Raw genomic sequence first — 72,089 nt, 5'->3', positions numbered from 1 at the left:
CTTATGTAATAGTGGTATCAACGCTCTATTACAATAAAAAAAAACCAGTTCTTGATCAGTCAAGAATGGCTTTTGTGAGGTTTGATATAGAAAAGTTTGATGGCAAGACAGACTTTGGGTTATAGAAAGGCAAGATCGAAGCAATCTTGGAACAACAAAAGGCTTTGAAAGCCTTAGAAGACCTTGCCAAACTCTCAGATAGCATATCAAAAGAAGAAAAGCAAGTAATAGAATCAGTGACTATGGAACTCTGATTCTTAATCTGAAAAATAATGTTCTCGGACAAGTAGTAAAAGAAGAAACATCTTACAAGATTTGGAATAAGCTAAACGCATTGTATGTTTCAAGAGAGACCTGCCAAACAAAATGTGCATTAGAGAGAAATTTTTTACATACAAGATGAATTCGCAAAATCTATCTTAGAAAATTTAGATAACTTCAAGAAAATCACTACTGAATTCAAGAACCTTGGAGAAGAAAATGAGGCTTTTATTCTTTTAAATTCTTTACCAGAAAAATGTAATGGTGTAAAACCGACATTGAAATATGGCATACAATGAATGCCATTGTTGGGTCATCAAAACCAAAGAAATGGAGAATTCAATGAAGGAAAGCTCAACGACCAACCAAAGATAATCAAACTGGAGAAGGTCTTTTTACAAAAGGTAAGTCAAAATCCAAACAGAATTACAATGAAAAGAAAGGAAAGCAATCTAAATGCACTTACTGTCACAAAGAAGGACATTGGAAAAACGATTGCTAGTCTCTTAAAAAAAGCAAAATGACAAGAATAAGAAGTCCAAACAACCAGAACCTTCAAATGGAGCAGATGAGAATTCATTCTCTTTCTCAGATGCTCTCACAATAACCACTAAAGATGAGGAAAAGCCTAATGATCGCTCAATTGAAGATTGGGTTATGGATTCCTATTGTTCATACCATAAGACTCTAGACAAAGATTGGTTCCATACTTACAAAGAGTGGAAAGGGGGTCTTGTCTTCATGGGAAATCATGATTCATGTGAAATTATAGGTATTGGATCGGTTTCTTTGTACCTCACAAATGGTAATGTAACACTCCTAAGAAATGTAAGACATGTTCCTATCCTAAAGAGAAACTTCTCTCTTGGGATGCTAGACTTCATGAGATGCCACTACATAGGTCAAAATGAGAAGTTTCATGTCCTTAAGGAATCCAATGTTGTTCTTATTGGGGAAAAGAGAAATGGGGTATATGTGATCAAGAATGTTTAGAAACTTCAGTCAGCTTTCAGTGTTTTAAGCACCACCTTAACTAAAACTGATCTATGGCACAAATTTTTATCTCATATTAGCTTTAGCGGCATGGAAGTGCTATCAGAACAAGGTATTCTTCCTAAGGGAATGGGAAAACAAGGTTCTTTGAGTTTTGTGTCATTGGCAAGGCAAAAAGGCAGAGTTTTCAGACATCTTAGCATAAGACTTCAAAAATCCTTGCATATATTCATTCAGATCTTTTGGGACCAGCTCAAACACCCTCGTTAGGTGGTGGAAGGTATTTTCTAACTATAATGATTATTCTAGAAAGAGCAGGATCTTTATACTTAAAACCAAAGATGAGTTGTTTGAATGGTTAAAAGAATGGAAGAATAATGTGGAGAAACAAAGTTCCAAATCAATAAAATGTTTAAGGACAGATAATGGACTTGAATTCTACAACAATGAATTCAACGAATTCTGCAAGATGGAAGGAATTGAAAGGCATAGAACAGTTAGGCACACCCCTCACCAAAATGGTATGCTGAGAGGCTGAATAGGACCATAATGGAAAGGGTGAGGTTCCAGCTCTCAGATGCAATGCTCCCTGAAAAATATTGGGTTGAAGTAGCAACATATATTGTCTATACCTTGAACAGATGTCCTCATCAGTCCTTAAATCTATAGACTCCTGAAAAGAAGTGGATAGGTAAGTCTCCTAAATTAGATCACCTAAAGGTATTTGGTTGTGTATGTTATGTTCACCTAAAAAAGGGAAGCTCAAGCCTAGAGCCATAAAATTCATGTTCCTTGGTTTTACAAAAGGGGTCAAGGGGTACAGACTTTGGCACCCCATAGAGAATAAATGTATTAATAGTAGAGATGTCATATTCTAGGAAGCTAAAATGTTCATGTCCAAACCAGAAAACATGGAAAATCAACCCACTAAGGAGGCTCAAATTGAGGTGGAGCACTTACTTGATCCAAGTACAAGTGGCAGCTTCTAAGATCCTGCCTCTAACCAAGCCGAGAAACTAGAGCATGTTGAAGAAGAGGATACTACTAGAGCATGTTGAAGAAGAGGATACTAACACATAACACTTTGACCTTCAAGAGTACTCCCTAGCAAGATAAAGACAAAGAAGGCAAATTAATCCTCCCTCAAAGTATGCTAACTTTGCCTCTTTTGTCCTAAATGTGAAGCCTATGTTAATGAGTCTGAACCTCTAAACTTTGATCAGACAGTAAGAGTTTCAAAAGATAGGGAATGGTTTAAAGCAATGACTGAAGAGGTGGATTTATTAGCACATTTGATGACTATGTGTCAAAGATTGGGTTCAAAAGAAGCACATTTGACAATTGTGTCTATATAAGCTCTAACTTTTATAAGGAGAAAGTATTCTTGTTACCATATATTGATGATATGCTCCTAATAGCCAAGTCAAAGGAAAATCTTGTTGTGCTTGATGCTCTAAAGTCTCATGTCCTGTAGTTTGCAAACAGTTTGTACAAACTCTTGTGATGTATAATATATGTTATTTTACTTCACTTCTTGATTTTGCTCAGTTGTTTATTTTATTTACTTTACCACAAACCTATAAACCTAAAAGCCCTGGTTATTTGGATGTAGCTTAAGCATATATGTGGTAACATACAAGTGGATCATGTCTTAAGTGATAACCAAAATGGTTTGTAGTATATGGATATAGGAGGGTTGGTAATGCTACGGATGCGGCTCACTTTGTGGAATGGTCACAAGTGTTGTGACTTGTCACAAATGGTCTGATCTTGATCATTCATCTAAGGGACATACGAGCGAGGGCTCTATACAAAGAGTTTGTCCAAGATCTGACCACAAAGTGTTAACGTCTCGTTATATAAAATCGTTCATGACAGAGACTTCACTTCACTAGGATGATCATAGGTAACATGACCTCAATCCTTAGTGAGTTGGGAACTCCTGCCATTAAAGGTGGTCCTTTGATTCATATGGGTACGAGTGGCCAGGTCGCCAACTCAAACCTATCATTTTAGGGATTTGTCTAATTTGGGAGCTGGGAACTCAGCTACACAAAATGGAATTCACTCCTTCCCCGAAGTAGAGGCAAGTAGATAGATAGCTCCCTTAAGGGCTGATTCTAGGGCTTGAACGATGTGGCGCCACACACCTTCTCTTGGCCTGAGAGGTGTTCACACATAGTTGGATTATGTTGTATTGTTCATTAGAGGAATCAGTGGTACTTAAGAAGTGAGATGTAACTACAACGATAAAATGGTAAATTGGCCTAACTATACTTACGAGCATCTGTGAAGGGTCATCGTACTCATGATTGGTTATAACCGATGTATACAGAAATATATTTGTGGTAAGAAGAGTTCAGCTATTGGTCTTTAGTGAAATGCCTGACAATTAAAGGATGGTGAATCTCGTGGTTACAGAGTTTAGTCAGCTACTCACGTACCGTTGGAGCTTCGAGCCACAGGTCTATAAGGTCCCCATTATAGCTTGGATAAAGTCGAGAATCAGTTTTTGGGTCAGTTTGAAATGTTCAAATTGACAAGAGAAAATTTGATTATATATGATATAATTGAACTCGTTAATTATATATGATATAATTGACTAAATGTATGAGATACATTATTTTGGAGGAAATTAGATAAAAATATGATTTATATCAAGTAGATGAGAAATTACTATAGTAGATATATGATATCAAATTATAGGTTAAAAATATAATTTGATTATATCCATTTATTAATTAATTAGTAGGTTATGTGCTAATTGACCGGAAATTTCTCCTGAATCGTGCGATAGTGGAAAGATCAATTTCAGTTATTGTAACTGAAGAATAATATGAAAATTGGTTTCATTTATCAAAGTGTTCGAAAAAATTGCTCACGGTATGAAACTTCACGATCGTTTAGTTGAAAGCCTATACGATAGAGCCTATTGCCTAAACAATCGCACACCCACGCTCTAAACGATTGCACACGTTCTCTAAACGATTGTTCACCTTCTCTAAACGATCGCTTAGTGCGCCGAACTTTTCTAAAGGATCGTTTACTCTTTACTAAACGATCGCTTAGTAAAACCTACACGATCGTGTACCTTTCTCTAAACGACGAGCACCTGACTATACGATAGTCACCTACTATCTCCCACTTATTTTTCGTTCTACATGATCATCCTTTCCTCTTCCCTCTACCAATTCCATCAAAGTCCACTCTTTTTATTTTCACTCTGAGAATACCAAGGGCTTCGAGTGGTGGTGTCGTCCCCGGTTGCTGCTTGTTTGTGTGCTGTCGTTCGTGTAGACGATTATGGTGCTGCTAGACGACTGATTGTTGGGCGATTTGGACCATAGAGGAGTTGCTTCCACACGATTGAGTTCGAGTGAAGATAGTCTTCAACTGGTACGTTTACTTAATATATTGTATTTTGTTTGTCAAAGCATGCCTATACTAGTGTTAAAATGTATACCTGTTTGTTAGAATGTGTGTATGGTAATTCGGTCACAATGAAATAGAAAAGATCTAAACCTACTCATAGATACTCTTGTTTAAGAGTCCCTTCAATTGGTATCAGAGCTAAGTTATGATATTCCAATTTCATTGATGCAATGATTGCATATATATTCACGGTAGGTACATATCTGCTCTCTGTTTAATGGTTAAATTGTTTATGGATGTTCGAATTAATGGAGTTTTCTAGGATGTTACCTCGGTTTGATTTAATTCTTTTGAATTTTTGGTTAATTGTAAAGACCCCTGCATTTTTTGGCACAATTGATTATTATCCAGTCTGTAATTCCAAGTCAGTTTGAGTCTTGAGTCGTTTATGAAGAAGTTCGGAGCAAGAGTTGCTGTTCTTCGAGGAAGAAGACGATCAAGGGTTGATCGGGTTATGTAGACGATGGGGTAAGCGATCGCTGAGTATCGGATGCTCGAGTGTCGTTTAACATGCGTGCGCACTAGACGATCGTTTAGCTCAACAAGCTTCATCGCTTAGTAACTGACTAAATGATCGCAGAGTATCACACAGTAAATCGTTTACCATTCGCCGCATTAAGTGATTGCCTAGACAATCAGGCTTTGCAACCTCGTTGTTCTCTAAGCGATCGTTTAGCTTTTGCACTATCGTCTAGAATGTGCTGAGCGATCGTTTACCTGCGGTGTTTACTAAACGGTGGAGTTCTCTTGGCGGTTCAAGACCTGGTTCGCCTGTGAACCGGTTTGCTCAATGAAAAATGTAATAGATAGAGTTATTTTATTCCGGTTTTTGTAAAGGTTCATTCCGATTCATTAATCCTTGATTTATTACATGAGATGTATGGTTATTTATATGTCATATGGTATGCACATATAGTAAATCCCACCTTAGTTTATGCATTGGTCATGCATCATCTCTTTATTGTAAATGTTAAAATTTAGAGAAGTATGATTTAATTATGTAAGAGCATGTTCATGCATCATATAATATAAGAGTTATATTTATGCATACATAAAAAGCATTGTCGTGCATCATCTTTATATTATAATTGTTATAGTATAAGGGTGTATGGAAAGCATGTTTGCTTGGTTATTACGCGTATATAAAAGTTATGTATAGTAATGACCGGACATTGCATGAAGTATGACACATAGTTTCTTTATAAGCCTTATAAATACCTAGTTATGCGCAATGTGTTTTATTTGTTTCTTTTTAATGGTTAAAGAGAAATTAGAACTAAAGCAATAAGAAAGACATGCATGCTCACTTAGGCTTAATTCATGGTTTTAAAATTCTTAAAACTTGGATAACACATACCTAAGATCATGGTTCTAATATGATTAGCAACCCTTAGGCTTTAATCTTTTAATCAGTTTAATAGGAAAAAATTGACTTATAAAAGATTAAAGTGTAGCAAATCTATCTATAAGGGCCTTTTGTCTAAGACGGGTTCTATCTAGGCTGGGTATTTAAGTTGACAGAAACGTAACAACCCTACCTATGAACTTACCTGGAAAGGTGAATTAGATAGCTTTGATGCATACATGCAAGTTAAGAACAGTCCATTAAAGTGTTTAAATGTGACTACTTGAACTTGTTCATAATTTATAGACAAAAGTTGTTTATGAGCGGACTTAAAAAGATGACTTAGACTAAATCAGTAGCCGGATTGTCTAGGTTAATGAACCCCTGGGTAGAACATTCAGTGGGAGGTACTTGGGGCATATGATGTTTCACTTAAACCTTTCATGTTTCTTCTATATAGTCCACACCGTGAGATCTACCCTCGATCTCATGGCACCTTGGGAGTTTCCCCCTAAAGGATGGTGTTTGGATAGGTCAATATCAAGGTGGATGGAGAGAGTGTTCATAGTAAGTGAGAGAGGGAAGTGCGACAGCATATCCCACGATCTCTCTCATTGGATTGAATTCTAAGCATCGCCACGAGGCACCCTGGGAGTGTCCCCCTATAGAATGAAAGTTTTGCGCGTTTCTTTATTTGATCTCCTATAACAGAATAAGGTTACTTAGTCTCTTTTCTTAATTTGCTTCTTCCCTACGGTAGGCTGATTAGGGCGGGACTCTGGCATCAAAAACGAGGAGTCACACTTATGCGAAATTGTTAAATGTTAACAGTTTGGACCAAATAAATGGTGGTTGGGTTCAGTTCCAAGAGTTGGTTCTGCCTAATGGTTGAGAAGGTCTCATCTCATTGAAGAGGCATCTGATCACCCTACCGGTGACGTTTGTCCTGTCTCGTTAGGATATCATTGCAAAATAGACTCAAGGGCCACCTCTGAGAGTGAGACATTGTATTGTGTCTATGTAGCGAAGGGTACTTGAAACTGTTTTGCAAAAATTAATTGGTTAAAATGTGGTTTAGCAAAATCTATAAAAGTTTTGTTCGTTTTTCAGCAACAAGTTTCTAAAATGACCATAGCCACATTAGCATTGTTTACTGTCGAGAAATTAACTGGCGATAACTTTTCAACATGAAAACACATGATCACAACGATACTAATCATTGAGGATCTCATGTTTTCCCTCACAGAGGTCTGTTCTCCTATTCCAGCTCCAAGTGCCACTTAAAATATTCGAGAGGCATACGAGCGATGGACACGAGCAAATGAGAAGGCCTGAGCCTATATCTTGACGAGTCTTTCTGACGTCTTGGCCAAGAAGCATGAGCCCATGGTCTCAATGCGTGAGACAATGGAGTCCCTGCGGGGAATGTTTGGACAACCATTTGAACAGCTCATGCACAAGGCTCTTAAGTATATATTCAACTCCAAAATGGAAGAAGGCACCTCTGTTCGTGATCATGTGCTTAACATGATGGTCCACTTCAATGTTGCAGAGTTGAATGGGTCTACCATCGATGAGGGCAGCCAGGTTAGCATAATCCTGCATTCTTTGCTGGAGAGCTTCCTACACTTTGTTAGTAATGTTATTCTTAATAAAGTGAAATACAACCTTACAACTCTTCTCAATGAGTTGCAAACCTACTAATCTTTATGAATAGTAAGGAGAGGAAGAAGGCTGAGGCAAATGTTACTTCATCTTCCAGGACGTTCCATAGAGGTTCAACCTCAGGAATGAAGTCTACACCTTCTACTTCTAACTCTGCAAAGGGGAAGAAGAAGAATGGTGGTAAGAGAAAAGGGAAGGCACTTGCTAACCCGCCGCTTATCGTTCCAAGAAGGCATCCACCGCTGGTTGAAAAAGGAAAATATTTCCACTGCAATCACGATAGACACTGAAAGAGGAACTGTCCTCGTTGGCTAAAAGAAAGGAAGGCCGCCAAGGCTAAAACTCAGGCAAATAAAGGTAAATATGATTTACTTGTACTTGAAACTTGTTTAGTGGAGAATGATTATTCTGCCTAGATAATTGATTCGGGCACCACTAATCATGCTTGTTCTTTTTTTTTTTTTTTTTCAGAAGATTAGATCCTGGAGATAGTTGGAGGCTGATGAGATGACAATGCGAGTAGGCACCGGGCACGTCGTCTCAACTGTGGCAGTGGGAGGGATCCAGTTATCTTTACAGAATAGGTTCCTAATTTTGAATGATGTATATATTATTCTTGAACTTAAGAGGAACCTTATTTCTGTAAAGTACTTGCTACAATGTAAATACACTATTTTATTTAATGTGGATAAAGCGTTTATTCATAAACATGGTGTTAGTATTTGTACAGCGTATCTCGAAAGTAACTTGTATGTGCTAAGACCCTTAGCCATTAGTTCCCTCCATAACACAGAATTGTTTAAAACTGTCGTAACTCAAACTAAACATCAACGAATTTCTCCAAAAGAAAATGCCTGACTTTGGCACCTTTGATTAGGACACATCAATCTCAATAGGATTGAGAGATTAGTGAAGAATGGACTTCTAAGTGAGTTAGAAGAAAATTCTTTACCGGTATGCAAATCTTGCCTTGAGGGTAAGATGACTAAAAGACCTTTTATTGTAAAAGGTTATCGAGCCATAGAGCCTCTTGAGTTAGTTCATTCTGACCTTTGTGGTCCTATGAATGTGCGAGCCCGAGGTGGGTATGAGTATTTTATCAGTTGTACTGATGATTACTCTAGGTATGGGTATGTTTATCTTATACAACGGAAGTCTGAATCCTAAGAAAAGTTCAAAGAGTTCAAGGCTGAAGTTGAAAATGCATTGGATAGATGGATTAAAATACTTTGATCGGATCGAGGTGGAGAGTTTTTGGATTCGCAATTCCAGGACTATTTGAAGGAACATAGAATCGTTTCCCAACTCTCAGCACCGGGTAGACCTCAGCAAAATCATGTAGCAGAGAGAAAAAATAAAACCTTGTTGGACATGGTTTGTTCGATAATGAGTTACGCTTTCTTACCGAACTCGTTTTGGGGTTTCGCAGTGGAGACTACGATATACATACTCAACTGTGTTCCCTCCAAGAGTGTTGCAAGGACACCTCTAGAGTTGTGGAATAAGCGTAAAGCTAGTTTATATCACTTTCACATTTGAGGTTGCGCTATACATGTGCTTGAGGCAAATCCCTAGAAGTTGGAACCACGGTCGAGGTTATGCCTTTTCGTAGGCAACCCCAAAGGTACACGATGGTGTTATTTTTATGATCCATAAGAAAATAAGGTGTTTGTTTCCACGAACGCTACTTTCCTGGAGGAGGATCATATTAGGGAGCACAGTCCACAAAGTAAAGTCATGTTGCATGAGCTTTCCAATGAAACTACTCACACTTCAACAAGAGTAGTATTCTTCGTGTTGTATGTAGACGATATACTACTCATTGGCAATGATGTATGTCTACTAACTGCAGTTAAGAACTGGCTAGCGACCCAATTCCAAAGGAAAGATTTGGGAGAGGCTCAGTTTGTTATGGGTATATAGATCTTTTGGGATCGTAAGAAAAAATTCCTAGCACTGTCTCAAGCATCATACATTGACAAGATTTTGCTCAAGTACTACATGCAGGACTCCAAGAGAGGCCTACTGCCGTTCAGGCATGGAGTCACTTTGTCTAAGTACATGTATCCTAAGATGCCTCAAGAGGTTGAGAAGATGAGACGAGTCCCATATGTGTCTTCCGTTTGCAGTTTGATGTACGCGATGCTCTATACTCGTCCAGGCATTTGCTACGCTGTGGGCATAGTCAGTAGGTATCAATCTAAACCAGGCCAGGGTCACTGGACCACTGTGAAGAACGTCTTCAATTATCTTAAGAGAACGAAGGATTACATGATTGTGTACGGATCTAGGGATTTGATCCTTACTGGATACACGGATTTTGACTTTCAGACTGATAGGGACTCTCGCAAGTCCACTTCAAGGTTAGTCTTTACTCTTAACGGAGGAGCTATAGTGTGGCAAAGCACTAAGTAGGGGTGCATCGCTGACTCCAAGGAGGTCGTAACAAATGCTCGTGTATGGAGGCGGAGTACGTAGCGGCTTACGAAGCTGCTAAGGAAGCCATTTGGATTAGGAAGTTCTTGACAGAATTGGAAGTTGTTCCAAATATGTCTAGGCCCATTACCCTTTATTTGATAATAGTGGAGCAGTGGCGAACGCTAAGGAGCCTAGGAGTCACAGGCGCGACAAACACATCGAGCGAAAGTATCATCTGATCCATGAGATAGTGCATCGAGGGGACGTGATCCTCACGAAGATTGCTTCGGAGCACAATGTTGTTGACTCATTTACAAATGCTCTCACAGCTACAATGTTTGAGGGTCACCTTCAGAGCATGGGTCTATAGGATCGCTCATGGCTAGACTAGGGCAAGTAGAAGATTTTCTTGTACTGGGCTTTTATGCCCTAGTTTATTGTTTTGTACTAGTTTTATGCACACCCCACTTCGCTTTAGAAAAAGTGGGAGATTGTTGGAGTTGATGTCCTAAAGTCTCGTGTCCTGTAGTTTGTAAAGAGTTTGTACGAATGCTCGTGATATATAATATATGATATTTTACTTCACTTCTTGATTTTGCTCAGTATTTTGTTTTATTTGCTTTACCATAAACCAATAAACCTAAAATCCCTTGTTATCTAGATGTAACTTAAGCATGTATGTGGTGACATACAAGTGGATCCTGTCTTAAGTGATAACAAAAATGGTCTGTAGTATATGGATATAGGAGGGAAACCTTATCCTGATAACGCTACGGATGCGTCCAGCTTTGTGGAATATTCACAAGTGTTGTGACTTATCACAGACGGTCTGATCCTGATCATTCGTGTACGGGACATGCGAGCAAGGGCGTCCTATACAAAGAGTTTGTCCAAGACCTGACGATGAAGTGCTAACGTCTCGTTATATAACATCATTCATGACAAAGACTTCACTTCACTAGGATGACCATAGGTAATATGACCTCAATCCTGAGTGAGTTGCGGACTCCTGCCATTGAGGGCGGTCCTTTGATTTGTATGGGTACGAGTAGCTAGGTCGCCGACTTAAACTTATCATTTTGGGGATTCGTCTAATTTGGGAGCTGGGAACTCAGCTCAAGATGGAATTCACTCCTTCTCCGAAGTAGGGACAAGTAGATAGATAGCTCCCTTAAGGGCTGATTTCACGGCTTGAACGATGTAGCGTCACACACCTTCTCTTGGCCCAAGAGGTGTTCACACATAGTTGGATTATGTTGTATTGTTCATTAAAGGAATCAGTGGTACTTAAAAAGTGAGATGTAACAACAGGGGCAAAACGGTAAATTGGCCCAACTATACTTACGAGCATCTGTGAAGGGTCATCGTACTCATGATTGGTTATAACCGATAGACACATAAATATATCTATGTTAAGAAGAGTTCAGCTGTTGGTCTTTAGTGGAATGCCTGGTAATTAACAGATGGTGGATCTCATGGCTAAAGAATTTAGCTAGCTATTCACGTACCGTTGGCGCTTTGAGCCTCAGGTCCATAAGGTTCCCTTGGTAACTTAGATAAAGTCGAGAATCAGTTTTTGGGTCAGTTTAAAATGTTCAAATTAACAAGAGGAAATTCGATTATATTTGATATAATTGAACTGGTTAATTATATAGGATATAATTGACTAAATGTATGAGATACATTATTTTAGAGGAAATTAGATATAAATCTGATTTATATCAAGTAGAGGAGAAATTACTATAGTAGATATATGATATCAAACTATAGATTAAGAATATAATATGATTATATTCATTTATTAATTAATTAGTCGGTTATGTGATAATTGACCAGAAATTTCTCCTGAATCATGTGATGGTGGAAAGATCAATTTCGGTTAGTGTTACTGAAGAACAAAATGAAAATTGGTTTCATTTAGCAAAGAGTTCGAAAAAATCGCTCACGGTGTGGAAACTTCACGATCGCTTAGTTGAGAGCCTATATGATACCACCTATCGCCTAAACGATTGCACACCCACACTCTAAACGATCGCATGTGTTCTCTAAACGATTGCTCACCTTCTCTAAATGGTCGCTTAGCCCCTCGAGCTTTTCTAAAGGATCGCTTACTCTTTACTAAACGATCGCTTAGTAAAACCTACACGATCGTGTACTTTTCTCTTAGCGACGAGCACCCGACTATACGATAGTCACCTACTATCTCCCACTTGCTTGTCGTTCTACACGATCGTCCTTTCCTCCCCCCTCTACCAATTCCATCAAAATTCACTATTTGGATTCTCACTCTGAGAATACCAAGAGCTTCAAGTGGTGGTGTCATCCCCGGTTGCTGCTTGTTCATGCGTTGCCGTTCGTGTAGACAATCGTGGTGCCGCTAGACGACTGATTGCTGGGAAATTTGGACTGTAGAGGAGTCGCTTCCGCTAGATTGAGTTTGAGTGAAGATAGCCTTCAATTGGTACGTTTACTCAATCTATTGTATTTTATTTGTCAAAGCATGTCTATAATTAGTGTTAAAATGCATACCTGTTTGTTAGAATGTGTGTGTGGTAATTCGGTCATAATGAAATAGGAAAGATCCAAACCCGCTCATGGATACTCTTGTTTTAGAGTTCCTCCAAATCTAACAAGTGTTAAAGCAATTCTTATACAAGAATTTGATGTTAAAGACATAGAAGAGTCTAAGAGAATTCTTGGCATTGAAATCAACAGAAACAAAGAAACCTATACCTTATCCATAAATCAAAGTAGTTACCATGACGAAATAACTTTAGAAATTTAATATGAAGGAAGACAAACCAGTTATTATGCCTCTAGCTCAACACTTCAAACACTCAGCTCAAAATAGTCCTAAAGAAGAGGAGACAAAACACCAAAATTTTATGTATAGCATCCTATACTCATAAGCAAAAGGAAGTTTGATGTATTTAATGATTTCTACAAGGCCAAACTTATCCTATGCCTCTAGCCTAGTGAGTAGATACATGTCTAATCCAAGAAAGAAGCATTGAAAAGCTACCAAATAGATCTTAGGTATCCTAAATACACCAAAGAAGCTAAACTAGACTACAAAATGAATGATCACTCCTTATGTAATCTATATGGTTATGTTGACTCAGACTTTGACTCAGACTTTGCTGGAGACTTGGATGAACAAAGATCCCTAAGTGGCTATATCTTCCTTATTGGGAAAAATATCATAAGCTCGAAAGCCTCTTTTCAGTCAATAACAGCTCTCTCAAACACAGAAGCTGAATATATATCCTTATCCGAGGCTATTAAGGAAGCATTATGGTTAAAAGCTCTTCTAAATGACTTTGGAATTAAACAGGAAACAGTATAAATACATTGCGATAATCAAAGTACTATTTATTTATCCAAAAAACATCAGTTTCATAATCACACCAAACACATAGACATTAAGTTCCACTTCATTCGAGAAGAAATTGAAAAGGGAGAAATAGAGGTACTCAAAATCCATACCTCAGATAATGCCTCTAACATGGTTACTAAATCAGTCTCAAAATAGAAATTGAAACATTGTGCTAACCTAATCAGGTTGGCTCTACCAAACAAAGAATTAAGCAAACATCATCGCAAAGGGTGAATTTCAGCTAATTCATTGAATCAAAGGTAGAGATTGTTAAAACAAAAAGAAAAGTCCTTACCGTTAGAAGTTGTTTCAACGAATCATCCTCAACTAGTCGTCAACAAGCTACTATAATTACACCTAATCAGTATGTTGTATGTGTGTCAAAAAAACATTTAGAGAAAGAAGAGAGTTAGAGAACACTCATCTGAATACCTTCACTTTGTAATTCTTCTTCTTGAATAAAATTGATTTCTCCTTTGCACAGTGGATGTGGGATGATAGTCGAACCACTTAATTTCTTTATTCTTTCTCGATCTCTCTTTACCTTCTTCATCACAGCTTGTTAACTCTTTCTTCGAAATTATCTTCTTCCTCTACTTTTGTTTTCTCGATTGAAACTGATCTCACCTAGCCAAAATCACATGCAAAGGCTTTAGTCATTTTATTTATGTTGATAATATTGTTTAAAACAAGTGTAAATCTAAATAGTGTACACATGTGTGCTTGTGTAACAAGGACACTACAAATTGGATTGAACGATAGCCTATTTCTTGCCCAATTATATTATGAAATACAATTACACCCAATTGTATAGATTTTCATGAAGTGACATGTGTTTGTTGTAAACACTTGAATTTATATGTGTTACTTTTGAATTAAAATTTGAGAATTTGTATTTAAACTTAAATCATATGCTTCTCAAGTGATCGATGGTACACTAACATGAAGGAGGATTTTTTCGTACGGGTATTTGGACTAGAGAAATACGAACGTGTTCGTGGTTATGGAGTAGGTGTTACTTCTTCTGAGTTATTTGGATCATTGTCTACTACGTGATCTTGAGCATGCTTTAATGAGTCTGAACAACGGCTTCAAGAATCTAAGCAAAAAATAAAATAATCTGAACAACAAAGAGAGGTTGAGGTAGAAGCACTGAGACATCAAATAAGCAAATTAGAAAATCGTTTTGAGGCTAGATTTAAAAAAATGACTGTAAAGATGCATAAAAAATTTGTTTCTAGTTGATCGACTGTAGTTTGAAGTTATAGAATGTCGATAGTCTTTTGGTGTACTTTTATGACATATAAGTTTACTTCCAGCCATGTCATTTTCTATTTGTTTCTATTCTATTCTTGTACTTTGTAATTCAATATACTACAGGTAGATGAATTAGTAGAAACAACCTTATGAGATTTGTAATAAATGTGCTAAAAGGTTTTGCAAAAGAATTTTCAAATGATATACAATTGTTGATAAATAAGTTTTTATGAAGGCTTTAAAATTTTTGAAAATAACATGATAAACCTTTAAAAATAATGAAAACCTTCGAAAAAGACCACTTGATAATAAATATTGACAAATAATTTGTTAATTATCAAAGATATATGACCTTTGAAAAAGAATAATATTTGAAGGTCGATAAACCTTTGAAACTTAATAATTTTCAAAGGTTAGGTAAACCTTTTAAAAAAATTTATCGAGAGATCTATGTCAACACTTTTCAAAGGTTGAGATAACTATTGAAAAAAAATGTACCGAAGGCTTATTAAAGGTTTTTTCGATGGATGTGATCTTCGAAAATAGTCAACTTTCTTGTAGTAATGTATATGATAATATATCTAATAACTATGTCCCCGACACTTGTTTCTTTAATTGGATAGTGATTTACGTAAATTAAAAGGTATATTTTGTTAAAGTATGTGTAAGAAAATAATCTAATGTGTTATTTTCAGTATGAAATCGAGAATCAGTTAGGTAGTTTCCCTAACAAATTAATGTATGCCTTAGTCTATAAATAGAATTAAAATAGATGAGACGTCAGGAATGCATGCGTGGAAAAGTACTTATTTGAATTCTTGCTGTAAATTCTCACTTTAAATTTTCAATAAAATCTTCTCTCGACGTATTGGACGTAGGCATTGCAATAGTCGAACAACTTTAAAAATCCCTGTGTGTACTACATTTCTTCTACCTTTTGCGATCTTCTTCTTGATGTTATCATGAACTCTGGTTCTTCATCCAAATTAGTACTGCAAATTGCTACAACAAAGAAATCAGAGAGAAAGAGAGTCAATCCAAGAGAGTAAGAGAAAAACAAAGAGCAAAATTTAATCCAAAATAAATTTTCTGTCTTCTCTTCAACAAAAAGATTAGTTTTGTTTCATGTTAAGAGAAAGGAGGGGTAGACACACGTCCTACTTGCTGTTTTCATCAAAGCATACACGTGTTTCATGTTAGGAGAAAGGAGGGGTTAAGTACACTAAGAGTTGTCGATTCATTCTTAATTAATTTTATTCTAAATCTCAATAAGAACATTTAAAAGAAAGTAATTACATGAAAGAAATTTCAAAGAAAAGTCTAAGAAAGTGTCAATCTACATAATTCCCCAAGAAAAAGGATTACCTGCTCATGGATGATGAAGTTCTTCAAGAAATCCATTGATAGTTGTATAATTGGTACAATGATTGAATACAAATTGATTGAATCTCTCCAAAATTTACAAGTACAACTCTATAAATTTGAAGTCTCTCTCTAAAAGTTTAAGTTTTTCTTCCCTCCCTCACTGAAAATGAAACAACAAAATTTATATCAGTAGACATAGCGTCACGATGCCAAGGCCAGCGTTGCAACACTAAATCATAGAAAAGACGAAAAGCATTGAGCTAACGTTGCAACACTGCGTTGATGTTTGGTTGCTCAAGGCGTGTGCACACCGTGAATATTCTGAGTGTTGCGACCCTGGGTTAAGCGTTGCAATGCTGCTCTGTTTTCTAGCAAATAGATGCATTCTGTCTTCAAGCGTCAAGCTAGCATCAGGCTCAGTGTTGTAAGGAGCGTCACGACCCTGCAAACATTGCTGAAGAGTGTTGAATTGTTCCTCTTGAGGGGCAAAGTGGTAGTTCATCATGGATCTTCTTGTTAAGTGATCTTTTGGTGTCATTTGGCTTGAATTAGCTCCAAATCTTCTGAAATAGCTTTTTTGAGTCAGGATTGGAGTTTTCCTACAAAAATAGAAATTCGAAGCACACAATTATGATAGAATTTAGGGTTTTATCATAGAAAAGATAGTCTTTTACAGGACCTATCAAAGTCATTCTTACTTTATAACACTGTTTACTGTTTAAGATTGACTATTTCAAAATGATGACCTAAGTAACTTGACCTTAATCTTGAGCTTACTATGAACTCCTGTTTATTCGGGATTATCTTCAGATTTGCATGGGTGAGGGTTGGCTCAACAATGCTGGCTCAATAAGTCTCTCATTTTAGAGGTAAGATCGGGTAGATAGCTGAGGACATAGGGTGCAAGACGAAATTTACTACTACCCGCTTTTAGGGATAGTAGAGAGGTTGTTCCCTTAAGTGTTGGCTTCGGGTCTTGAACAAGGTCCCCACCCCCTCATTGGCCCAAGAGGGAGTCGACTTAATGATTGGATCACAAACCAATTGTTCATTAGAGGATCAGTGGGACTTAAAGGCCAAGATGTAATCTTGGGGGTAAAACAGCTTTTGACCCGTTGTTATTACGAACAACCTGTGAAAGGTTAACTTACTAATGATGGTTATATCGAGTAGACACAATATATCTACAGTGAAGGGAGTGCAACTACTAGGCTTTAGTGGAGTGACCCGTAGTTAACGAATGGTAGTTAATTAGGTTAAAGAGTTTAGCCAGTTAATCTTTGATCATTGGAGCCCATGATCTGTAGGTCCATGAAGTCCCCTTACTAGCTTATATCGGACCCTTAGAATAGTGTGACAGATGAATTTGAAGTATTCGAATTGGATTTTTGGAGCAAAACATTAAATATATATGATATATTTAATCTAATATTAATTATGAAATAAACATCAATAGAGAGAAAATAGGAGATATTTAAATAAGATTTAAATGTCAAGAATATGAATAGGGATTCATATTAATTGGGATTAATGTTGGTTTTAATATTAAATTAAATTAATTAAATTATTTAATTCATTATTTAATATTAATTTAGTTTTAAAATTAATTATTAGAATTAAAAAATAAATGGAATTTGTCAAAATTTTAATAAAAATCAAAATTGTTGACTAGGTAAAAATGCAGTGAAAGTTAAAATGTTGACTTTTGACTTTGAAAGTCAAAAAGTAAAAAAAAATTTACTTTGGACTTTGAGAATCAAACTTTGACATTTGACCAAGTTAGTGGAAAGATCTAATAATTGTGAGTGGGAAATTCCAACATTTGCATTGTTAAGTGTTGTCTTCATTTGAAGACACTTGCCTCACTAATTTAACTTTGAGTTAGTGGATTTTTTAGTGTCAAATTCTCAACAAACTCAAAGTTTTATGTTTTGCAATAAATGACCTAAAAAAAAAAAAGACTTGTGAATTTTAAAAATCTTGGCCAAGTGGAATTTTATGAGATTATTTGATAATCTCAACTTTTTTCTCTCACAAATCCTTAACATTTTCCTCTCCAAATTAGTCACTCACCAGATCCCACAATCCCATTCTAAGGCCAGAGAATAGGCGGGAAGACTCTCGTGGTGGTCTACGAATCATTCATGAGGAGATTGGAGCTGATTTGGAGAAGATTTGAGACTACAAAGATTGTATTTCTTATTTCCCTTTATTCTTGATTTAATTGCATGCTTATTCTTGAAATTAACCTGATTAGAGTACTTTAGATCCGCTTTTTCTTTCGTTGCGCATGTGTTCATTCCATCAACTTCTTGAATACAAAAAATATCTATCGCATCAAGAAATATGATATACTTCTTAGACATTAAAAAAAAAAAAAAGAATTAATGAAAAAAAATACTTCAACTTCAAAACTTCTTTCTTGAACCTAGTCTTATAAAACATTTATCTCAAAATATAAACATAATAGATCAAGAGTAAAGATACCACTAAAAAATACTCTCACTTCAAAACTTCTTCCCTAAACCTATTCTTTGTACAAAGCATTGCTCTCATAATTTTTAGAGACTAGCCACAAAAATATAAATAAGTCTCATCCAACATTTATGCCACATAAAAACATAATAATAACCTATTCCTTGATGGAATGTACAAGCAAGCAACGGAAGCAATTAGAATCAATAACTACTCTAATTACACTTAATTTGAGTTCTAAAACCATGCAAACATGGTTTCGTCAAAGAAGAGGATTTTCAAAACTTTTACCTTTAAAGAATCCTCCAAATCTGAGTTGCTCTCCATGAATTTTGAGCTTCAAATATACAATGAACCACCAATAGATCTTTTCTACTATTCTCCGATTTGAAGCTAATTGAGTAATAGTGCAGAAAGGGTTTGTGAGAGACGAAAAACTTTTCAAAAAAACCAAATTTCCAGCAACCAAATCAGCTCAATCTCAGAAATTTCAAGCTTTTATGTATCCAATACATGCAACCACTAAATTAATTAGTCAATGCCACTTCAATTTCAACTTGGAAGTGGGCTAGGTATTGGTGTTTTTTTTAAACACACCAAATTTCCAAAATTTAGAAATTTCCCCTACCAGATTTCATTTTCATTTTCATTTCAAATTTTAATTTATTCGAAATTAATTAAATTCAAAATTCAAAATTCAATTTCTGAAATGGAATAAAAAAATGGAAATTAATTTGATTTTAATTAATGAAACAAATTTAATTAATTAAATAATAATTTAATATCAAATATTAAATTAATCAAACACCTAAGTTTAAACATGAATCCTATTCATGTAATCAATATTTAAATCAATATTTAAATATTATAAACTCTCCGATTTTGTTTAATCTCGATAAACAAAATATTAATTATATCGAATATAATTATGCAAACCCTAAATTGAAATTGAACAATTCAAATTTGAACATTTCAAATTAAAATTCAATTTGAAAACTTAATTTTGATTTTGAACATTTTGAAAATTACTCAATTATCTATTCCAAGGTGTTCATGTTTTATGAGTTAGTAGAGGGACTTTATGGACCTACAAATTAGAGCTCCAATGATTTGAGATTAATTAGCTAAACTCTTTAGAGAAAATTAATCAATATTCGTTAACTACTGAGTCAAACCATTATAGCTCGATAGCTACACTCGCCTCACTGTAGATATATTTCTGTCCACTTGAATTAACCATAATCAGTAAGTCGACCCTTTATAGGTTGTTTGTAATAAAGACTAAGTCAAATGTTATTTTACCCCCGAAATTACATCTTGCTCCTTAAGTTCCATTGATCTTCTAATGAACAATTGACTTGTGATCCAATCACTAAATCGAATCTCTCTCGAGCCAATGAAAGGGTGAGGATCCTTGTTCAAGACCTGGATTCAGTACTTAAGAGAACAACCTTTCTCATACCCTTAATTGGGTAGGTCTGAATTTTGTCTTTCACCCTATGTCCCCCGGCTATTTAGCCGGTCTCACCCCTATAATGGGAGGCATATTGACCTGGCACTATTGAGTCAACCGTCACCTATGAAAATCTAAGGATAATCTCGAATAATTAGGAGTTCATAGTTAGCTCAGGATTAAGGTCGAGTTACCTAGGTCATCTATTTGAAATAGTCGGTCTTAAACAGTAAACAACGTTATAAAGTAAAAGTGACTTATTTATTGGTCTGACCGTATGCAAACTCATTGCATAGGATGCCCCCACTTCCCATGTCTCTATATGAACGATTCAAGATCACATTGTTTGTACTATCTACAAAGTGGGCCGCATCCAATAGTGTTACCAGAATAAGGTATCCAACCTTATTCATATACTATAGACCGTTTTGGCTATTTACTTGAACTTGAAGTATCTTTATGTCTCCACATAAAGTTCAAATATTCATGTAAGAGCCATGGATCTTAGTTTATTGGATTTAATCTTTACAAGTGCAACTTATATATTCAACAACACTTTTTTTGAATAAATGTCAATAGCATCTTTATTGATAATAGAAAATTTTTAAATTTACAAACTGTGAGTTTTAGGACATACAACCCAACACTCCTTCCACATAGCATTGCTCTCATTATTTTTAGAAACTAGCTACAAAAATATAATATAAGTCTCTTCCAACATTTATGCCACATTAAAACATAATAATAACCTACTCCTTCCATAGAGCATTGCTCTCATTATTTTTAGAGACTAGCTGTAAAAATATAAATATAAATCTCATCCAACATTTATGTGACATTACTATATAATAATATATCTAACAGTCAAAGCACATAGTATAAAAATTCATCATACTCAAGGGAAATGTCTATCTTAACAAGAGCCTTAAAACTTAGTTCGAATACTTTGAAACAACCTTGAAGTACAAAGGAAGAGTTTAAGATATCATTAAAAATCTCGAACTACAATCAAATTTAATAAAAAGTCAAAGAATTATCAAGTTCTCAAAATTATAAATCTAAAACTTAATTAGAAATCTCTGTGAAAGGTTATACTTTTATAGACAACTCAATAATTCAACATGTTTCTCAACAATACACTCAACAATGCATCATGCCTATCATGTAAGATCGCAATAACATAATCAACGCAAAGCTCATTACAAAACAATAAAATTTATAGACATATACTTATGACATATTGTAATTAATCAAAAAACAAACAAACAACATACTAACATAAAACAAATAAAGTAAAATTTTGCTTACTTAATGTGCTTCTAAAACCAATCCAAAAGCTCATACACAACCAATCTCTCTTTTTGCTTTCACAAACCTTAAATCAAATCATAAGACACTAAGTCAAAATTAAATTCAACCCTTAAGTCTAATTCCAAACATAAAATTCATTCTAAGAGCTTCCAAACAATACGTCCCAAATATTAGGATATATGCTCTAAAGCCTCATAGTTATATGTTATTTAAATCAACAATTGATTAGTTTTTATATGAAATAATCAACTAAAGAAAGATCCAAGGTTATTTTATGTAACTTAAACATATATGTGGTTGACATACAGGTGAATTATATTTAAGTAATAACCTAAATGGTCTGTAGTATATGGATAAAATTGGGTGTCTTATCCTGACAAAACTACTAATATGACCCGCTTTGTAATTGTTACAATTGTTGTAAAAGTGTTACAAATGATCTAATCCTAATCATTCATGTGGAGACATGTGAATGAGGGTATCCTATACAAAGAGTTTATATAAGACCAGACCGCAAAATGTTGAGTCTCTTTATAACACCGTTGGTAAAAGAGACTTAAATTTCATCAAGATGACCACAGGTGATTTGATCTTTAATCCTGAGTGAATTGTGAACTCTTGCCTATGAGAGCAGTAATTTGATTTGCATAGGTGAGTGGTCAGATTTTCCGACTCAATATGCCTACCATTTTGGAGATTCGTCTGAGTGGGGAGCTAGGAACTCAACTACATAAGATGAAATTCACTTCTTCCCCTTGTTAGGGTAAGTAGAAGAATTTCTCCCTTAAAGGTTGATTCTGGGTCTTGAACAATGAGAGCTCTCACCCTTTCATTGGCCAAAGAGAAGTCTAGTTATAGTGGGACTATGACTAATTGTTCATTAGAAGGATTAGTGGTACTTAGAGAGTTAGATGTAATTACACGGTTAAAACGGTAATTTTGATCCAACTATACTTACGAGAAATTTGTGAATGGTCAACACACTGTTGATTGGTTATATCCAATAGTTTAATGAGAGTGATAAGTATTTGAATATGATTCAAGTATTTATTATATAAATGAGATTCATATAAAAACTATATGTTAAAATTAATGTGGATATGATTGTATTGAATCTATATAGTTTTATGAGAGAAAAATATTTGAATATGATTCAATATGAATGTGATTCATATAAAAACTATAGGTTAAAATTAATATGAATATGATTCATATTAGTAGTATAGGTTATATGAGAGAATTATAAACTATAAGTTATATTGTATGTGATATAATAAACTAGAGGTTATATGTTATATGGGATATACCATATAATTTAGATTTAATTATATTAAATTGATTTAATTTAAATTACTTTTGAATTTTGAATTCAAAATTAACAACTTTCAAAAGGAGTTATTTAACTCCATTCTCTCAGTTAAGTAAGGGGTAGAGGAGTTAGAAGATGGGTTGATGTCGTTTATGTTTTTTCTTTTTTTTTTTAAGTGAAAATAGTGCGTAGAAAGAAGGTGGTTCTCTCTACTAAAAACTCCTCTCTCTATTACATTTTCTCTCAAGAAATACCTATTGTTCTTCCTTTACCAAAAGGTAAGCCCACACAATTCTGTCTTTGATTCTCTCCTTGAGAATAATAAGGACGACTTCATTGATGGTGTCTAAAAATTTTTCCATTGTTGTATTATTCATGATTATCGGAAAGGAAGCGAGAAGAAGGGATCTTCAAGGGTTAGTATGATATCTTCCCTTTTTCCTCTCTGCAATCACACTAGATGCATACTTAAAGGTGGATGTTTATCTGTTGTTTCCGTCTTCTCTAATTAATTAAGTTTCTATAAAAATGAATTTCTAAGACAAGCGATCATTCACTTCTACGGTGCGGGAATTCCCTATCCCTTCAACTGGTATCCGAGCCATATCATCTTTGAAATTTTGTTTTTCTAACTTATAGTAAGAGTTTTGGTGGGATTAAACATTGCATTATGAAAGTATGGTGGTTTGCATATCGATGTTTCAAACTTGGCTAGATTTACTACTTTAAAGATGTTTAAAATTGTAATTGTCCGATAATTTGGGCATTTAAATTCTACTATGGAGTTCGTAAGTCTGTGTTGCTCACTGTGTTTGAGTTGCTGAAATGTTTCGTGGCCATTGGAATAAGAACGGGTCGGAGATTGAAGCAAACGAAGCATTCAATCTTAAAGTATAGGGCTGAAGCGTCGCAGCGCTACGCTGCAGTCGAGCATTGCGATGCTGCATGTAGTGTAGGGCTACGCTGCCACTACACAAAATCTAGCATCATGGCGCTGGCACCAAGTGTCGCAACGCTCCGACTTCTATCAGCGTGCGTGCCTAGAAGTTGCAAGTTATGGGTTCGAGGAGCTATTCAATTTTCTCAAGCAGTTTTTTTTTTTTTACTTATTATTGAATTTCTTTCGAATTTTTTAATCAATTATTAATTTATTTGTATTTTAATGTTTAGGATGTCAATTTTGGTCCATTGTTGCTTATTTATATTATTATACATGCGATGTATGATTTATTATTTATATAGCATATTATATGTCATATAGATTAAAATTACACCATAGGATAAACATAAAATCGTGCATAATTTTTTAATATAAGAGTTATATTATAATTGCATGATTTAATTTAATTTAGCATGCTCATGCATCATATTCAATATAAAAGTTAGGAGAAAATATCTTTTTAGTCCTTAAGTTTTTAAGAATTAGTGTATTTGGTCCCTAATGTTTCAAATTGGTCATTTTAGTCCTTGAGTTTTTAAAAATATGTTTAAAAAATTCTTCTACTAATAAAATATTAAATTTAATTGATTAAATGCCGACATGACAAGATGGTTGGGATAAAACGTTATATTCTAAAATTTTTTCTCTCTTCTCCTCTCTTCTTTTCCCTCATCTTTCTCCCTTCTCTCCTCATCTCCCTCCTCCTAGTCCCCTCTTTCCAGCCTCTCTTTTATCTCCTATTCTTCCATGGTAAAAAATTGGTTTAAATTCCTCCAATGTTTCCGTGCCTACACTTCCCTACAGTACACAATTCTTCTTCGACCACACTCTTAACCATTTATTTTGCTTTCAGAATAATTCAAAGCATAGTTCCTTTCATTAAGAACCTATTTTCGTTGACCAGAGGATCTTGGGAGATGCCTTCATGGAACGCTACCATACAGTCTTTGACTTTGGCAAGCTGAGAGTCGAATTTGCAGAGGCATGCAGCATGAAGAAAACCCTATTTTGCTGGGATTTGTTCGGTTGCCTTCATTGTTTATACGCATGGGCCATTTTTAGTTTCAATTGAACCTAACTTTACTTTATTTTCATGGATTTATGGAGTGTTAAGTGCGGTTAGCTTCCCTGCAAAAGAGAAAAACCCAAGATTGTAAATGCTTGCTACTGTTTCATCTTTTATAGACAGTTTTACAGATGTTTTTAGTATCTCTGCTGATTTAAATATATACAAAGGCTGTTAAATATTTGGAGATGAAGATAGAGAACAAATGAATCAAAAAATATATTTGAAAAAAATTTCAAAACAATGGCCATGATTTAACGAAAGAAATGCTAATTCCATTAAAGAATGGGAGAGAAAAAGAGAGGGGGACAATTTTTTATCCAAGTCACATTGACATTGACATGTGAGCATTTAATAAAAGAAAACCTATTATTGAAAACTCAATGATCAAAATGACCACTTTGAAAAATTAGGAATCTATGCACTTATACTTAAGAACTTAGAAACGAAAAAGATACTTTTCTCTTTTCATATTATATGACTGCATGTATCACATGTCAATGTATCATAGTTTAATATAAGAGTTATATTGTATGATATTATTATAAGTGTTCTATTATGTGATGGATATATTAGTTATTTTTATTATTGTAGAAATATAATTGTTATATTTTTATGTATGTTATTAGATGCATGACTTAGATTTTAATTGTTTCATTAATCTTTATAAGTGTTATAGGTTAATAAAATTAGAATTAAAATCTATAATCACAAGTTGCATGCAAGCATAGGTTAAAATTATTTTTAAATGATTTAAAATTGATTTCACCTAGACCTATGTTAGTATATTTCTAATATGATTAGAAACAGGTTAATCTTTTATTTCTTTTTAATAGGATTAAAATAAAAACAACAAAAGATTAAATTTATAACATGATTGTTTATAAGAACTCTTTGTCTATATAAGGTTTTGTTTAAGGTTGAACTATTTAAGCTGACAGAAACGAAATACCCTTATCTGAGAACCGACCTGGAAGGTAAATTAGACAATAATATTATAAGCATGCAATCAATGATTAGGTTTATTAAAGTGTTTAATAAACAAATATCATATATTGTTAAACTATCCAATATAAGAGTTATATTACGACAATTTAACAATTCACTTAGATAAATTTATTAGTCTAATTTACCTAAGTAATGAACCTTTGTTTGTAAAATACTTAGAGAATAGAAAAGATGTATGTGATATATCATTTTTTCAATTATATTCTCCCTTAAAATTCACACTGTGAGACTCATGTTTGGCCTCGAGGTGTCCTGTGAGCATCCTCCTTATAATGGTGTTTGCATGGGCCAATATCAATGTGAATGGAGAAAGTATTTATAGTGAGTGGGAGAAGGATATGTGTCAATATGTCCTACGGCCTTCAGCCTTGGTTTGCATCGTGAGATTTTCTTGAGTCTCGAGGCATCCTGGGAGCATCCCCCTTCAGATGGTTTGTGCATTAGGTCAGTATGAAGGCAAACTCTACAAATGGATAGGATGGTTTTAGTTTTTACCCAGTCGGTTTTTTCCTTCAGTTTGGCACATTAGGGCAGAACTCTAAGGTCTAAAATGGAGGGTCATACTAACAAAATTTTTTTAAGTAAGTTAATGATTTCATGCCAAATAAACTATAACTATTTGTTATAGGAGTAAGAGTTATTCTAGAGTAACAATTAGTTGGGAATGTCTCAATCCACTGAAAGAGTAACTGACCACCCTTTGGTGGCGCTTGTTCTAACTCATTGGAATATCATAGCGATAGAAATTTTGAATTAATATGAATGAGATTTGTATTAAATCTATTGGTTTAATTTTTTGATTTCTATACTATATTAGAATGGATAATAGATTGCATATAGTCAACTAACATGTTTTATGTAATTCAAAGTTATATCATTTTCTTTCAAGGTTTTAATTTTTTATTTACCGAAATAAGTCCAATGGTTTGATAAATACGTTTGAAAATGTCATCAACACATAATGGTAGTATAATTTTGGGAAATGTTTTCAAAAGGAATTGTTGGGAAATGTTCTCAAAAAGAATTGTTGCCAATTCATGAAGTATTCATGAATAATCTTTGCAGTAATAGCTTACTCTTATATCTAGATAACATATGATGTGCTTGGGCTATACGATAAAGTCATGACAAAACATATTATATGTTGAAATCGTGGGAAGCTATATGACCTCTAAAGTTAAGTATTATCTGCGTCCAAGAAAATTACAATGACTAAAGATAATAAGAAAAATATTTCCAAATTAGTTTGGGATGTCACATGATGAGAAATTTGGAAATACCTCAAAGAGGAAGAAAAATAAGAAAAAAAATAAATTTGATTTACTAAGTTCTTGGTGGAGAATACAAATTCACACTTTGATAGTTGAATACGGACTCACTATCAGAATTATTCTTCATTACAATTAGATTGTAAATCTTGGCGAGTAATTAATTCAGTGGAATATTCTACTAGTTGGCAGGAAGCTCGTCTCAATTAAAGTAGTGGGAGGCGTTAAAATGTTGTTTATTTATGTTGAATATGGTGCTTTTATCACCATAAGAGAAATTCAATTTCTCTCATCTTTATTACTAAATATTTTATAGGGTATGAATGGTTTTAGTGATAAGGCATGTTTTCAAAAGTTGTTTTGAGAATATGTTTAGCTTTAAATAAATACATTTTTGTATTTAAATGTTAACACATCTGCGTACTAAATTGAAAGAGTATAGATTAATGAATCTTGATAGAAAGCTAGATTCTATGCTCCAGAAGGGATACTTGTTTTTGGCCTATAAAAGACAGTTATAGGTAATTCTCTAAGAGTTAGAGTTAAATTATTATTGCCTATCAAAAGTCTTACTTCTCATACAGGTGTGTAATTAAAACCTTAATAGATAAGGTTACCTGGCCAATGTTGGACTTTCTTATTTTGACCCAGGTGGTCTTGTGATTGAAAGTATAAGTCTAATTTCATAAATAAATCATTAATATGATTGATGAGTATTTATGAATAAAAGTATCTTAATCTAATGCAATTTAAGTCTTATTTTCTTTGAAATTCAAAAGAAATTAGACTAAAGTTTAAGTCATTTAGGCAAGCGTATTGTGACAATATGATCAGATCATAATGACTAGTGTAGAATATTTGTTGTACTAAGGCTAATTGATAGAGATAGATGAGATCTCAACTTCAAACATTAAGTACAATTTGGATTAAATTGTGTTGTAATAGGAGAAATGTGGTCTTCTTGAACTTAGTACATATGTACTTTTTTAAACATAGTTCTAATCTTTTAAAATCACACTGATGTCTGACTCCACTAAGGATATGCAATGGAGATTGTAATTTTGGACGTTATTTCCTCTACAATGTTTGCGGAACAATATTGGATTATGGAAGTGTTGTAAAACTAGTTTATGGCATTTCAGTTTTTGAGTAAGTTAAGATACTTGTATCAAAACAAACCCTTGGTAAAATAAATGTTCAAAAGTATGCCTAAATGTAGGTAGTCCTTAAAGAGTTTATAAATGATATTTTGGACATTCCAAAATAAAATAATGTATATGTGACAAATACTGATTCATTTGGAAAGTTAAAGGTTACAGACCTATAAAATGGTCAAGTTGTGTTGATGAATTAGTTCCAAGCAAAACCATGTAATAGTTACAAGTATTGTTAACCATTTATCTTTATTTAGACGTCAATTTCTAATTGTCAAGCAGATAAGTCTCCATCGTAGTGGGAGAGTTATGAGGTAACTCATCTTTTGCAAAGGCTTACCTGACGTCTTCATTGTTATATGAGATGACAAGATGAAAACTTACAAACCTTACAATAATGGGAGAGATATGCAATGACTCAACCTTCGCTGTGACTTATTGGAAGTCAAAGTTGTCATACTGGATGAGAAGAGTTGAAGGAAGTTGACAAAGAAAATTTGTTAAAGACATAAATTTGAGATAAATCAGTGTACTGAATCTCAGTCAACTTTTTGTAGATTTTCATTGATAGGGTCAAACTTAAAGGATATGAATGGATTTATAAAAAGGGAAACTTGAAAATATAGTACTTGGAGATAGAGATCTTCAAAGTAAAACTTTTGGCGTTAGGTGAAAACCAGAGCTAGAACTGTTGGGTGAAAATGGAATGAGAGTCAAGTTTCTAACTAGTTTCTATAACATAGTCTTTATGCATTATTTGATGCATTATTGTATATGAGATATGTAAAAATTAATAACTTCTATAAAAAAGGATCCAATGAATCTACACAATTTCAAGAGAATTTTCTCAAAGATTGAATTGTAAAAGATTTGCAAATTGTGATTTTCATTTGAGAAATAGTTTTCATAATTAAGATTGTTGAAATGTCTTGAATTTGTTAGTTGGCGCTTCGAACAACCAAATACGGGGTTTTTTACGATTATAAACTTGTTGACACCCTCGAAACCTATTCAGAGTTCGTATTTATCTTGTTTAATTATTTTTTGTTATTTACGATTATGACCCTAAGATTTAGAGTAGTGCACTATATAAACTCGCTAACCCTAGATGTGTCGTTTGTGTATTCATAAAACATTATCTCTAATAGTGTTATTCTCCCTCTACCCCATGGATGTAGCTAACACACTATTAGTGAACTACGTAGATCTGTTTGTTGATTCTTTTTATGTTTTTTTGCATTTCACATTTGTTCGACAATTGAGGATGTCTAGCGTGAACGTAAAAATCGATAAATTCAACGAGAGGAATAGTTTCGATTTATGGTAGATTCGTTGGACTTGATGCCCTAAATCTCATAGGGTTCTATAGTTTGTAAACAGTGTATGAACAAACTCTTATGTGACTAATAATATATGATATTTTTATTTACTTTGTCTATAAAATATGTGATATTTTAGTTGCATTAACCATAAACCAACAAACTAACATCCAAGGTTATCGTTGTAACTTAAACATGTATGTGGAGACATATAGGTAGATCATGTTTAAGTGAAACCTAAATGGTCCGTAGTATATGGATAAGGCTGGATACCTTATCCTAGTAATGCTACGAGTATGGCCTACTTTGTAGGTGTTACAAATGTTGTAAAGTGCTACAAATAATCTTATCATGATCATTTATGTATTAGAGATGCGAGTGGGGATATTTTATACAAAGGAGTTTGTATAAGATTGGACCATAAAATGCTTAGTCTCATTATATAACGCCGTTCATAATAGAGACTTTCATTTCACTAGAATGTCCATAGGTAACATGACCTTAATACTGAGTGAGTTGTGAACTCCTACCTATGAGGGTGGTCCTTTGATTTGTATGGTTGAGAGTGCCCAGATCGTCGACTCAACAAGCCTACCATTTTAGGGATTTGTCTGATTGGGGAGCTAAGAACACAGCTACACAATATGAAATTCACTCATTTCTCAAAGCAGGAAATAAGTAAATAAATTGCTCCCTTAAGGGCTGATTCCGGGTCTTGAACAATGTGGCACCACACCCTCTCCTGGCCCCACCACACCCTCTCCTGGCCCGAGAGGGAATTTAATTATATGATATAATTAAATTAATTCAATTATATATGATATAATTGACACAATGTATTTGATACATTATTGTTTAATTAGAGGAAATAAATATTTGAATGGGATACAAATATACTTTCTATGAATGTGATTTATAGTTGTTAAATTTAATATAAATATGATTTATATTAAATGTCATAAAATAGAGAAAATGAACTATAATTTATATTGTTTATGATACAATATTAAAACTATAGGTTATAAATAAAATATAATAAGTTGGTTATCATATTTATTTATAATTTGCTCGTGAAGCAATAATTTGCACAAATCAAGTATGTCCTTAAATATTTGATAGTTGTTTCAGATATAATTTAGTCTATTCACTTTATGAGATAATGTGGTGCAAGGACTGAGTCTGAGGACATATGTAAGCACCAAGTTATAAGAATAACATAGAATGAGAGAAACATCTTGTTGGTGAGTAGATGATTCTTGTTGACACAATAGTTTGTATTATATAAAAGGATTCTCTACGCTAAAGTGTAAGAGGATCTTCTAGACTGTCTAGGACTACGAGGCATGTCTCTAGTGTGCTAGGGCAAGTGGGAAAGCATGTAGAGTATAGAGTATGCCCTAGGATACATGTCTCATCAGCTATATTTTTCCAACCTTAGTGCAAGTGGAAGATTGTTAGAATGTATGCCCTAAAGCCTCGTAGTTATATATTATTTGAATCAATAATTGATTAGTTATTATATGCAATAATCCATTAAAGAATCAAGTAGGAGATTGTTGGACGTGCAACAGAGACGACGCTAGCCCCTAGAGTGGATAAGCAAGGGACATGAGAGTGCAGGGCGAGGTTGTCCTACTTGTAGCCCCATGGTAAAAGAAACCCTAAATTCCAATCAAGGTCAAACCTATATATATTTATACATAACACTTAAGCCTTAATTTTGACTTCCATCAATCTACTTCCAATTTGCAAATCTTAAATATTTCTCCACTAATTCAGTCTTCTTTTTAATTCGTTGGATACAACTAAAACGCTTTAAATCTCCAATCTAAAACCCCAAATATTATGGACAACATCAATTTCATGCCAAAACCAAATGGTCGACAAACAAGAACTAAAGACTCAATTTTACCCCCAAAAAATAAATCCAACAACAAATGGATGTTGGGCAATGGTCAGAGAAGCTAAAACTGAGAGAGGGATATCCAAGGAGAGAGAAGAAACATGACCCTTAAATAAAGTCAAATTAACTCATAATATTTTCAATTATCTTAATTTGATTCCAAATTCTAAAAGCAACGAGGAAACTAAAACTCATTAATTAAAGATAAGTAACTTAAATTTACTTGAAACTTGCGATATTACAAACAAAGAAGAGGAGAAACCAATGGAAAAAGGGACCGACTGTGGATGGAGGTTGTAGTTGCTTTTTCACCGAAAGAGAAAGATGAAAAAAACATAAACTAAGACTTATTATTTAAATTATTTTAATATTGATAATTCATTTATAATTTATTAAAATATATCTATTTCAAAATTTATATGATTAATGAGAATTTCAACTAATTTTATTTAATCTAAATTATTTGACAAAAGTATAAGAAATAAATTTGAAAATAGATACTCATGATAAAAATTTTCTCATAATCTCTTTTTACTATTTCAAACCCGATCCCAATCGAGGTGTAAGCCTAAGTCTATTTTAGCTCATATAATAAAATTACACAAATTTAGTATTAAAATTAAAATTTACGAAGCGTTATTAATATTTTTCTTATTTGAAATTAATTAACATAATATCATAACTAATTTTTCTGTCCATTGCTCTTTAATGATAATCAATTCAAGTCATATATATATATATGCACTAAAAAACAGTAAAAAAGGTCCAAAATTCAAAATTCTCATTTTTTGCCCTCGGAACCCGTTTCTTTATTTGTTCAATTTAATAACTAAAGAATTCACTTTTTAGTGACTGTTAATTCTAATTATAAATTGAAGACACGACAAACTGCCATAACACTCGAAAAAGCCGAAATTTTCCAATTGCATCTCTTTCATTTTTTTTTTAGATTTAATGACTATTTTTTAGTCATTAATTAATAACACAAAAAAACTGTCATAAATTTTGTTAAATCCGCCGCTTTTTCCTGAAAAAAATGTGTGATTTTAGCTTTAATGACTATTGTTCTCTCTTTTCTCAAAACGCACTAAAGTTCACGTGTCATGGAATATATATTTTGTTGTAGTGAACTCCAATTTCACAGGTTAAATAAGTAATCAATCATAAAATTGTAGATAAAGAGGATAAGGGAAAAAGGAAACGATAACGAAAAATATATTGGTTTGCCCCAAACTCGAGACAACATCTACTCTTTTGCAACTACAGGTTCTATTATAATGAAAATTGTAAAGAACCCTCAAACTGGCACTACAAATCTCTCCTCCCAAATAGTGAAACAAGAAGTATTTAAATCCAACACTACAACTCAGTGACTTGGAATAAAAAATTAGAGAAACACCCAAAATCCAGAAAAATACACATGACTGCCCCTCTAAAATACTGAAGAAGAAAAAAACTTCAATGCTCTGTGTTTTAATTTTCTTCAGCAGCAAAATAACTCACGACTCACTTAAATTTTTCTTCTAAATTTTTGCTTCATTTCATCATTGCACACATGAGCTTCTCGGTGGGTTGATTTCCATAGGAGTTTTGTTTTCACAATTCCTAACCATCTTCCCGTTAGAGACAAAACGACGATTTGCCTCCCACTTGAAAGAAATTTTGTGATCTTGGCAAGTTTCAAGATATTACTCCCACTGCAACTGTATTATTTCTTATCTTCTAGAAAAACTCTAAGGTTCAACAAAATAACAATAAAATAAAAAAAAGTAACAAAATAGAAAACCATCATAAAATAACTGTAGCTCAACTGTGCTTGTCCCGAGGTATGAACAAACTATGTGGAACTGTCTCCCAAACATAAAGAACAGTCACGTACTCTTACTTCAGCTAAGTGGTACAACCCGACATCTTCTCCAATTCTGAACATCTGTTCATGTAAAAGATATATTCTGAAAGTGGCTTCACTCCTTCCTTCAAGCTTGTTGCCAAGTTGGAGACTTTATCTTTGACCTTACCAATTGCTTTGGTCTTTTACTTTAATGCCTTTATTTGTCTATGTGACTTCATTAATCTATTCAAATATTTGACAATTGGGAGTTTGTGATAGCCGTCAACTTTCCCTTTCAGACTTTCTGATTGTACATTTTTTGTAAGTCAAGAAACCCTTAACCTGCATCTTTCAATACCCAAAAAATTTTGATTAAAATACACCTGAAAAACTATTTTGAGTGGTTGCCAAACATTCCAATTTCTTTTAAAATGACTTAAGTAAGCATTTAGAAAATATATTCCAAACACACGATAAGTAATGGGAGCATAGGCCAAAACCTGTTTGTATTCACTGAGTAAACTCAAACGTGACATCCTTCTTCTACAGTAAGTTAGTAATAAGTCAAACGATCTTGTTGAAATTTGTTATGAACTTACGATAAAACCTACATAACCCAAGAAAGATCAAACCTTCCTGCTAAGAGAGGTTAACAATAATATCTATCTTGGCATTATTCACCTTGATGCCCTTTGATGAGAAAATCTAAATTTTATCTTAATTCTAGGAGTGTTATTTTATTATTTTACCTTTCTTAAATCCTAAATTTATTCATTCATGCTTGCTGAAAACGCAATTTTTTAATTAAAATATATGCATTTATTGATAAAGAGTTTCTGATAAATTCTACCTAACCAAAACATTCATAAGCTTTTTAAATAGTCAAATAATAATAAAATAAAATAAAACAGCAATCAAAATTTAAAATCTTAAATATGATAACCGTTCCTCTCAACCATTCTCTTCACCATCATCATGGTTCGTGCATTTGTTTTAGTTTGTACAAAATCTGATGGGGAGGAAGTCAGTACACACTTGCACGAGTAAGTAGTTCATACCTAATGAGCTATCAAATAATAACATGCAGCACATTCATATAAGGTATCAATTCGTAAAAAATAAAAATAATAAAAAGACGATCCAATATTTCATGCATATTCTAAGACTATGATTATCATATACTTATGATATAATATACGAAGGACAAGTCTATTATCAACTTCAAAATCATTTGTGTACCCATACGTCCTCAAGTCTAACTTAGTACTTAAAGGAAAAATTATCCACCATTTTGGGAATACGGTGTCGTTTTGTAAGGAGGAATTTCACGTGACCACCAGGTTTAGAGAACATATTTCACTTCCATCACCTTCTAGTGTCATAGATGATTGGGATTTGTTTTGTAATTATGGCTAGAGCAATTATTTGTAAAAAAAACAGAGTATTATTCCAGATAACTTTTTGAAAAAAAATGAATGGATGGAATAACTTAGTTGGAAAAGAAAAAATACTTGAAACCAACTTTTTAAAAGAAGATTTTTTGAGTGTTTAGTGATTAATTGATCTCTCTCTAATTTATACAATATATGAAATTATCAAAATATTTTCACTAATCATCTACACCATATCTATTATAGTTGTTGCTAGTTATCATTGCCCTTTACTGGCCACTTCCTATGACCAATAACTCCATCACCACTAACAACTTACTCTTGCAAAACTTTTATTGGGCTTGATAGGCTTGATGGGCTATGTGAAACACTGTCTTCTTGAAGCAAAAATATTTGGGCTTAGTTGAAAGCCTGGTTCGATGAGAAAAACCAAAACCACTTATGGAAATGCACTTGAACAAAACAGTGTGCTAAAAGCACAATCCACGTGAAGAAAGATCTTCACCCTACACTTTGATAGTCGAGATTAACTTCAAACACTCAGGAAAAATACAGACACTTCAATGACTAACCCTTTCTTTTCTTTGTTGCAGAAGGAAACCGAGAGAGAAGAGAGGGAGAACCAGAGGGAGATGCTGCTGGTCTTCGTCTATGATGAAGGTGAGTTTCGTCTAGATGATTGAGGTGAACGATAGAGTTTAAGAAGATATAGGAAGAAGAAGAACACTAAGAGTTTTACGTGGTTCGGCCAAAAGTAGGCTACGTCCACGAAGAAGCTGATGATTTCTGATTAAGGGAGTTACAACAAGAACTTACAAGATAAGTAGTTAGCTATCTTGATCTCACAATTTTCTTTTTCACTCTCTTACTTGTACAAGAAATTACAGATGTATATAAAGACAGCTTGTATAACTAATTTCTAACAACCTTGAAGTAGTTTTTCATCACTTGTAGTAATAATCTCCACCTTGAAAGAAAACTTCAAGTGTTTATTCATCTTCTCTGTACTGAATCTCTTCTTCTTTAACCTTTGTCTCTCAGCTCAAACGTTATAATATCGAGGCATTTTTTAAGTTTGAGCTGAGTGACAGTCTTTGTCAACATGTTGGAAGCATTCTCTTATGTATGAACTCTGGCCACTTCTATTTGTTTTGCTTTAATTTGTTCTCTAATGAAATGATATTTAACATCTATATGCTTTGTTCTGTTGTGATACTGTGGAAGCTTTGATAAATGTATGGTGCTCTGATTGTCACAAAAAAAAATTATTGTATTCTGTTTGATCCTAAAATTACTTAGGAGACCCTTCACCCATAAACTCTCTTTTACTGCTTCTGAAAGAGCAATAAACTCTACCTCAGTAGTAGAAAGGGCTACTACTGATTGCAATGTAGCCTTCCAGCTTAGAACACACCTTCCATATAGGAAGATATAGCCTGATAAGGATCTTCTCTTATCTAGGTCTTCAGCATAGTCAGAGTCAACATACCCAATTAGTTCTGGTTCTCTATCTGGAAGTTGTTGATACATTAGTTTAGCACTTGTAGTGCCTTTAAGGTACCTCATTATCCACTTAGTTGCCTCCCAGTGCCTCTTACCCGGATTAGCCATATATCTACTTACCAGACTAGTAGCATAAGCAATATTTGGCCTTGTAGACACCATTAGATACATTAGGCTTCATACAACTTGGGAATAGGGGACAGTTGACATTACCTTCTAATGTTCAATGTCAGATTCTTTAGATGAATTCTCTGCTAAGAGTTTGAAATGATTAGCAATAGGAGTACAAACTGATTTAGCTTTGTCATATGATATTTCTTAAGCAATTTCTGACAATATTATGACTGATCAATGTTGAGAATATTTGATTTTCTGTTACTGATTATATCAATGCCTAGTATTCTCTTTGCATTGCCCATGTCTTTCATTTCAAATTCTGACTTGAGTAGATCTTTGACTTTATTTAATTCTTGCATAGTTGCTTCTGATAATAACATGTCATCCACATAGAGTAACAAATAGATAGGATGAGTGTAAGTATCAGTGTTTATGTAAACACATCTATCATAAGAACTCTTTTTAAAGCCATTCTTCTGCATAAAGTCACTGAATCTCCTATTCCAGCACCTAGGGGACTGTTTAAGGCCATAGATAGACCTTTTAAGTAGGCAAATATAGTCTTCTTTCCTTCTGACCTCAAACCCCTTAGGTTGGCTCATGTAGATAATTTCTTCTAGGAAGCCATGTAGAAAAGTTGTTTTAACATCAAGTTGCTCCAGCTCTAGATTATTCTGAGCCACAGTAGACAATAATAATCTGATAGAAGTCTACTTGACCACTGGAGAGAATAGCTCATTGAAATCAACACCTAGTCTTTAAGTAAAACCCTTAGCTACCAACCTAGCTTTATATCTTAGGTCCTTGATCATTAGGGAATCCCTCCTTTAATTTGTACACCCATTTGGATGCAATTGGCTTACAACCTTTGGGCAAAAGTGTCAACTCCCAAGTGTTATTTCTGACTAGTGAATCAACTTCTTCATTCTTTGCTTCTATCCACAACTTAGCTTTAGGACAACTCATTGCTTCTTCAAAAGTTGAGGGTTTTGAATCATTATATAAATCTAAAGCATTTAAAGCTAAGTAGTCATCATATCTTTAAGGTGGCACAATAGTTCTTCTTTGCCTATCTCTAGCTAGACTGTACCCCCTCAAATCTGGTTCTTCTTGCTCGGGATTAGAAATAGCATCTTCTACTTCTTCTTCAAGATGAGGTAGTTGATCAAATGTTGATTCTGAGCTTGAAGGATCAGAGCTAGGGTTGAGAACTTGCTCCACCTCAATTTTATCATTCTTCATTTGAGGTGCTATAACATTAGACGTAGATCCCTGTATAAACATCTCATCCTCCCTAAAAACAACATCTCTACAAGTAATACATCTCTTCTCTGTAGGGTGCCACATTCTAAACCCCTTAACTTCTTCTCTGAAACCCAGAAACATGCATTTCACAGCTCAGGCAACTAATTTTCCTTTGTTCTAATGGACAAATCCAGTGCAACCAAACACCCTTAGATTATTTAGGCTATAAGGTTGTTTAGTCCACCTTTTTTCAGGAGTTAGAAGTTTAAAAGATGCAGGGGGGCATCTATTTAGGGTATAGATAGTATATGAAGCTACTTCAACCCAAAATTTTTCAGGAAGTATTGCATCTGATAGTAGGCTTCTTACTCTTTCCATACTAGTTCTATTCAATCTCTCTGCCACCCTATTTTGCTGAGGTGTATACCTAACAGTCTTGTGTCTAGTAATGCCATCCTGTCTACAAAAAACATTAAACTCTTCTGCACAGTACTCAAGCCCATTGTCAGTTCTTAGACACTTAATTTGACTGTTAGAGAATTTTTCAACCATAATCTTCCATTCTTTGAACTTATCAAATACTAAGTTCTTAGATTTAAGGAAATATATCCAACATTTTCTAGAATAATCATCCACAAAGGTTAAGAAGTACCTGGCTCCACTTAAGGATTGGAAAGGTATGGGACCCCATAGGTTCGAATGCATATAGTCAAGGATGGCCTTAGTTGTATGCTAAGCCTTTACAAAACTTTGCCTTGTAGCCTTCCCTATCACATAGTGTTCACAAAAGTATAGGCTTTGATGAATTCCTTTATGTAGAATTCCCTTATTAGCAAGAGCTTGTAAACCTTTGGTACTAATGTGTGAGAGTATTTTGTGCCAAAGATCTTCTTCGGTAGGCTGCTTCTGTATCACAATCAAGGCTGAATGCATTTTCTGAATTCCTTGAACAACATAGACACCATTAATCTTGACCCCTCTGAGAATAGGCTTACTGTTCTTCAAAACTTCACAGTAGTTTTCTTTTCCTCTATATTCACAGCCAATAGAATCGAGTATGCCTAGTGAAATCAGATTTCTCTTCAACTTAGACACATGTCTGACATTTCTCAATAGTTTGACTGATCCATCTTCAAGTTTGAGTGAAACAGAACCAATACCAACCACTGGACATGAGTTATTATTACCCATGTAGACAGAGCCTCCATCCAACTCTCTATAAGTGTTGAACCAGTCTTTGTGGGGTGTCATGTGGAAAGAACACCCTGAGTCTAGAACCCAATCTAGGTTCTTATTAGGTTCTTCATCTGCCTTCCAATTTAATGTAGCTAAAGCATTTGAATAGAACTAAGAATCCTCACAAACTGAGGTTTCACGTGACTGGTTTTGTTGGACTTTCTGTTGAGGTTATGGTTGCTTGTTCTTCTGATCATTTTTCCACTTTAAAGTTATGCAATCCTTGATTAGATGTCCTAGCTTTTTGCAATATTTACATTTAACCTTGGATTTTTCTTTCCTCTCTTATGTTGAGCTTTGTTTCCCTTTTTCCTTATTATTCTGCTTTGACTTACCCTTGACAAATAAGCCCTCAGCACTGGGTTTATCTTTCTTGCTGGTTAGGAGCTCCATCTCTCTGATTTTAAGAGCTGAAATGATAATACCAGTAGTTAGGGAGTCTCTACCATATTTTAGGGCAGTCTTTACATTCTTATAGGAATCCAGCAGTGAGTTAAGAAGCACAAAGGCTTCATTATCAACCCCAATCTCTTCTCCTTGAGTCTTGAATTCAGTAGTAATACTTTTGAAGTCATCTAAGTCCTCTATCAATGATTTCGAAGCACTCATTTTGAAAGTGAAAAACCTTTCCCTTAGGAAAAGCTTGTTGGGCAGATTCTTAGTCTCATAAAGCTCATTCAGCTTACTACACATCTTGAATGCTATTTCTTGGTCGATCACTTGGCTTAAAACACTGTCTGACAAATTAAGCACAAGTGTGCCATGAGCAATTAGCACCATGTTCTCATTTTCTTCTTCTGTTGCAGTAATTGGCAGCTTGGCTAGATCCTCAAAGGTCTTATGAGCCCTTTGTTGCCCCAAAATGACTTTGATCTTGGCTTTCTACAAGCCAAAGTCTCCTTCCCCATCAAAATTTTCAATGTCATATCTTCCTACTGCCATTTTTGCTTCAAATTCTGTCTGAAAGATCCAAGATTTTGCTTCTTTAAAATCTTCACTAATCATGAAGTTTTTTTGCAGGCTCTGATACCATTTGTTGGGCTTGATAGGCTTGATGGGCTATGTGAAAATTGTCTTCTTGAAGAAAAATAATTGGGCTTAGTTGAAAGCCTGGCCCGATGAGAAAAACCAAAACCACTGATGGAAATGCACTTGAACAAAACAGTGTGCTAAAAGCACAATCCACGTGAAGAAAGATCTTCACCCTACACTTTAATGGTCGAGATTAACTTCAATCACTCAAGAAAAATACAGACACTTCAATGACTAACCTTTTCTTTTCTTTGTTGCAGAAGGAAACCGAGAGAGAAAAGAGGGAGAACCAGAAGGAGATGCTACTGGTCTTGGTCTAGACGATGAAGGTGAGTTTCGCCTAGGCGATTGAGGTAAACGATAAAGTTTAAAAAGATAAAGGAAGAGGAAGAACACTAAGAGTTTTACATGGTTCGGCCAAAAGTAGCCTACGTCCACGGAGAAGCTGATGGTTTCTGATTAGGGAGTTACCACAAGAACTTACAAGATAAGTAGTTAGCTATCTTGATCTAACAATTTTCTTTTTCACTCTCTTACTTGTACAAGAAATTACAGATGTATATAAAGACAACTTGTATAACTAATTTCTAACAACCTTGAAGTTGTTTTTCATCACTTGTAATAAAAACTTTTGTCAACTATTTCTTCACAATAATCACCTTCAACGATCACCACCCCCAACTACCAACTCCGATGACTAGCTCCACAACAAACTTTGGCAACCACCTCCAATGATCAACTCTAAAGACCACTATTTGTGTCCATCCTCAAGGCTACTACCTTTGACAATCATCTTTAATGACCACAACCATCTTTGAGGACCAACTGAATCGATTCTCTCCAACGATCAACTCTAATGACTAACTTAAATGATCAATTAGGTTGATCGTACGCTTAAAAAACAAACTTGACCAATGAGAGTGTTATTAAATACAAATTTGAAATTATCAGGTCATTGTATTTGATAGTTGTTTTCTATAATATTTTAACATTAGCAGAAATACTTTGAGTATGTAGGAAACAAACAAACACGTTTCTAAAAATGTGTTTGCAAAAATGTAACAACACACGTTTGTTTTTAGGGTAATTGCAATTGGTAGTATTTTTAGGAATAATAATCAAGTGTATAACATCATGAAAAAAACTTGCAAATATAGCCAAGTCTATCAACAATAGACTTCTATCGTTGGTAGACTCCTACCAGTGATATGGTCTATCATTGATAGACTCCTACCAATAATATGGTCTATCACTGATAGACTATTTAAATTTGGTCATATTTATAATTTTATTTAGATTATATTATATCTGTTAATAGTATGGATCTAATGTTTATATTTGTAACTGTCCCTTTTTACTCGTTATCTTTGGATAAATAACAAAAAAAAAAAAAAAAAGTAAAAAACTCCGAAATAAAAAAAACAAAGAAAAAAAGGAAAAATCAATACCTTTCGATTGCATTTCCATATAAGCACTTTGACTCGTGGTTGGAGTAACATTACTTCTAGAATAAGGAAAAAGTAATAATAAGATGAAATGGCTAAATTATTGAAATCTCTTTTCAACTTTTCTTAAAAAATATTCCTAAAATTTTAAAGTTTCATTATTATCTTTCAGTTTCAGAAAAATGTTCAAAAAATACGCTTCCAGTTAGTTTTCATATAAGCACCATCATTCACCCTTAGTGTTAGTATATATATATTAAAACCATGTATCTACACCCAATTTTAATTTCATCTTCCATTTGATAGAATCCAAACAATATAACAACAACCTATTATAATCTCCTTAAAAAAAAATCAACCAAATAATTGTTCTCCAAAACACCATAAAAAAAATCACAAAATAATCACCAAACAATCAACCAACAATAGGCAACAATAAACCATAAAATTCTGGAAAACTAAAAACAAAAAACACACACGAATTATACGTGGAAAACCCCTTAAATTTGAAGAGTAAGAACCATGAGAAGTCCACCCTTGTCAACTTTTTTTATTATGATAAAATTGAGAGAAAAGAATCCATATGAGTCATACAATGGTTCACTACCCACCAATACTTTCATACATAAAAGATGAACACTTGAGAGATAAAAAGAATGAAAATTTCCCAACTTTACAGCTTCTATTTGGCAGAGATTACGGACAATCCAGAGCTCAAACGACAATCTAACTGTTCAAAACATGACCCTGTGTCTTTTGAACAAGTTGCCAAATTTCAACATGATCCAACGGTTCAAAATCTAGTGATTGACAACTTTGTAGATGTTATCGCTGAAAAATCGAATTGCTATTTTTCTCTCCGATTTTTTGCTTCTTTTTTTCACCCTCCTTCCCTTAGGTCATTCTCATATCACATAAAGGAAAATCTAGGGCTTACAAGATGGGTCAACCTATAAGTTATCTCCAATTAGGCTCACAAAACACAAGTTTAAATAAAATCTTGCTTGTGTAACAAGTGGGCTGGACACTTACAACAATCTCCCCCTCCAGCCTAACATGGGAAGACTCAATCACATCCATGATCATTTGAACTTCATCTCAGCAAGCTTACTACAAAGCTTAATCTTGCTTCTGGAAACTAACTTAGTTAACATATCTTCACTATTCTTTTCAGTGTAGACTTTTTTCAAATTCAATCTCTTCTCTTCAATTACATCTTGTAGCCAATGATATTTAATGTCAATGTGTTTAGTACGAGCATGATACATTGGATTCTTGCTCAAATCCGTAGCACTCTGACTATCACAAAAGATTACATACTTACCTTGCTTCAAACCCAACTCTTAAAGGAACCTTTTAAGCCATGACATCTCCTTGCTTGCTTCCACTGCTGCAATATACTTTGCCTCAGTTGTGGACAATGCTATGCATTTTTGTAGCTTAGATTGCCATAAGATGGCTCCCCTTGAAATTGTAAACATATAACTTGAGGTAGACTTTATGTTATCAAGATCACCTGTCATGTCTGCATCAATATAGCCTTCAAGCATATGTTTACCACCTCTATAACACAAACTCAATTTGGAGGTGCCCCACAAGTATCTGAAGATCCATTTCACTTCTTCGCAGTGAGTCTTACCTAGATTGTATAGAAAATGACTCACTAGACTAACTATATGTGTAATATCAGGTCTAATACACACCATAGCATACATCAAAGAACCAACAGTAGAAGAGTAAGGAATGGATGCCATAACTTCTTTCTCTTTCTCTATTGTAGGGAAACCTCTTTTATTTAGCTTGAAGTGAGTTGCTAGCGATGTACTAACAGGCTTAGCATGCTTCATATTGAACCTTTCCAGCACCCGTTCAATATACTTCTCCTGAGATAACCACTATTTCCTAGCTTTGCCGTCATGAGCATTCTCCATACCTAAGATTTGTTTTGCATAATCCAAATCTTTCATGTCAAATAACTTGGACAAATCTTTCTTCAAATTTAGAATCATATTTATATCTTGTCCAACTATCAACATATCATCTACATATAAAAGAAGAATGATGAAGTTGCTTGCAAGGACCTTTTTGAAATACACACAAGAATTAGCTATAGTTCGTTTATAATCATTACTTATTATAAACAAATCAACTTTCCTTGTGCCACTGCCTTGGTGCCTGTCTAAGCACATAAAGATCTTTTTCAACTTGCAAACAAGTTTATCTTTCCCTTTTTCTTCAAATCCTTCTAGTTGCTTGATATATATTTTTTCATGCAAGTCATCGTTTAATAAAAAGGTTTTTACACCAAGTTGCTCTATCTCAAGATCAAGACTTGTTGCTAATCCTAACATTGTTCTAATAGATGTCATTTTGACCACTGGAGAGAAATTCTCATCAAAATCAATGCCCTTTTTCTAGTTGCATCCCTTAACCACTAATCTAGCTTTGCTTCTCACTATCTTCTCACCATCCTTCTTGTACTTGAAAACCCATCTATTTTTCAATACTTTCTTGCCTTTTGGTGGCTTGACTAGCTCATAGGTTTCATTATTTTGCAGGAAATTTATCTCTTCCTTCATTACATCGAGCCATTAGTCTTTTTTATCATGAGACAAAACCTCTTGATAGTTTCTCTAGCTCTCCATCTTCACTAACCATAATGAACCCTGAGCTTAGATACATTGTTGAAGGTTTATGCTCTCTAGTGGACTTTCAAGCCTGAGTATCTTCCACTTGGGGAGTAGATTGCTCCCCCTGTTCATGAATTTCCCTATGAATCACTTCATCATATGCATCTTTGTCATGAATTTCTTCATCAGATGAAGACTCATCAAGATCATCATCATCAACATGATCTGGTACATTACCATCAGGTTGTATCTCACCAACATCATCATGTACATCATCAACATTCTCATTTGTTAGCTAAACAACAAAAGGAGTAGAAGTAAACACAACTCTAAAGTGAAATGTACCTTGTCTTAAGAAGATATGCACCTTTCTCATGCTCAAAGAATACTGCATCTCTGCTTCTCACTACCTTTTTCTTTTCTAGATCATAGAGCCTATAACAATACTCTTCATCCTCATACCAACCAAAAACACATGGATTGATCTTCGAATTAAGCTTTGATCTCTATTCCTTAGGCACATACATGTATGCCTTGCTACTAAAGACTTTGAGATGCAAATAAGTGGGATTATGTCCCTTCCATGCTCTCTCTGGAATGTCTAAACCAAGAGAAATTGATAAAGATCGATTAATCAAATATACGACACATTACACTGCTTCATCTCAAAATGTCTTAGGAAGATCAGACATTTTAAGCATACTCCTGACCTTCTCCACAATGGTTTTGTTCATCCTCTCAACAAGTCCATTATGTTGTGGTGTGTTAGGCTTTATCTTCTTGTGTCTAATGTCATGTTGTGAACGATAATACTTGAACTCATTCGAAGTATACTCACCACAATTGTCAGATCGAAGACACTTCAATTTTCTTTCAGTCTCCCTTTCTACCATGACATGAAACTTCCTAAAAATATCGAACACTTGTCTTTTTTTCTTCAACATATACACCCAAGTTCTTTGAGTAGCATCATCAATAAAATTCTGGACAATATAACAACAAAATAAAAATAACCCTCTAGGATCTCCTCCAAAACAATCAACCAAATAATTTTTCTCCAAAACACCACAAATAAATCACAAAGTAATCATTAAGCAATCAACCAACAATGGATAGCAATAAACCATAAAATTCTGGAAGACTAAAAATAAAGTACACACACAAATTATACGTGAAAAACACCTTCGATGTGAAGAGTAAAAACCACGAGACTTGTGAGGACCCTTGTTAACTTCTCTTATTATGATAAAATTGAGGGAAACAGAACCAAAATCAGTCATACAAAGGTTCACTACCCACCAATACTTTCATGCATAAAAGATGAACACTTGAGAGATAAAAAGAATGAAAATCACCCAGATTTATATGTTCTATTCAATAGAGATTATGGACAACTAGAGTTCTAAACGAAAATCCAACCGTTTAAAATGAAACTTTATATGTCCTGAACAGACTGGCCAAATTACAGCATGGTCCAACGGTTCAAACTCCAAAAAATGACAACTTTGTGGATACTGTCCCTAAAAAACCGAACTGCTATCTTTCTCTCCTATTATTAGCTTCTTTCTTTCACTCTCATTCTTATAAGTCATCCTCATATCACATAAAAGAAAACCTAGGGCTTACAAAATGAACCAACCTAAAAATTCACCCCAATTGGACTAACAAAATACAAGTTTAAAATAAAGTCTTGCTTGTGCAACAAGTTGACTGGACACCCACAATACCATTTCCTCTCCTCTTCTATTCCAATCTATGACCCAGACAAATTCTGCATTTTCATCTTCTGCTTTGATACGGTCTTACTTCTCTTCATTCATTTCTCAATCTCTAAAACTACCGCCTTCAATCAAGGTATATAGGCTAATATCAATGACATAAAGGTAATCGACCACATAGTATAACAATGTCACACACGATGTGTCAGAAATTGTCAAAACAATCAGAAAAGCAAAGAGATAAACTAAGATAGATATCACATGAGATTTGGTGACCCAGTTTCGTGATATACCACGTACGTTTAGGAGGCAGTGTGCCCGTAGAAAGATACTTTTACTAATATGAAGTTAGAAAATTACAATGGTTTACTTATTTATAAATCTACGACAATACTACACACAAATAGCTCAACTCAAGTTATGAACACTTAGGCTCCCCCACAGCGTGAGACCTTGTCCCAAGGAAACTTAGGCTCCCTCCCCATAACTATGTTAATATTAGGAAGCAATCACTTAGACTCCCCTTAAGAGTGAGACTCCCTTTCAACTATAATCTTTCTACCTTCTTATAAATACCACTTCACGTGACGAACTTAGCACCCCCCCCCCCCCCAAGAGAATGCCTTCCCATGTAGTGATGTCTTAGGCTCCCCCTTAAGTCTAAGCAACCTTCTCACCAAACATGCTTCAACAATGACCAAAAGCACAACTTCATGATCAACAACAATTATGAATCACAATATCACAGAGATTGACATACATCGTACAACCACCACAAGATGAAAAGCTTCAAACAAAATGTTTAAAAGTGGTAACCTCAGCAAGACCTCATCCTTCATTTAAATAGGCATAATGGAAATAGAAAAACATACTTATTCAAAATTGCAAAGAATAAGTAACGAAAGAATCCAGAAAAATAAATTGGCAAAATTTTCCAAATAAGAATCATCATCCCAAGAGACATTCTGTGAGACAATTTATGTGACATCACAAAAGAGCCTAAGAAACAAAATCAAACAACCTTAAATAAGTATAGCCAATTTTATAATCTCTAAAGGAGAATAATAGAACCACTAAAGGACGTTATGACTTAAATATTTTAACAATATTTTAATAGTTGAATGTCACTTAATATATTTTGATTTAATAAAAAAAAGAGACACATGATAAGAGTTCATGTCATAATTTATATAGTATTGACATAAAAAAAAAACAATATATTGTCTATTTATATTGTTTTCAAATTGGTTGTTTGTTTCCTAACTCAAGATAAGTTTAAATAAATTAATTGTTCAGATATTGAGATTTTTTATATTTATATTTGACCACGAGAAATGTGATATTTTCACTTTTTTTTCTTTAAGTTTTGATATTGAATACGAGAGAAAAAAAGATGAAAAGTGCAATAAAAGAGAATCAAGAGGCATATTGAAGAAGTGGGAGGGAAGAAAATTGAGTAAGAAGGTGATGGGTATATATAAACGATTATGTCCATACTCTAATGGGAGAACATTTTTCTAAATTTATTTTTAGAAAAGGTAAGAGTTAATAAAATTTTAGTATATTAAAGTTATTTTAAAGTCCAAGGGCATCAAGGTAAAATTTTAAGAGTTCAATAATAATTTATTCAGAAGTAGAAATTGCTGGGTGTTTAGTTGGGTGTTTAGTGCTTGATCGAAAAAATTATTAAAACACTCTAAAGAAAGACTAAAGTGATTTATTCAAAAGCTCTTTTAAGTAAAGTTATATTGATTAAAATACATCTTTGGTGGAATGCTTTAAAGTCCTTTTAAATTTGTTTGCCTAAGATAGGAAGGTTCCTTAAGTAGTAGGGTTTTAATCAATTTCATTAGGATATAAGCAATGAATTGCTCTAAAAGGTCAAAAAGCTTATGAAAAGTTCATTCACCTTATTACAATTTCACCTTTTTATTTGTTACATTTTTTTTTACCACTTCTTCCTTTCTCCAACCCTCTAATTTTAATCCTATTTTCACATTTTTGGTTTTTTTTTTTCGCCGCAAAAGTGTGGTTAATTTGATCTTAACAAAATGGATACAACTTCACGTCGCAAGTGCCTTTCCCATGAGGAAAAAAAGAATTAAGACAACAGTCTTTTAAGAGGGCAAGTTTCCCAATTCAATATTCCTATTTCTCTCTATATTTCCCTTTCTTTTACCAAGACAAGTAATCTTTTCTTAAGATAATTAACATTTGGGAAGTTCCAGTTTCTAATTTAAATAATTTTGGGTTTTCAAAACTAATCGCTTTTTAAAAATGAACTTGGTTTTTCTAATCTCCCATGCATACTCTTCGGTTGTGCCTCTCCTGAGCTTTTTCCTATCCGACTTCCGTTCATTTGGGATAGGATAATTTTCTTATCTTTATCCCCAAACTTTGACTTTCTTCTTTGATGATGTTAACAACTTGTCGAGTGTTCTCATAATCAAATGAAATTTATAGAATGGCCGATCAAGAACCACTGCAAAAGGGTATAGAATTTTCACGCTAAGACGGAGTCGAACTAAAGGGAAACTATGTATAATTTCTCTAAGGTAAATTTATCTGATTAAGGCACTGGATTGAAAGACAAAACTAAATGCTGACAGTAAAATGTAGAAAAGTAAGATATCAGTGAGAAAGAGAGAGATAATAGAAGATTACCTTGTTGATTAAGAGATCATTGGGCTATTCATGGATACGATCATTTATTTATCATATGAATAGGGTTACCGAATTATATGGCCCAATCGACTAATCTAGATGTCAAACAGACTCCCCTAATCTAACTAATTAGATATAGAAAATCAAACTAATGCTAACCAATAGGTTGGACATGATAGCGTTTCATGCTTGTCAATTAGCCGCATTAAACCAATGGATTGATTAGGATGACTAATTAAACTAGACAGGTTCAATATTATCGCTTTTCTAATCCTAAGTTCTATTATATGAAATATGATAAACTTGAAAATGCTAAAAATTCGATAACAACTATAAACCCAACCTATTGCTACTTAAATTAAACATGTCTTCACTATAATTATGGATACTTGGGGATCCATAGCTTAATTGAACAAAACATGTTAACATAATTACGTTAAATCTATATTCAATAGATTAACCCTAGGATCATTCATACTAAATTGTTAATAACAAATAACATATTAGATTCCATTGCAAGATTATTGATGGTAGCTTCAAGATGATGATAGTTTTAAGATGATTATTATCTTCCTCAACCAAAACTCCAAATGCCCTTAGTGTGATCTCTCTCTAGATGGGATTTAAGAAAGACTAAGTGGGTATTGCTTTGGTATATGGGGCACCATAGCCCAAAGACCTCTTTATATACTAATTCAATTAAGATTCCCATTAAATCCTAATCAATCCAAGAATGGACTTTCACCCATTTAGTCCATACTCAATTAAGAACCTAGGGCCTAATTAAATAGATCACATAATAGAGTCAAATCTAATAAAATAACCTAATGTGATAAAATATCAATTGACATACATAACCCATACTTTAATTATATGTATAACTATTTAAATACGTCCAACAATCTCCCACTTGGACTATATCTGTGTACCTAATGTAACTAAATCACATAAACCGTAGCATGCATAAACAAGTTATTTCAATAACAGAAGTTCAATCTAGTCCATTTCCAATATCAGCACGGAATCAAGGTGGCTTTTGTTACTATCCTTCTAACTGAATCTTCCTTCATCACTAGTTCCAATACATTCAATTGAGGATCAAATCCCAATGGAAGCGAGTGATCAATTGTTACTTCAATTTTATTTTGAAAAACACAACACAAAATAAAGAAATACAGTACATAATATTCATAATGTGTAAGTAATAGGTTATGTATGTTTTAATAGAATCTACAGTGAAGAAGAAAACTTATCCTTGAAGAATCGTTCTTCGAAAACTTATCCTTGAACAACTGTTCTTCAATCTTTTTCAGATCTTTAAGAGTTTCATCAATTCTTGCTTCTCGTGTTGATCTTCCACGAACAGTATGGAGATGTCACCAAAAATTCTTTTTTGTTATTCTCTTGGCAAGGACTAGTTTGTGGGAACCCACTTTTGAAAGAACAAATAGAATCTTATTTATTTATTTTTGGGAGAGAATTCACAGAGAACTCCTCTCTGTGAACTAGGTTGAGAGAGATCAGTAAGGGAAGAGTTTAGGAATCTCACTCCTCCTTTTTGCACAGATAGCCACACCCTAAAAAAATACGTGAAGTGGGATCCGGAACCACCCACTTCACATTTCTTTTATTTAATTGAATCAAACTATTTAATTTAATTTAATTGTTAATTAAATTAATTAATCTACTAAATTTAATATTTAATATGTAATAAAATGCATTTGATTCTTATTCCAATACAATAAATCTCTTTTTATTATAAAGTTTAGTTTTGAATCTCATTCAAAATTAACTTTATATTATAATGTATCTATATAGATTATATTAATTATATCAAATACAATTAATATTATTTCTTTATTTAATTTAAACAATTCAAATTGTTTCAAAATTCTTGGTCCTTGTTTATCCGTTGTGAGCAAGTAGAGGGACCTCATGGACTTACAGATTAAAAGCTCCAATGATTCGACATTAACTAATTGAACTCTTTAATTATGTTAATGAACATTCATTAACTATGGTTCAGTTCATTAAAGACCAACGGCTGCACTCTTCACACTATAGAATATTTTTGCACCTATGGATTTCACCATTACAGCAAGACGATCGTTCATGAGAAGTTCGTAATTACAATTGGGTCAAATTATCGTTTTACCTCTGTAATTACCTCTCACTTCTTAAGTACCATTGATTCCTTTGATGAACAATCTATTTATGGTTCTATCATAAACCAAGTCTCTTTCGGGCCAGTGAGAGGGCAGGTACCCTTTTTTCAAGACTCGGAATGAGCACTTAGGAGAACTACTCCTCTACTTACCCTAAAGGCGGGAAGAAGTAAACTCCATCTTGTGTAGCTATGTTTCTAGCTCCCTACCAAGACAAATCCCCAAAATGGTAGGCTTATTAAGTCGACAACTCGGGCCACTCTCACCCATACAAATCAAATGATTGCCTTCATAGACAGCAGTTCATAATTCACTCAGGATTGACATCGAGTTACATGATTATCTTATGAAATATTAATCTTTTCAGTCGATAGTGTTACATAGAGAAATTAAATATTTTGCAGTTCAGTCTTATACAAACCCTTTGTACGAGATACCCCCACTTGCATGTGTGTACATGAATGATTTGAATTACATCATTTGTAACACTTTACAATAATTATAACAATTGTAACATATACAAAATGGGTCGTATCGATAGTGTTACTAGGATAAGAGACCCCATCCTTAATCTATATACTATAGATCGTTTAGGTTATTACTTGGAACATGATCCAACTGTATGTCCACTACATACTTTCAAGTCCCATGAAAAAAAAAAACTTTGATTTTTCCATAATAAATAACTAATTATTGCATATTTAAAATGATCAATTATTATATCAAATAACTAATTAAATACGAGGCTTTATGACATAAATTCCAACAATCTCCCACTTGCACTAAAGCCGATAAGCCAATAAGTGAGATATCTATCCTAAGGCATACTCTATATCTAACATGTTCTTCCACTTGCACTAGTGCATGAACTATATGTCTCGTAGTCCTAAACATTTTAGGTGGCCCTCACAAATTTTAGCCTAGAGAATCTTTTATATATATCAAAATATATGTCATAAAAATCATCTTGGTCACAACCATGATGTTCTCTCTCAATTTTCCTTTACCCAAGATTTTGGTGTTTTCTAATATTCTCAATTTCGGTCTTTACACCACTATTATCTAATAAAGTGAGCTAGACTGATTTGCATCTAAAACAATTTTTAAGTTTATAAGGATATTTTATGGCTATATTAATTATTTGTATTGCTTCACAAGCAAAACAGATCTTATATGTCATTTTGCACCATTTTAGGATAACTTAATATCTACATTGATTTCTCTAAATCTCTATAAGATTTAGTGTATTTTGTAAAAGATTGAATAATTAATATAGCCATAAAATATCCTTATAAACTTAAAAATAATTAATCAGATGTCCTACCATACACATAAATTTCTCATTATTCATAGACATCTTGATAGCATTTATCATTTTGTACTAAATGGTCATACCATTAAAATAACCGATATAATTAAACATGTGTATATTAAATGTTAAATGAGTCTCAATCTTATATTAATTCTCTTCTACTAACAGAAGATAATTAATCAGATGTCCTCAACATTCGAGGTGTCTTAGGAGACTTTTCTTTAGATTTTACTAACTTCACTTTTAATAAGACAATATTATTCTATTTGAAGTTATTACATCAAACATTTAACAACAATTTTGTAAATGTAAGATGTCTGAGATAAGTTTAACATCATGTCCTTAACATCTCTATTTGGACATCTAATATACAAAATTATTTCAAATCACTCATTTGAAATTGGTTAGATAGTCAAACTTTTTTATTGAAATTTTGCTTCTACTAGAAGAATTTCGGGCTTTAATGTCGGTTGACAACCGACAGTAAAGATAGTGTTATTAAAGCCCTTTAATGTCGATTGTCTTTAATGTCGGTTTTAAACCAACATTAAAGGGCTTTAATAACATTGTCTTTAATGTCAGTTGCAACCCACATTAAAGCCCTTAATGAAATTTGCAACCGACATTAAAGGGCTCTGAAGCCCAAGAATCAAATGAAGCCCTTTAAACTGACATTGAAGCCTAGAATCTGTCTGTTTTATAAATTATTGTCCTTTTTTTTTAAATTCCGTTGTCGAATCCATTTTTTCGGTAAAAAAGTATAACATGACACATCATCATCGAACACTATGGCTCTGACATATTATTCATGTATGGATTGTAAATCTATTACATTTAATCTGCAAATTCTTCTATAAAATTATAATTTAAAGGGTTGTACAATAATTCAGGCCTTGAAAACACAAATTACAAGTAATACAAACACTATGAGTTTACTGTCCCTCTCCATTTGTTAAGTATGAATCCCTTCATAATTCTTCTTGAACAGATCCTCCCCCAACTTTAGTAGTATCTGATTATAGCTATACTTGTCTAACCACTGTTGTTCAAAGGATCACAAACAAATATGGTTTAAGACAAAGGATTGAAAGTGAAAATGTGATCAGAATTCATATTCAACTAACCGTGTTTATTAGGAATGTGCATAAATGATACATTCAAGGCAAAAAAAAAAAAACAAAAAAACAAAAATGTTTATTGTAGTGAATGTGTTGAATTTAGAGTTCCCAAAAAAAAAAAGCATAAAGAGGTTGCGATACCAAATCTTTACTACTTTGTTGCACCTGCAAAACAAGAAAATTCAATAGTTGAATAAATGAGAGAATTTTCTTTTTCAAGATCTTGAAGAAGAGAAGCTTGGTTATCTAGATATGAGATACGAAGACGATGAAAAATTTTCGGCAGCATAACGATGCTACCACAACAAAACCAAAAAATTACCTTCAACCTGTTCAAAGAAACACACTCCCAAAAATATTTCACAACCATTTGTTCTCAACAGAACTATCAGAATTCCCAAAAAGTATTAAAAATGAGTAATCTTATCCAAAGCAACCTTAAACTTTAACTCAAGCACCTTGAATCAAGTCTAAACTACAAATAAATAGTACCTATAAATTATCAGACCTCAACATGTTCTCTGTTGTGCATGCCAAAAACAGGTCCCATAAGATGCGATAAGGGTTGATTATCAAAGTCACTGCTCACATAGCTGTAGGTCAACAACTTTAGTAAAATGAACAATTTCTAAATTTAAGACGTTTAGGGCAAGAAGAGACATCCCATAAGATGCGATAAGGGTTGATTATCAAAGTCACTGCTCACATAGCTGCAGGTCACCAATTTTAGTAAAATGAACAATTTCTAAATTTAAGAAGTTCAGGGCAAGAAGAGACATAAGAAAACAAGAAATAGGGAAGGAGTTCTGGAGCCACAATATCGAAATAACCCCATGTTTAAAGCCAAGAGATTGAGCAAAAAAATCAAACCAGAAACAAGCTGCAAACAAACTCACCATGTTGCTGAAAAGAAGAACCACGTATGCCACATGATCCAAAGTATGCCAAAACATAAGCATAAGCATATGAAAGAGGAAAGGAGAAAATTAGCATTCAAAATCTAAAACTCACATGATCCAATGGCCAAAAAAATGAAGAATCCAAGAAGAATAGAGCCAACAGGGTAGTCTTTTCCCTTCTTTGTAGCAGTCTCAAACACAACCATTCTTCAAAATGTTCTTCTTGAACCTTTCCACCTTCCAATCCTCAAGATGCATGATGTCATCTAAAAAACCCATGAATCAAATCAAATCAAATCATAAATCGAAAAATTTGCAATGCCAACAACACGAAAAGGGGGAGCTGTCCAAATATAATTAGTTTTCTTTCTTTTCTTCCGAAATGTTTGCTTGTATTTTCTTTTATAAGAAGTATTGAATATAAATTGTGAAAGAATGAACCATAAGTTTCTTCCAGCCTTGTACCTCTACAATCTTCATCGAACAAGTATATCCAATCCTATTGTCAACTTCAATATTTTAGATCTCTGTGTTTGGTTTGTAAAAGACTGTAAAAACTTATGAGGGACTTTTTGTGGGATTGGAAAAACATGTCTAACCTACAAGAAGCAACAGAAATCCACATATTCGACCAAGTAAATCTACCCTTGTCTAGAATGAGATCTAAAATGTTGAGACAATGACAGAACATAAAACTATAAAAAAGTAACCACACTAGAGTCCCTTGCTAAGTACCAATAAGATCCACAAAGACCAAAATATTACCAAGTTGTAGTTAGTTAATTTCTCTGTTCCTTAAAATTTTCCCTCTCTTTTCTCCTAAAACAAGTATTGTATACATTGAGAAACAAAGAGAATTCGTACTATCATATTCCAATAAATTGAGTAGAAGAATACCTTTAATGATGTCATGATAGAGTTTACAGTAGAAGACTCTCCAGTACCCCAACAAAGAATAAAGGTCAATAGAGCTAGAAGAACTGGCGCCAGTACATTAATAGAGAAAACTACATTTAATGATTAAGAGGTACTTTGTTTTCAAGCCTCTAGTATTTTGCGATAGAAAACTACAACCCTTAAAACCTTCCAACAAAAATAATAGACTCAGATCCTTGTACACAAATAATCCATAAGCAAAACAAAAATACAAGCAAAAAACACAACCATTCATGGACAAAACAACTTTCCAACTCTATAATATTGATGGACAAAACAACTGAATTTCAACAACAATAACCGATAGCCTACTCCATGTAGACTTATATAAAAAGAATTAGCTCTTAATGTTTCAAAACCAACAATGAAGCTACGAAAAATTTGTGAACAATAACAAGAAAATTGGAACAATGATGCTGTAACACAATTAATAATGTTCATTCTTCATAATTTGATAACTTTGGACGTCCATATACATTAATTTTTGTGATTTTAAGAAACTAGAGAAGAAAATAAAAGTAAAGGCATCAATGTAGACAAGTTAAGAAAATAATGTTTCTGAAAACTTCTTTACTTTTATCTAAGAGAGCCAATAGCCAACTTATATTCGATGATGAAAGCACAATAACGGTAATTTGAAAGAATAAAGAAACTAAAAGTTACTACACAATAGCTAAAATAAAAAAGGCTTGTGCCTCAAAGTCATAAACAAGCCCAAAGATAACAACTAACAACCAAGTTCAATAATTAAAAAAAAAAAAAAAATGAGATACATCAGACATTTTTTCAACGGTAGTGTAAATATTGAAGTAAGAACTAAAGATACAATACTAGTACTATAAGGAGTAGGAACCATATGTTTGGATTGGTGTCTTAATTCTCCCGGAGTCTCGTTGTTTTGTAAAGATACACATTGTTCAATGAATAAAATAAGTGTTATTTAATTATGGCATTTACTCATATCCAATAAATAAATCTCTTTGATTATCTTATGTAAACTTAAGCATGTATATGTGATATACAAGTGGATCATGCCTTAAGTGATACCTAAATTGGTCTATAGTATAAGAATGAAGGTGGGATACTTGATCCTAGTGACACTACGGATATGGTCCGCTTTGTAGAGGTTTGCAAGTATTGTAAACTACTACAGATGGTAGATCCTGATCATTCGTGTGGAGACATGGAGCGGGGGTGTCCTATATAGAGAGTTTGTATAAGACCTGGACCACGAGATGACTAGACTCTGTATATAACACCGTTGATACTAGAGACTTGCATCTTACCTAAATGACCATAGGTGACATGACCTCAATCCTGAGTGTTTTGGGAGCTCCTGCCTTTAAAGGTAGTCCTTTGATTAGTATGGGTGAGAGTGGCCAGATTGCCAACTCAACATGCCTAACATTTTGGGGACTTGTCTGATTTGGGAGTTGGGAACTCAATCCACAAGATGGAATTCACTTCTTTCCCGAAGCAGGGATAAGTAGAGAAATTGCTCCCTTAAGGGTTGATTCCGAGGCTTAAACATAGTGGCCACAGCTTCTCTTTGGAAGAGAAGACTTAGTCATAGTAGGACTATAACTTATGTTCATTTAAGGGATCAGTGGTACATAAGGAGACAGATGTAACTACAGGGGTATAATGGTTATTGGCCCAGTTGTACTTACAAGTAATCTGTGAAGGGTTGTCGCACTGCTGATTGGTTAAGATGGACACATAATATATCTGTAGTAAGAAGAGTTCAGTTGTCGGTGTTTAGTGGAGTGCCTGGCAGTTAATGGATGGTGGATCCCGTGACTAAAGAGTTTAGTCAGTTATTCACATACCGTTGGAGCTTCGGAGCTACAGGTCCACGAGGTCCCCTTGGTAGCTTGGATTCTGTTGAGGATCAGTTCTTGGTGTTGATTTGAAATGTTCAAATTGACAAGAGGTATTTTGATTATATATGATATCATCGGTATGATGTATAAGATACATCTAGTGGAGGATTGATGTAAATGAGATTTACATTAAGTAACATGGAATAGAAAAAGAATTATGATTTATATGTTTCTTGAGATGAAATATTAAAGCTATAGGTTATAAATATAGTATGATAAGTTGGTTATCATTTATGTTTGTAATAATATTAATTATTGGATAATTAATACTTTTTCTTTAAAATAACCAAAATAGTGGGTGGTTATTGGATCATGGTAACCGTGAGTTTAAAAGGAAAGTGGTTTCCTATTTTGAAAAGAAGTTTTTTCAAAAGTTTGAAAAGGATTTTGAGTTTTCTCTCCACGAAAAGAAACTCACGTAAGTCGTCAAGTAAATACGGATTTACTAAACGACGGCTAGACGAGCTAAACGATTGTGCAGGGGCGAGCTAAACGATCGTGCAGTGTTTACTAAACTGCTAGACAATCGCTGGCCTAAGGTAAACGATCGTGTAGAGTCTGTAGGCGACAGGTCGAGCTAACCAATAGAGCTAAACAATCGCATAGCTTTTGCTAGACGATCGCATAGCTTTATCTAAACGACTGGGCATTGATCTATACGATAGGTCTCCGCATCTCCCACTTGCCCAGTCGTGTACGCGATCGTTATTTCCTCCGTTCGTCTGCCTCATATGAAGTCCGAACAGAGCCCACCCTCTGGATTCTCAGACCGAGAATACCAAGGTCTCCTTGTTGGTGGTGTCAGACTCAACTCGACACCGTCGAGGTTTTCTGGAGGCCATTCGTGGTGCGGTGGAGGCCGTTCGTGGTGCGGAGAAGTTCGTGATCGAGGAGATCGTTGAGGACGAGCGCGAAGTGTTCGTGCGGTGTTGCGGTCATGTAGATCGGGCGTTCGAGGTTGCTGTTGTTCGAGCGGCCGTACGCATCGGAGCGTGGAGACGCTACTACATTTGTTCATATAGTTTTTCCCTCTATACATTTGTATTTATTCATGTTGTATTTTTCTATATGAATCGCATGATCGTTTATGTTTGAAGTCGACTATAAATATATGTTCATTTATGATTGTAATTTGGAATAGTCTTGTTCCGCTGCTTATGGAAATCTCGCTTCTAATTTCCTTCACCATATGGATGGTGACAAAGCCCAACTTTCAAGTGTCCTTGCAAGGAAGAGTATGGGGCTTTCCAATCTTGCTACTCCATTATTGGATATTTTCATTCAAAAGTTAGAAAATCAAGCAAAACACATTTGAGCACTCGCCTACTCTCCCATATACTCAAAGTAATCTTACCTTACACTCAAAGTAATTTTATTTTACACTCGAAATAATAAAGATCATTAAACTTAACCAACTTGTTTAACTTTTGAAAATAGACCTAAATGACACTTGAATACACAATAGACTCAAAACAACAAGTTAATCATACAAAGAGATATAAATCAAACTTTAGTCAAACACAATAGGCTCAAAATTAAACTTCAATCACACATAGGCCAAAAATCGCAAAATTCTTAAAATCAAATAAAATCCTAAAAATTGAGCAAAATCCCATAAATTACGAGGAAGCCCTAAATTCTTAAAATAAAATAAAATCCCAAAAAATGTCTCACCTATCGTGGAGATATCATCTCATTCAAACAAAAAAAAAAAAAAAAAAAAAGGGAAATCTGAAGAATAGAAAAAATGGGAATCAATTTACCAAGAACCAATTGAAAAACAAAGAAGGAAGGTCAAAATTGGATTGTGATGAAATTCGATGTTGTTTCCCTCCTTCTTCGTTTCAACCATCTGTAAAGTGAGGGATGTGTGTGTGAAAAACCAAAAATCATATGTCAAAAACAAAGAAAAAAGTTATATTGAGAATTATTTTTCTGCAAATCAATTCCAATCAATTGAATTACCTCTCTTCCTCTCTTGATTTCTCTGATGTAATTTTCTGACCTTTCTTCTGATGATTTCACTAAATATTGGTTTATGGAATTTAAATCACAGTTACTTTCAAATGGAACAACAAGGATAAAAGAAGAGACAAAAAATCCTATAAAGTAATTTTGGAGAAAAAAATAAAGCCCTAGCTAAAAGAAAAAACAATAGACGAGGGTTTAACTGTAGACTAACGAAAATCAAAGAAAACATGAGAGATTTATGAAAGAGTAAGAAATTTACCAAGTGAGTAACGATGGAGAAGAACATGGAGATGGATTGTTGTTCAAACGCATAAGAAGAAGGAGATGTTGTGAATGAATATGGAGAATGAAAGGAAAAAGAAGTTGGTTTTGTTTTTTTTAAAAGAAGGATCTTTAATGTCGGTTTTAAACCAACATTAAAGGTATACCTACAATGTCAGTTTAAAACCGACATTATACATCCGATTTCACTTTTTTCAACCGACATTAAAGCCTAAAATTCTTGTAGTGTTCATTCATAATGAATAATAAGACAATAATGTAAAATATGATAAAATGTCAACTTAACATTAATATTCTTGTCAATACAAGAATATTATTATTATTCAAAGTCATAAGTTCTGATACTATATCAAAACCTTATATTCAAATATCCTAATTATGTATGTCATTTCTCAAATGAACATATACAATTATGCAATTCTTTTGTTTTTTTATCTTTGAGAACTTTCCAGATATGTGTAGATTCAATAAATTTCTTTTCATAAAAGAATTCTATTTATTCATTTTACACATCTTATATGTAATAATGAATCAAATAATTCTTAAAACTCTATTGTGGAAAAAGGTAAAAAAATTTATTCATAGTCTAATTTCTCATTAGTTTCACCTATTGCTATGAGTTTTATTTCGAAGATCTGCATCTTCTTATCTACACGTTCTTGTTTGTTTCATAGAAGTATTCATATCTTATGAGTTTTACACTATCAAGAAACTCTACTAATTCAGACTAAGTTGAAGTACATAAATTCTATCTATTTTGTAAATCCATTCATATCTTATGAGTTCAACAAATCCAGATTGAGATGAAGTACGAAGACTTTATTTCATGATTTTTGACTTTGACATATTGTCTACTTGTCAACATTCTTGACATCTAATATGACGACTTTAACTTCCATTTGGTCATTGTTAAGGTTGAGTAATCTCATAACTCTCTCACTTCTTTTGAGATTAAATAAGTCTTCATCTTGTCATCCAACATGACGATATTGACTTCAAGTAAGTTTTTCTAAATGATGAGTCATCCCATAACTCTCCCACTACGATGAAGGTTTATCTTGACAATTAGAATTCATTTAACTTTCAAATGTAATTAAGAGATTGACAACATTTGTTAAGAATTAAGCGGTTTTACTTGGAATCAGTTCATCAACATTATTTAAAACCTTTTACAGGTTTGGAGCATTTTTATAAGTCATTTGCAATAAAAACAGTATTTGTCACACAAATACATTATTTTATTTGGGACTATATAAAAGATCATTTTGTAACTCCTCTAGGACGATCTACATTTCGGCGTATCTTTGAACATTTAGTTCATTACGAATAAGGGTTACTTTTGATACGAGTATCTTAACATACCCAAATACTAAAATTTTGAAACTAGTTTTACAATATTTCCATAATCCAAAATTGTTTCTCAAACATTTTTGGAAGAATAATGTTCGAAATTGCAATCTCTATTGCATGTCCTCATTGGAGCCTGACATCAGTGTAATTTCAAAAGATTAGGATTATGTTTAACAAAATACTTAACATGTACTTTAAGAAGGCCACATTTCTCCTGTTTCAGCACAATTTCACCCAAATTGTATGTAATGCTTAAAGTTGAGATCTAATCTCTATATCAATTAGGCATAGTACAATAATTTTCATGTACTATTCATTATGATCTCATCATAATGACACAACAGACTTGCCTAAATTACTTAAACTTTAGTTTAACTTCTTTTGAACATTTTAAAGAAAATAAGACTTAAGTTGCATTAGATTAAGATATTTCTACTCATAACTACTTATCAATCATATTAATAACTACGATGCTAGACTTACTTTTTCAATCACTAGTCCACTTGGGTCAAAATGCGTAAGTCTAACATGTTCTTTGACCATGTAGCCTTATCTAATAAGGTCCAACAACTTTCTTGCATGAAAAGCAAGATCTTTTCACAGAAAAAGTAAGTTAACTCTAACCCTTAGAGAATTACCTATAACAGTCATTAAAATGGATGATAATCAACTTTAATTGTAAAAGATAAGTATCTTTCAAGGAGAAAAGTATTTGTCTTTCTTTATGGATTTATTATATCCCGAATTTCTCAGTATAGTATTCAGATGTGTTAACTTTTAACACACAGAAAAAAAATATATTTATTTAAAGCCGAAAATATTTTCAAACAACTTTTAAATGCATGTCTTATCACTAAAACCATTCATACTCTATGAATTACTTAGTAATAAAGGCTTGATAAATTGAATTTCTCTTATGGTGATAAAAGCATATGTTCAGTATAAATAAACGACATTTTAATGTCCCCACTACTTTAACTAAAATGTGCTTCCTGGTACCCTCTTGTAGAAGTTATTCTACATAATTAAACAATTATATGTATTATTATTAAATACATGTAACAAAACATACAAGCATTTGATTAAGTCATCAATTTAATCTACTTATCATACTCATCCTAGAAGTTTAAGCAAGGAAAAGAAACCAATAAACTCAGAAAAAACCACAAATATTCCATAAAAATCTCAATAATATATATATAAATGCTCAACAAATCTCAAAATCAACATTTCATACCTAGTTGATCATTGAACCTCAAATCACGTTGCCAAAATCTTTAATTGATTACAAGCAAAATTAGTGCAAAATTCATGGGTTTTGGTCAAAATTGGCGAAAGCTAAACCTAAAATGCCCAAAACTCTCCACATTTTTGTTGGGGTTGATACCCTAAATCTCGTAGAGTCCTATAGTTTGTAAACCTTGTATGAACAAACTTGTATGTGATTAATAATATTTGATATTTTCTTTACTTTACTTTGTCTGTGAAATATGTGATATTTTAGTTATATTAACCACAAACCAATATACTAGTATCAAAATTTATCGTTGTAACTTAAACATGTATGTGGAGACATATAGATGGACATGTTTAAGTGAAACCTAAATGGTCTGTAGTATATGGATAAGGCTAGATACGTTATCCTAGTAATGCTACGAGTATGGTCTGCGTTGTAGGTGTTACAAATGTTGTAAAGTGCTACAAATAATCTGATCCTGATCATTCATGTATTAGAGATGCGAGTGGGGATATTCTATACAAAGGAGTTTGTATAAGATTGGACCACAAAATGCTTAGTCTCATTATATAACGCCGTTTATAATAGAGACTTTCATTTCACTAACATGACCATAAGTAACATGACCTTAATCCTAAGTGAGTTGTGAACTCCTGCCTATGAGGGCGGTCATTTGATTTGTATGGGTGAGAGCGACCAGATCGCCGATTCAACAAGCCTACCCTTTTAGGGATTCGTCTGATTGTGGAACTGGGAACTCGGCTACACAAAATGAAATTCACTCCTTCCCTGAAGTAGGGGTAAGTAGATAAATTGCTCCCTTAAGGCTGATTCTGGGTCTTAAACAATGTGGTGCCACACCCTCTCCTGGCCTAAGAGGGGTTTAGTCATAGTGGGACTATGATGTATTGTTCATTAGAATGATCAGTGGTACTTAACGAGTTAGATGTAACTATAGGGGCAAAATGGTAATTTAGTCCAGCTGTACTTATGAGCAATTTGTGAAGGGTCATCGTATGCTGATTGGTTATATCCAATGGACATAGAAATATATCTGTAGTGTGAAGAGTGTAGCTAATGGTCTTTAGGGGAGTGCCTGACAGTTAACAGATGGTGGATAATGTAATTAAAGAGTTTAATTAATTATTCACGTACCGTTGGAGCTTCAAACTATAGGTCCATAAGGTTTCCTTGGTAGCTCAAAAAGATTTAGTTGAGAATGAGTTTTTGGGTTAATTTGAATTGTTTAAACTAATAAGAGAGAATTTAATTATATTGATATAATTAAATTGATTCAATTATTTATGATATCATTGACATAATGTATTTGATACATTATAATTTAATTGGAGGAATAAATATTTGAATGTGATTCAAATATATTTTCTATGAATGAGATTCATAGTTGTTAAATTTAATGTAAATATGATTTATATTAAATGTCATAAAATAGAGAAAAAAAACTATAGTTTATATTGTATATGATGCAATATTAAAACTATAGGTTATAAATATAATATGATAAATTGGTTATCATATTTATCTATATTATTTTATTATTTGGATAATTAATCCTTTTTCTCTCTAATCACCTTAGTGGAAGGTTAGTTAGTTTTTGTGACAAAATGAAATAAATAAAATATGATTTTATTATTCCATATCCGAGGCTATACGAATTGTGGAGATTCTATACGATAGATTGAGAGCCTATACGATAGACTTTGATATCTATATGATTGAGTGATCTTGCTATATGATAGTTTTCTTCTTCCTCAATCGTCTTCCTCCTCGAATCTTCTAAACTCCCTCCTAACCAAAATAGTCAGAGCCTATCACTCCTGGGTTCTCACCCTGAGAATACCGAGGTCACTAAGTGCTAGCGTCCTTCACTTTTGGTTCGAGATCTATTGGTGTTTGGGGAGTTCGTGACTGCTTGAGGAGCTCGTGAAAGTTTGAGGGTTGTATGCGAAGAACAGTTCTTCAAAAGTATAATCACTTGAACCCTATTTGTAGTTTAAAAGCATGTTGTAATTTTAGTTAAGATGCATAATCTGAATGTTTTATTGTAAATGTTTGTTTTCAATCGAAATGAGATTTGAACGATCCACTTCCACTCATAGGTTCTCTGTAAAACGAGTTAATTCAATTTTAACCTAAAAATGAAAGAAACAATTTATAGGTTGTGTAAGAGTGTCGCAACACTCTAAATAGCGTTGTGATACTTGTAGAATTTTCCCAGCGCTCTAAAGTGTTGCCCAACACAACTGTAGCACTTTTCTGGAGAGCATCGTGACATTTGCCTTTTGTATTGCAGCATTGTGAAGAGTTATATTAGAGTATTGTGAAGGGTTACAATTGAGTGTTGCGATGCTTGAATCAGTGGCATTTTCGTATTTTATCCATCTTACTCCAAAAAGCTTCCTTTTGACCTTAAATCATGTCTAATGCTCCAGAATGAACGTAAAGCTTGATTTCCTACAAAAATGAATATAGAAATATATTAAAAACCTCAAACCAATAATATTAGTGGGCCTAAGGTAACTCATTTAAGGAACTATAAAATCATCCCAACCCTAAATCTTGCTGATCCTCTAACAAGGCATAACTAAAATAATTACGTGAATCATCAACTACAAATCAATTACTCTAATCTCAAGTAAGGTTTTAGTCAATTTCAGTAGTGGGTAAGTAGTGAGAATTGCTCCAAAAGATCAAAAAGCTTACGAAAAGTTCATTCATCTTATTACAATTTCACATTTTATTTGTTGCATTTTCTTAACAGCTTCTTCGGCATTCTCCAAACCTCTTTTAATCATTTTTTCACATTTTAACGTGGTTTTTTTTTTTTCCCACAAAAGTGGTTATTCTATCTAACAAATGGATCCAGTTGGTAAGCCTTCAAATCATAAGTACCCTTCCTATAAGGGGAAAAAAAAAAAAAACAAACAAAAATTAGTGTGAGCTTCCCAATTCAAAATTCCTACTTCCCTCTTTCTTTCGCTTTCCCGTATGTCGTACCAAGTCAATCTTTTCCTAACCTAGTTAACGTTTAGAAACAAGTCTTTTCTTAACCTAGTTAACGTTTAGAAAATTTCTATTTCTAACATAAAAAATTTTTTGGTTTTCAAAACCAACATTTTTTTAACTTTTATTTTTGAGGATCCCACATAGTAGTAAAATTTTGTTTTATCCTTAGTTTCAATACGCATTTAAATGTTTTAAATTTTACCTTTACTTAAGTTATTGTTGGTTTATTCAATCTTCTCTAAGCCCAATTAATCAAGATCAATACAGAGATAGTGAAGAAATGGCTAAGAAAGGCTCTGCTGAATCCTCGATGCTAGATACTCAATAATCGATAAGTTTTTGCTCGATACTCGATGGAAATTTCCTTCTATCCTCGAAAACTTTTTGTTCTTTGCTCGATTGAACACGAAGAGTGTTGATTGATACTCGATTCTACTCGATGAGTCTTAATCTTTACTCGAAGCAACTTGAAGATGAAAACCTCTAACTCGATGCTAGTAGATAGAAGAAGATAGATACGCGATTCAACTCGGTACTCAAAAATTGATACGATTTGATAGTAAGAATGTATTTTCGTGATTTACATAAAGATTTATGTCAATCGAAAGAAGAAGATAAAGAGAAGAAGAAGAAACACACAGGATTACGTGGTTCGGCCAATATGCCTACATCCACGGGAAGATCCACTATCTTTTTCTCTTGAAGATTGCTTGCAGCTTGTTTTGTTTACAGAACAAATAGAAAGTATGGAAAAAACTCTTCTCTATTTTTTGATCAGTGGTATTTATAACACATACCAGCAAATTGTTACAAGATAAAGTTAGTTATAAACTAAACTCGCTGAGGTATTTGAGTCACGGTTTCTTCAAATTCTCCACCTTGACTTTAATGCCTACAATCTTATGATCTTCCTGATTCTGACCATTCTGTTTGCCCTGTGTCTGGAAGTTTGAAACCAACCTATTCTAGACATTTGACCAATTTAAGTTTTGAAACTGGCTTTGTCAACATGTCTGTTGCATTCTCTGATGTTGAACCTTTAAAATTTCTATTTCCCCTATCTCTATTTTGTATCTGATGAAAGGATACTATATATCAATGTATTTAGTTCTAGTGTGGTATTGTTGATTTCGGGATAAATTGATAGCACTTTGGTTGTCACAATAGAGTTTTACCACTATTTGACTTATTCCAAAATCTTTTAGCAATCCCTTAAGTCACAATGCCTCTTTAATTGCTTCTGTTAAAGCCATATACTAAACTTCTGTTGTAGATAAAGCTATTATAGGTTGTAATATTGCTTTCCAGCTGATTAAATTAGGATCATAAAGGAATAAATAGCCTGTTCGGGACCTTCTTTTGTCCAAATCACCAGCATAGTCAGCATCCACATATCCATATAGTTCTAAGTTTGGTTCGGCTGATTTTTGGTAGACTAGTCTTGAGTTTTTAGACCAAACTAAGTATCTTAGGATCCATTTAGTAGCCTCCCAGTGTCTCTTACCTGGGTTAGACATATATCTACTAACAAGGTTAGCTGAATATGAGAGATCAGGTCTAGTAGAAATCATTAAATACATTAGGCTTTCGACTGCCTGACTATAGGGTATAACTAACATATGTTTTTTATGTTATTGGTCAGAATCTTTAGGAGAGTTGGTTGAGTACAACTTGAAGTGCTGAGCAATAGGCAAGTTTACAAGTTTAGCATCACTCAGATTGAACCTTTTTAGGATCTTCTCACAATAGTTAAACTGGTTAATGCTTAAAACAGACTCCTCCTGTTCCTTAGGAATTCAATCCCTAGAACTTTGCTTACTTCTCCTAAATCCTTCATGTCAAACTCCCTTTTTAAGAGGTTTTTAACACGGGTTCAATCTTCTTTGGACCTACCTTCTAGTAGCATATCATCCACATATATGAGTAAGTAAACCTTGTCCTAGTAGGAACTTGTATTTACATAAACACATATGTCAAATGAACTTCTTTTGAATCAAATGCTAGAAATATAGTCATTGAACCTTCTATACCAGCACCTAGGTGATTGTTTTAACCTATAGATTGACTTGTTAAGTAAGAAATAGAGATTCTCTTTTCCTTTAACTTCAAATCCCTTAGGTTGTGTCATGTAAATTGTCTCTTCTCGATGTCCATGAAGGAAAGCAGTTTTCACATCTAGTTTATACAATTCTAAGTTATTTTTAGAAACCAAGGATAAGAGAAGTTTTATGGAAGTTTGTTTGACAACTGGAGAGAAAATTTTTTAGTAGTCTATTCCTTCTCTTTATGTAAACCCTTTTGCAACCAACCTTACCTTATACCTAGGTTTTTTATCACACGATGCACCTTCTTTAATTTTGAAAACCCATTTAGAGGCAACTGGTTTATAACCCTTAGGCAGAGGAATTAAAGACATAGTATCATTCACATTTAGGGAATACATTTCCTCATTCATAGGTCTATCCAATCCCTTGCATCAGCACAACTTGTTGCTTTTTCAAAGATAGTTGGTTATTAGTTAATAGAAGCCACAACAGCATTTAGAACAAAATTCTTATAGTTCATTTCAGTATATCTAGCTGGACGGGTAATGGTTCTCCTTTGTCTATCCCTAGCTAAGACATACTGACTCAAGTCTGGCTGTTCATTAGCAGTCTCCTCTTGTTCCCCTGCATCTTCCTCAACTTCTCCTGTGTCACTAGGTAGGTTCGGTTCTGTTGGTTGCTCAGTAGTTCACTCCACTTCAATTCCTGTGGTAGATGACTCAGCTTCATCCTCAAGTCTTTTCTCCTTTTGCATAAACATCTCCTCTTCACTAAAGGTGATGTCTCTACTAATTATGAACTTCCTCTCTACTGGATGCCACATTTTATATCCATTGACACCCTCTGTGAATCCTACAAATATGCACTTAACTGCTCTGGCTTTCAACTCTCCCTTATTTTGCTGAACAAACCCTACATATCCAAAAACCTTAAGGTTGTCTAGATTAGGAGGATGATTAGTACATTTCTCCTGAGGGGTAAAAAACTCTAGAGATGTGTGAAGGCACCTATTCAAGGTATACATTATGTAGGCTGTAGCTTCTGTCCAATAGTTTTCACTTAGGATAGCATCAGAAAGCAAACATCTTACCTTTTCCATTATATTTCTATTTAACCTCTCAGCAACCCCATTCTATTAAGGTGTATACATCATATTTCTATGTCTAGTTATACCATTCTCAGTACAGGATTTGTCAAAGTCTTCATTGCAAAACTCAAGCCCCCGGTTCTAAAGTATTTTAACCTTTTAGTGTTCATGTTTCTATCATAGCTTTTCATTCTTTAAACTTCCCAAAAACTTAGTCCTTAGTTTTAAGAAAGTATATCCAGCTCTTCCTAGAAAAGTCATCTATAAAGGTTAGAAAATACCTTGAGCCACTAAGGCTTGGTGTAAGAGATGGTCTTCATAGGTCAAAATGAACATAATCTAATATTTCTTTGGTGCTATTATGAGATTTAGTGAAGCATTGTCTGGTTTCTTTCCTTAGAATATAGTGTTCACATAAGGAAAGATGTTCACTGATCTCTTTGGGCAGTATACCCTGTCTAGATAGTGTTTGCATCCCTTTTCACTGATATGGGATAGTCTTTTATGCCACAAGTCTGCCTCTATCAAGTTTGTTGTTGAAACAGTGTAGGCACTAGTCATCATCTCTACTCCTCTTACTAAATAGAGATCATTGACCTTTTCACCAACCAATACTACCTTAGAATTCTTAGTCACTTCTAGGATTCCATCTTTTCCTCTGCACTCACACCCAATGGGGTCAAGCATACACAGAGATATCAAATTTCTTTTGAGTAAAGGTACATGTCTCACATTTCTGAGAAGCTTGATTGATCCATCCTTTACCTTTAAGGATACTTAACCAACCCCTTTGATTTTACAGGCTTCATTGTTCACCATGTACACGGATTCTCCATCTACATCCTTGTAGGTATTAAACCAAGGTCTAAAAGGTGTCATATGATAGGTACAGTCAGAGTCAAGTACTCATTCATGCTTCTCGAGATGACTTATTTGGTTGGTTTTGTTTCTAGTAGAGGCTCAGACATCAGAATAGAAGTAGGACCCTTTAACCAATGAGGAATCTGGTTGTTTTCCTTTCTTATGCTTCTCTTTTTCCGGATTTTTCCGTTTTAAGCTATAGCAATCCCTCATTAAGTGTCCTTTCTTCTTGCAATAATTACATCTCAGTTTGGTTTTTGGTTTATACTCTTCACTAGACTGATTTTTAGTCCCTTTAGACTGATTCTTCTTGTTCTTACTCGTGACAAATAGCCCTTCTACACCAGGTTGTTCCTTTTTTACCGAATAAAGCTCTAACTCTCTAGTTCTCAATGTCGAAATAATGGCATTAGTGGTAACTGACTTTCTACCATATTTCCATATTTCAAGGCATTCTTTACCTTCTTATAGGCTTCGGGTAGATAGTTCAACAAAACAAAGGCTTCATTCTCATCCCCAATCTTTTCATCAAGGCTCTTAAACTCAAAAACTATCTTTTTAAACTCATCCAGATTGTCTGATAATGGTTTAGCAGAATCCTTCTTAAAAGTGAAGAACTTTTCCATTAAATACATGTTGTTGGGGAGATCCTTAGTTGCATAGAGACCTTCCAGCTTGATCCATATCTTATAAGTCGTGTCTTGATCGATCACCTGTCTCAAGATGCTATCACTGAGATTAAGAACTAAAGTTCCATAGTCAGTAAGTTCCATATCTTCCCTTTCTTGAGCTGTTAACGTAGGTGGCAAAGTCGATGGGTCTAAAAGGGCTTTATGAGCTCTCTATTGTCCAAGAATAGCCTTGATTTTGGCCTTCCACAGACCAAAATCACCCCTTCCATCGAACTTTTCTATCTCAAATGTAGCAACAGCCATCACTGACCTGAAAGAATATCGAGAACGGTTTTCTTGAGTATCTTGATGCTCCAAGAATGTTGACCTTGATGATATTCAAATGCTCTGATACCAAAATTTGTTAGGTTATTCAATCTTCTCTAGGCCCAATTAATCAAGATCAACAATAAGATGGTGAAGAAATGGCTGAGAAAAGCTCTGTTGAATCCTCGATGCTAGATACTCGATACTCGATGGAAATTTCCTTCTATCCTTGATGAGTTTCTGTTCTTTGCTCGATGGAACACGATGAGTGCTGATCGATACTTGATTCTACTCGATGAGTCTTAATCTTTATTTGAATCAACTCGAAGATTAAAATCTCTAACTCGATGCTACTCGATAGAATAAAATCAATACGCAATTCAACTTGGTACTCAAAAATCGATACAATTTGATAACAAGATTGTATTTTCGTGATTTGCAGAAAGATTGATGCCAATCGAAAGAAGAAAATAAAGAGAAGAAGAAGAAACACACAAGATTACATGATTCGGCCAATATGCCTACGTCCACGGGAAGATCCACTATCTTTTTCTCGTGAAGATTGCTTACAGCTTGTTTTGTTTACAGAACAAATAGAAAGTATGGGAAAAAAATCTTCTTTAATTTCTGATCAGTGGTATCCATAACACATACCAACAGACCGTTACAAGATAAAGTTAGTTATAAACTAAACTAGCTGAGGTATTTGAGTCACGATTTCTTCAGTTACCTAACATAGTTTTTCAAATCCAAATTCAGTTATAAACCCTTAAACTTTAGTTTCAATCTATTTATTGTCCTTTTGCATGTCCCTTTGGAATAGAAAGTATGCTTTTTTATTTTGTTCTTTTACTGTTTTCATTCTCGTGGAGTGTGGTTGTCTTTACTTGTTTGGTAAGTTCCAACCAAGATTTGTGATTAATTTGTTATACTTTTAAGGAAATAAATTCTTTTTTGAGAATTAATGGTTGTTTTTAACATTTTTTGGAGGTTAGAATATGGAAAATCTTTGTTGGGAAACTCTAAACCAATTTTTATTAGAGCAATGAAATAACAAATAATAATAAGCAACTCGAAGATGAAAACCTCTAACTCGATGCTACTCAATAGTAGAAAATCGATACGCGATACAACTCGGTACCCAGAAATCGATATGATTTGATAACAAGATTATATTTTCATGATTTGCAGAAAGATTGATGTCGATCGAAAGAAGAGGATAAAGAGAAGAAGAAGAAACACATAGGATTACGTGGTTCGGCCAATATGCCTATGTCCATAGGAAGATCCACTATCTTTTTCTCTTGAGGATTGCTTACAGCTTGTTTTGTTTACAGAACAAATAGAAAGTATGAAAAAAAACTCTTCTCTATTTTCGAAGCACAACGTTGCTGAACTATTTACAAAGGCTCCCACAGCTTCAGTTTTTTAGGGTCACCTTCAGAGTATGGGTTTACGGGACCGCCAGCGGCTGGACTAGGGCAAGTGGGAGATTTTTGTACTAGGCCTTAGTGCCCTAGTTTATTGTTTTGTACTAGTTGTTTTGTATAACCCACTCACTTTAGGACAAGTGGGAGATTGTTGAGGTTGATGCTCTAAACTCTTATTGGGTTCTGTAGTTTGTAAACACTGTTTTGAACAAACGCTTGTGATGTAATAATATATGATATCTTCTTCATTGTTGTCTATGAAACATGGGATGTTTTATTTGCTTTACCACAAACCAATAAACTAAGATCCCTAATTGTCGTTGTAACTTAAGCATGTATGCGGAGACATACATGTGGATCATGCCTTAACTGATAACCAAAATGGTCTGTAGTATAGAGATATAGGAGAAAAACCTTATCCTGATGACACTACAGATAAGGCCCACTTTGTAGAACAGTTACAAATATTGTGACTTGCTACAGATAGTCTGAATGGAGGCATCGTATACAAAGGAGTTTGTATAAGATCGGACCACGAAGTGTTATAGTCTCGTTCTACAACGCCATTCATGACAGAGACTTCACTTCACTAGGATGACCATAGATAACATGACCTTAATCCTGAGTGAGTTGAGAACTCCTGCCTTTGAAGGAAGTCTTTTGATTTGCATGGGTGCGAGTGGCCAAATTATCGATTCAAACCTACCACTTTGGGGATTCATCTGATTAAGGAGCTGAGAACTCAGCTACACAAGATGGAATTCACTCATTCCCTGAAGCAATGGTAAGTTGATAGACTGCTCCCTTAAGGGCTGATTCTGGGGCTTGAACAATGTGGTGCCATAAACCTTCTCATGGCCCCAAAGGTGTCCACACATAGTAGGACTATGTTGTATTGTTCATTAGAGGGATCAATGGTACTTAAGAAGTTATGCAACTACAGGGGCAAAATAGTAAATTGGCCGAACTATACTTACGAGCATCTATGAAGGGTTATTGTACTGTTGATTGGTTATATCTGATGGACACATAAATATATCTGTGGTGAAAAGAGTGTAGTGTCAGTCTTTAGTGGAGTGCCTGGTAGTTAATGGATGGTGGATCTCGTGGCTAAAGAGTTTAGTCAGCTATCCACGTACCGTTGGAGCTTCAAGCCACAGGTTCATAAGGTCCCCTTGGTAGTTCAATGAATTCAAGTTGAGAATCAATTTTTGGGTCAGTTTAAAGTGTTCAAATTGACAAAAGGGAGTTTAATTATATATGATATGATTAAACGGGTCAATTATATATGATATAGTTGACATGATGTATGAGATATATTAATTGGAGGAAAAAGATATAAGTATTATTTATATCTAGTGGAGGAGAAAAGGACTATGGTTTATATGTTGCATATGATGTGATTAAAACTATAGGTT

The sequence above is a fragment of the Benincasa hispida genome, chromosome 10, assembly GCF_027475165.1.
Source record: "Benincasa hispida cultivar pf3 chromosome 10, pf3_genome.v1.1, whole genome shotgun sequence".
NCBI lineage: Eukaryota > Viridiplantae > Streptophyta > Magnoliopsida > Cucurbitales > Cucurbitaceae > Benincasa > Benincasa hispida.
This window is presented reverse-complemented; position numbering follows the sequence as displayed.